Source organism: Indicator indicator, chromosome 8 (genome assembly GCF_027791375.1).
Source record: "Indicator indicator isolate 239-I01 chromosome 8, UM_Iind_1.1, whole genome shotgun sequence".
In the NCBI taxonomy this organism is placed as follows: Eukaryota; Metazoa; Chordata; class Aves; order Piciformes; family Indicatoridae; genus Indicator; species Indicator indicator.
In genome coordinates, this window is record NC_072017.1 from 37,658,461 (window position 1) to 37,730,549 (window position 72,089).

Genomic DNA, 72,089 nt, shown 5'->3' on the forward strand with positions numbered 1-72,089 from the left:
CATTGCAGAGATCAGAGCTCACACCTTCCCAGGAAGAGAGAAAAAGGAGAAAAGAGAAAGCAGAATTATGGGATAGAACAACAATTTGCAATTTCCTGGGTCCTGTCTAGCCCTTCGGAGGAATTCTGTCTCTGTGGTTGAGACTTCCCATTCTTAAACCCAAAACAACACTGTTAAAGTTTGCTTCTTTTCTCCCTTTTGCTTCAGCTGGTATGTTCTATAGGGAGCTAGTCAGGCTGCATCAGGGAAGTAGTCAGTCTTCCCAAGGTAACACAGCAACAGTACCCCAGTGCTGGGGACAGGTTTCAGAGATTTAAATGGGGAAACAATTATGACTGAAGAAATCCTGACTGTCCCTCTCAAACTAGTTCAAAACATTTGCATTTCCAAACATTCCAAACCCAAAAGGGCTTGTTTTGTAGTTAAAAACTGTCATAGAAAAGATTGTGAGAAAAGATCGGAGGAAGGACCACTGCAAGCCAGTAATTACTAAGACTTGTGAACTCTAGGGGATAGATGATTGCTAGAGGGTGTTCAGAGCCAAAGATGGAGACAAAATCAGTCACTGCAGATGTAGGAAAACATTGGACAGGGAAATTATTTCGGACACAGTTAATTTGTGACCTGGTAGAACACTACAACCAGTTTCACATTTCTTAAATTAATGTCCTAAATTTTTTATTTGGTAGGGGGCCACAGGGGAGAAGCCTAAAAGCGCAGCTCTGCCAGAAAGCAGTCGCTACAGCAGATTGCTGCATGCCTTCTTTTTTTTGCAGAGACAAATCTAATGAAGCACATTAGCATAATGAGAGACAGATTCTTCCTGATGGAGGCAGAGAGGCTCCATCTATTATCCCCAAATCCTGTATCAGGGACAGCTCAGAGAACAGAAGGAAATCAAAGGTCCTTAGGCTCTGCTGCCCTCATGTTGCTTTAATGTCCCTGGACATTGAATAGGTCCAGTGAGTGTTCGATGTTATTCCAAGGATGGACTTGGCTTGGAGGAGTTTCATTTGTTGTGAGTAGCAGTGGAGGGGTTTTGTCTTTTCCTTCTAATTTTTTTTTAATTTGATTTATTTATTTCCATGTCTTTGATGCTTTCCAGATCAGTTCTTTTCTCCTTGTCAGCTTCAATTAAGAATTTCTTGGTACTTTGTGACTTCTCCCTGAATGCCTACAGCAGGCCTGTGCTGGTGATGATCTTAGCTGTCACTTGTGGAAACTGCATTCCATTTTCTGAACTTAAAATGGGACATTGCATTGGAAATGAATAGCTGATAATTTAGGGATAAAAAATTTGTATTACTTTATATTCCTGGTAGTTGTCTGAAAAGATAATCTGGATATTGCTCCTATGAGCACACAGGTGGGCCCACCAGAAATATCATGGCAGAGCAAGGTGACTTCATACCCCTCTGTGTTTCAGGTAGCCCAAGTGGCAGGGTTAAGGCAGTGTGGTAATCCTGGTGCAAACTGACCTAATGTGAAATTGCTTCAAATTCACCAAATGATAGCAGGTGTCAGCATTGTCTGGATGACTGGTGAGATGGTATTAGTTTCTTTTCAGTTTCCTAGAAATTAAACTAAACCTCTGAGCTTGGCCAGGACTTGCCTTGGTTTGTGGTTTGTGCTGGAGAAGCTTGGGATTAGCTTTCTTCCACTTTACGCCTGTGCAGAGTAGGGTAGGCAAAGTATCTGTACAACGTTGATGATGACCATGTTGCTCTTTAATCTAGGGAGGCAGATCCTGTTCCCTACCACTTTCTCCTTGGAGACAGCCAAGCAGGGAGAGCATTGGCAATGGCAGCTCTGCCCTCCTTATTACTCCTGTGTAGAGAGATTAATAGTTTGAGTCTTGTCTTATCTTTGGACATTGGCAGCTATGCAGTTTCTTACCAGTGCCGACTGACTCCAGTGTTGTCGGCTAGGAGCAAAGGATGTTTCTGGTGTGGAAGGGATAACTCTGCTTATAGCCATCAGAAATATATTATAGCTATTTCTGGATACAATTAGGCTCGAATCTCAGGTTTTTAAAATGAAAATGCTTAGAGCTTGCATACAACTCCACTACTGCTCTTAACTGGCAGAAGACACCAATCATCTCTGCTATATCTTGAGCTAGTTAGTTGTCACTCCTCATTAGCCTGTAATGGCCTTTACTGCTGATGTTGTTTTTAAAGCTTAGGAGAATAAATACCTGTATTTTTGCTGGCTGGGACTAACTCATTCACACGTTTTCTAGCTCTTCCTGAAGGAGGCAGCTGTTACCAGTGAAGAAACCTGCAAGTCTCTTCAGAATTACACTAAGTAACCTGCTCTGTGGTCTGTAAATTCAAACGGCATTTTTCATCTTCAGATTAAAAATGAAACAGAAAACCTCATGGCTAAGGAGTACAAAAATGAAAATGATGTAAAAAACACACCTGAAATTAAGATACATTTACTCCCTCAGCACTTCTGACCTGCTCTGGCTTAAGATGTCTTATTTTAAGTCTATTGCTCTTTTTCCTTGTCCTATTCTATCACAGAACAAGAGAAAAGCTGAAATGGTTTTAAATATTTGATGCTGGCTCTGTTGTTAGAAGCTAAATCTTACTCAATCCATTAAAGAGCACTGGTTTCCCATGTCATATCTAGTTTTGATCACAGCAGAGAAATGGGAAACAATAAAAACAGACATAATGTGAAACAGATTTGTGGCTTTCTGCTTGATTTTCCTTTTTTTTTTTAATTTGGGTTTGCACTAATTTTTCACTTTTGAAAATATCCCAGCAAGAGTTAACCTAATGGTCTGCAAAAAAATGACCTGTTATTATTTTTTTTTTCTCAGTTCTTGTTGGGAAATCTTGACTTTAAAACAAGATGTTGTATAAATAGTAGCGTGCTACAAGAGTGCTGATGTGGACTGGGTGGCTAAAGTTCTCTGTGGTGGTTGGTGATCTTCCTAAGAGAAACTTAGCAACTTGTGAACAGATCCATTTTTAAATGGACTGGATGATATTTATGCTGGAAATGCTCCTTCTCTGATTCAGTGCATCTCAGTTGGAGCACACATTGACTGATTCTAGGACCTAAGACAACCCATCCAGGAGAAACTTCATCCATCCCCCCAAAAAAAAACCAAAACCCAAAACCAAGCCACCACCACCAAAACCAAATCAACCCCAAACAAAACAAAAATAAAGAGGCTAAATAGTCAGAGAGTTGCAAAGAGTTGTAACTGGAGTGAAGAATGTTGTTAATCTGTCTTCTAATAAACTAAAACAGGAGGCATGAAGCCAAACTTATGCACCTGATTAAAAAAATCTGTTCAAGTGGGTTCCATAAGGGGAGGAAAGGTGTTAAGAGATCCAGTAACTGAGGTTTCTATTCTACACCGTTTTCCTTTAGTTCAGCATCAAACAAGGTCAAGACTACTGCTGTACTCAGTTTCATACAGCATTAGCAACATCTTGCTCGCGGGCTTAGTGAGGCCACCCTTACAATAAGTTCCCCTAAGGAGGCTCTGTTCAATGAGTTTGTTTTGATGAAATGCCACATGCACGTCGTGATGACATGTAGTAAATGCTAAATTGGATCTTTAGCACGTAAATCATATAATTGCATATTCAGAAGTGTCCCTCACAGCAAGGGTTCACTGTAATTGTCAGTAATTGCACTGACCAAAAAGGCAATGCTATCCCAGGCTATGGCTGTGAGCAGTCTCCTGGAAAACTGGCCCTGTGAAAGGAGGAGAGGAATTAAACATGTTTAAAGTTTGAAGTCAGTGATCAAAATTTATTGTTCCACTGTGCATTCTCCTGCCTGTAACTGTCTCAAATTACTTGACAAAGGTAAATGAGCCTAGAAAAGGGGAAACAACTGAAAAGTCCTTGAAAGCTGTACGTGTGATTTTTTGCTGGATTTTTGAGACTTTGGAGATGTCATTTCATAAAATACAGGGTGTAAGTTCAAAGAGACTTTTGCTAGCAAGTGAAAAAAGTAAAAAAATAAAGCCTCAACCCCAAACCTCAAAAACCCAAACAAGACACAGCAGGGTAAAAAAAGAAAAAGGTAGTGGCAAAGGTTGAGGGTTTGGAGCAGTTACACCTCTGTATACAAACTCTTTTTGAAAGCTGCTGACAGAGCTTTGGCATCTGAACGTCTAACTGCTGATTAACATAGCACTGTTTTATATTTAACTCAGAGCAGGAGGGGCTGGGGGTGGCGTTGCACTGCTTATAAGGGGAGCATGACAGGAACAATGTTCTTCTGTTCCTGTTCCCTCCATCTCCCAGCCCAGATGCACTCCTTTTGATCATTCCCATTTCCTCCAAATGCATGTTGTCTTTAATTAATTGAGCGTCTCATGGAAGGAGAGGTGGGGGAGACAGGCAGAGAACAGCTACACAATTTAAATACAAACCAAGTCTGCTGAGCTTACTGAATGCAAGTGCTGAAGTGACTAATAAGCTTTTTTTTTTTTTTTTTTTGTACAGTTAATATTTTCCTGTGAGAACAGACCTGGGAGCAGAGATGGAAGGCATGGATTTTGAGGATAAGAAGTCCAAGAGGTACTGCATGAAGACAAAGCATGTGGCTATCATCTGTGGCGTTGTGGTGGTTGTAGGTCTTGCTGTGGGGCTTGGTGTGGGATTGTCCAGACCAAAATCTCAAGAACCTTCAGAGCAAACAGATCAACCCACAGTGGATTTGGGTCCCTGTCCTCCTAAAAATGATGAAACTGGAGAGTGGAGACATTTTAGGCTACCCACTTATGTCAAGCCTGTCCACTATGATCTGGAGATGAAGCCTGAAATGGAGAAAGACATTTACACAGGGACAGTCAGCATTCATATTGCTTTGGAACACTCTGTCAACGCCCTGTGGCTCCACCTGCGAGAGACCAAGATTACAGAGATGCCCACGCTCCAGAAATCCTCAGGACAGCAGATTGCTCTCAACGACTGCTTTGAGTACAAGGCACAAGAGTACATAGTGATGAAGGCAGAAACAGAGCTCTCTGTCACTGATGAAAGTGATCCCTATATACTCACCCTGAAGTTTCAAGGCTGGCTGAATGGTTCCCTGGTTGGGTTTTATAGGACCACCTACAATGACAACGGAGAGATCAAGTAAAGAAGTTTTTCTTTTATTTATGAAACTTTCTTCTCTGTTTCTACTTGCTCAGGCCTGCTCTGTTCCTGTTCAGCTTCTCAGTCTTGTCTCTCACCAACTTGCTGACATTTCTGGGCTGTTCTTTAATTTTCTCATTCCCCTAAGGAAGATGCTGCTATTCAAAACCCTTTGGCTGCTGACAAGTGAATGTGGGCTGGAGAGATGAGGGGCTTGTTATGATTATTCTGAAAATTTTTTTCCAACTCTACTGGTCCCAGGTCACTTTTGAGCTTTACGAATGGCTCCCTCCAATAGCTGGAGAGATTGAGGCCTCTTTTTAACTCTGTAGTACAATAAATAGCATACAGCTCTCACCACTCTCTTCTGTCACTCCCCTAGGTAACAGTTTTGCTGTAAAATGCTCTTGTGATAGTTTTCCTCATGTCATGCCTCCTTAGTGTTGCAAGCCTGAGGAATATCCAAACCAGAACTTCACAGCAGCTGTTTTAAGTTATGGGTAGGAAAGTCCATGCTATGAAGAATATCTTTGACATTGAATTTTTGTGCTCCAGCTCTTCCATTTGAATATACCAATAGTTATTCAAATATTACAAAGCCTCTGCCAGTTCACTTAGCCCATTCCACCTCTGAGATTTGTGCTTCCTCAAGCTGAAAAGTTACAAAAGCCATTTCCCACTGTTTAGAGGCATTTCTCTGCAGTTAGTGTATGGAAGGGACACTCATCCATTTTCCAATATTTAAATTTCTGAATTGCTTCATTCCAGTCTTTTTTAGACAGAAGTTAAACTTGGCTAGACTTTTCCAAGACCCTGTGTCAGGAATATGGAGACAAACACTGGTGTGTTTTCACAGCAGTTGTTTGCCCTCCTAGTGACAATGGTGCCCGAAGTGAAAGTTGCATCAGCCTGTTCAGCTGCTGACAGGTAATGCCAGGAACAGCAGCAATGAGAGGCACCAGCAACAGCAAAACCAAGAGAGAGAGGAAAAAGCAAACATTGTGCTTTTTTCATACATGAACATAGTTATTTGATTTAAGAAGAAGCCATGTAGAGAACAACTTGAACCCCAGCCAGCTCTCTCTCTTATTTTCTTCCATCTACCACCTCGGTATTGCTCTGACTTGGAAGGTGCTTTGGGTTTTATTCTTTGAGCATCTGACATCCCTACAGCACCTTAAAGTGTAATCTCTTATCACCTTCCTAAGTTGAGGAGTGTCACTTGCTTTTTATTGGTGAAGGATACCTAGATATTAAATTAGTTGCCACAGGTTTGTCGCAACACCAGAACAGCAGGACCTGAGGCACAGAGCAGAAGAGGTGAGTGACCATTCCTTAGATCCAGACAGTGTAAGAAGACAAGGACCAAGCATCTGATGTCAGAAAAAAAATTCATAAGCTTAAGAAAGCATAAAATGTGAGCTCACTTTGAGAGGGTTGCCACCTCTTGATGCTGGAAGCTACAATTGCAAGGATGATCCTAGCCAGCAATCTGAAAACACTCCATACAGAAAGGAGCTCGAGGATGTGAGACTGTTAGGCTTAAGAAGGGCTCTAATAAGAGTGAGTGAATGATGATTTCTGAAATGCTTTTCAAGTGATTAAGTTTGGGCAGATTGTTTGCAGGGGGGTGGAAGAGCAGATGTATGTGACAGTGATAAGTACAGCTTTGAAATGAAAGCACTACCAACCAAGTGGTGATGCAACCACCAGCTAAGTTGCTGTTATGCAGCATGAAGGTAGGTGATAGGATGGGGTGAGGAAGGATGGCAAAGGAAAGGTTTTGTTACTTATTAAAACTGCCTTTTCCCCTGGATTTACACTCAAAACCAATGATGACTTGAAATTAGGGGTTTATTGCCTTTGCCTGAAGCAGGCATCACTCTCAGAAAATATCAACCCAAATGGTTCATTTTTGGTATGCAGTCAGTAAATACAAATCAGATCAGGTAATAGCAAAAGTCAAGCAAGTCTGTTAATAGTGCATGTTGGAGCAAAGGGGACTAGGCGAAAATGAGAGCTGACATGATTAACTTGCTCCTCTCTCCCTTCTGGGCAGCATTAGAAGCAGCAGGACCTTTTTAGAGGACTAGTAACACTGGAAAGTCACCTCCCAGGGCTGAGCTACTCCCCAGCTGTCTATCTGTGAAGGCAAAGATTTCCTAAAGCATTGCTATGATGCCTTTTGTTTACAAATTGGGCACGTGTCCAGACTCTGCTGTTGCTTAGATTCAAAACTCCCACCACATTTTGTGGAAAACAGGTAGACACGTGCTGAACATGCCCACAAGTCTGGGATCCTTGGGAGGCTTAGGGAGAAGAATGCCTTGCTTGGGATTCCTGTTCAGACAGCTCACACAATCCCCATCAGGACAAAAGTGCTTTTGGACATTGCCAGAGGCAGATCTTGAGATACCTTTGGAACACAACTACTTCAATCAACCTGTGTGGGAGCGTAGGGAGCAGGAAAGCAGAAACTGAGGAGACAGATTTGAGACATAGACCTTCCTAGATCTTCCTGTGGGTGCACTAACCCAGCTGTAAGCACTGATGTCCTCTGGAAAAGGTGTTTCTCCGTTTGAGCATTTCATTTCCCCACTGATGGAAGGACAATAACAATCCTTCCCTACTTTGCATGGTGCCCACTGATAGGACGAGGAACAATAGTACACAGGAGGTTCCACCTCAACCCAAGGAGACGTTTCTTCACAGTGAGGGTGCTGGAGCACTGGAACAGGCTGCCCTGAGAGGTTGTGGAGTCTCCTCCTCTGAAAACTTTCAAAACCTTTCTGGATGCATTCCTGTGCGTCCTGCCCTGGGTGATCTTGCTTTGGCAGGTGAGTTGGACTCAATGATCTCTGGAGGTTGCTTCCAACCCCTAACATTCTGAGATTTCAACCCCTAAGGTTCTGTGATTCTATGCAGTGGGCATAAATGCATTCCAATATTAATATCAGGGATTTCCAATATTAGGGAAAGGAGCACAAACAAGAATCCTTTCTTGATGTAATGGGGTTTTCAACTCATTTATTCCTCTCAAGGAATGTTCTAAACCCCACTTTTATTTTCTTTCTAATATTACAGATAATACAAACAGGTCACAGCAGCTTGTTTTGGTTTTGCATTACTATTAGTGACCAAATAAGGCTTACAGAAATTCTGTCTTCCATAAGAAGACAACACAAGATGTCTTGATATGACATGATACGAAAGATACCAAGCTGGGCACATCTCTAACAGGATAACTTGCATTTAGGGTTTTATTTGATTAGGGTAAAGGCAAAATATTCTTTGGTCTACAAAAGTAGCTCTCCTGGATTTCTTCTTCAAGGAGAAAATTTTCTCAGAAGAAGCAATGGGTCAGAATCTAGGGAAAGAACAGGAGGAAAATTGTTGAATTAGCTCAAGGGGAGATTATTTTTTTTTTTTGCATGAAACCACTGTGCTTTAAGGGGGAAAAAAAGTGAAGTGTAGGGGGTGGTGGTGTGAAATTCATCATGGTTCTAAATGCAGCACTACTTTATTATTGGAACAACAGCTGGATGCAGTCTCAGGCAGATCTTCACTTTTTATTGCAATGACATTTACAACTGCCACCTCTAGTTCACATTTATTTAAAGGTCTGGACATCAACAGCAAGCTGAAGGACAGAAGCCACTAAAAAGCAAAGAAAATCTTATCTAAAAACTACGCTATACTGTTTGAAAGAATTTCAGTCTTTCATGTTTCTTCTGCCACTTCTATGTATGCCATAGCCTGGAATTCTTATCATCTACTCCATAGGAATGGTAGTGCTAAGGTTTTGCACTGCTAATGTCTGTCTTCATAGAGTATAGAATCACAGAAATGTTTTGGCTGGAAAAGACCTTCAAGATCACTGAGTCCAACCAGCATCTAATTCTGCCAAATCTGGTGCTAAACTCTATCCCTCAGCACCACATCTCTGCTTCTTTGAAACACCTTCAGGGATAGGAATTCAACCACCTCCCTGGGAATCCTGTTCCAGTCTTTGAGAACTCTTTCAGTCAAGAAGTTTCTTCCAATATCCAACCTAAACTTTCCTTGGTGCAACTTGAGGCCATTTCCTCTCCTCCTACCACTCGTTACGGGGGAGAAGAGACCAACACCCACTGGTCTTCAACCTCCTTTAAGGGACCTTCTAGAGAGGTCTCCCCCTCAGTCTTCTTTACTCCAGCCTAAATGACCGCAGTTCCCCCAGCTGCTCCTCCCAGGACCTGTTCTCCAGACCCTTCACCAGCTCCATTACCCTTCTGATGGACTCGCTCCAGCATCTCGGTGTCCGAGGATAGATGGATTATCACCTTACAAACCAACAGAGAGATGACAGTGTTATCATTCTGTAAGAACAAGATATAAATGTGTCTAAGTATAGAGCCAATTTTTTAAGCAACAGCAGGGAAACATTGCCCTGGGGACTAGAAGTTAATTGTGAAATGGTTTTCAAATCCTACGAAAAGTAGAGAGTGACATCAAACAACTTACCAAGCAAAAGCAAAGCCTAAAGTGATGTTAAGGTGAATGTTCATTATGCTTTTTGCCCATGAACATTTGAGTTCCTGTTCCAATGAACATGAATGGAAAGGGCCCAGACATTACTTCCATCAGGCTTGTAAATGACTCTTGCAGCTACAAGTTCCTCATGATCAGTTTAGTATTTAACTGTCACAAGGAAATGCCAAGGGCAAGAGAAACACTGAAAAACTGGTTGTCACGTGAGCTTGCAGGATTGCTGCAGACCTGTAATTTATGATGTACACTTATAATTACTTTTTGGAAAGAAAAGCTACCTTAATATAGTTGGAGCAGCTGTGGAAGTGCTGTCAGAAAATGCTTGACATTCCAGATTAATCGCAGAAGCATCTGTGATCCCTTCACTATGAATCACTGGACAATACACATTAGTGAAGCAATTCTGAGCTTCACTAATAGGAGAGCCTGGTGTCACTGTGAGAATCAAACACGATAGGAACATTCACAACCTTCACCTCGTTCTTTTTTAACGTGACCCCTATTGTCTAGCTCCTCCAGTTATTTCTGCGTAACTGAGATGACTTTCTAACCACCACCCCACTACCACCCCAAAACAGCTATCATAGTATCAGTTATGAGCTGGGATGTTCACCTGAATTTCTCATTCTTTCTCTAGCAGTTTCATTAATGGAGTCCTGGGGGGCATAACAACACCAGCAGGAAACTGTATGTGGTGACTGCAGAAAAAGAAACTCAAAAGCAGGATGAGATTTTAGGAGCAATTCCAAGGTGTCCTCTCAGGAGATGTTCAAGGCTCCAATCCCAATATATGCTTTAGTAGGTAAACCTGTGAACTGACTGGAGTAAACATTCCTATAGCAAGACCTTGGTTTCCTTCCAGATTATACAACCAGTAGTTTATTTTAGGCACATAAATCAATGGGAAAGCTCATCAGGAAGGTGAGCAAAATTGTTGCTACTCATGAGGGATCATTCCTCTTATTGCCTGGCTCTTAAAAACATTTGGTGATATGCAATTGCCTTTAGCTTTAACCATGAAACCTAGAGGATGTTGATGAGAGACTTTTGGGTACGTGTTACACATGACTATATGATGACAGCTTGTACATTTCTGATGTCACCTCGTACATTTCTGATGCCACCTCCTTTTATGAATGGACAAGTACACACAAATACTTGTAGTTGACTTGAGTTTGTGAAATTGCTAAAAATATTTGCTTAGAATTGCAGATAAGATGCGAAAGGTATATAATGAAGGCTTGCCAATCTGTTGTTTGTTTAAGGAGCATTGCAGCTACTGATCATGAGCCAACAGATGCACGGAAATCGTTTCCTTGCTTTGATGAGCCAAACAAAAAGGCAACTTACAACATATCTATCATCCATCAAGATGCCTACAAAGCACTTTCTAACATGCCAGTACAGGTATGTATTTCCCAACTCTGCTGTCTAAGTGGAATGGTTCCGTAATGCCACTGGAAAGATAGCATGGGTCACAAGGTCCTCATGCATTCACAGACTGCCACCAGATATTGTAAAGCTAAGGGTTAATAGAGATTCCATGAAACAGGACTGTTGTGCTGGTGGACCACTACAAGTCCTAACCAACCAATAACATGGCAGTTCAAAGCCAAATCTAAAGCAGATATGAAATGTTGCTTCTGGTTTTAGCTAACTGGGCCTCTATTCAGGTATTCATAGAATGCTTTGGGTTGGAAAGGACTTTAAAGACCATCTAGTTCCAATCCCCTGCCATGGGCACGGACACCTTCTGCTAGACCATGCTACTCAAAGCCCCATCCAGCCTGGCTTTGAAAACTTACAGGCTTGGAGCCTTCATGACTTCTCTGAGCAATCTGTTCTGTAACTTCTTCCCAGAGTCTAATCTAAATTGATCTGAGCACTTCTTGCTAATTATAAATAGGTAATGGCAGGTTCTTCAGTCAAGCCAAGTGGATTCTGAGAAGGAATACTCTGAAAAACAGCTGCTTTCCAGATGGAAAGTCCAAAATAATCACTGAAACTACATAATGGTTCAAAGTGAAGGTCTGCTGATCACAATCTAATGGCACAGAATCCTGCTAGCAAGAAAGTTTAGAGTTATTATTTTTAATAATGTATGATCTGAAATCTCATCTGTCAGCTCATGGGTGGGGACACTTGTCAGTCTACCATGACTATAATTTTCTAAATAATCTATTTCTGGACCTTGTGGATCAAATTCCAAGTTTTGTATGAAGTTCAATGGCATCAATTATCTATCTCTAGGTCCTCTGGAAGAAGTCTGAATGAGTTTTCAGCTGAGAGAGTTTCTAATGAATAGTTTAACTGAATGTTTAGTCCAATGTATCATTTCTAATGAATGTGTTCTGAAGTGGGAGATAAAGTGCCAAGTATTTTTAAAAAGAAAAAAAATTAAAAAGGAACTTCCAGCCTCCAGGCTGTTGACATTTGCATCTTCCCAGTCATTGCTCCACCCAGAAAACAAAGGTCTTCTTTGCTGTGTACTGGTTTATTTAGAAATTCCCCCAAAGCTCAGCTACTCCTTCACAATGCAGCTGCAAGAACTGTTACCAATCTGGTACAGCTGGCTCCCAGACCCTTTGCAGATTTAAAGCTCTGACCTACTGTTATTAAAAACATTTCTATGATACCTACAAGGGCACCAGGTGCTTTGATGAACAAACCGTGAAAGGAGAGTGTTTGCTGTACCTTTCCTCACAGACCTTAGATAAGTGAAAGACCTGGCAAGAAAGCTGAGGGAATGAGACAAGATGTTACCAAGATTTCACGGGCTTTGACACTGACTTTACAGCTTTACACAGGGACCCTTGTCTCTGGTATGGACAAAAAAATATACCAGACAGGCAATAGCAGATAATGAATAGCAGACATATTTAGAGGATGAATCCCATACAACAAGTTGCAGGTTTGGCCATGTAGTTCAGCTTAGAGTTAAGGACACTTGGGAAAATCTGGAAAGGTTTCTAATTTATTTGCAAAATAAAAACTATAATCAGCACTAAATCTTATGTATATTTAAACAATCCACTAATTAACAGTGCTAATTTGTATCCAAATGACTTCAAAACAGATAAATTAGGCTGATCTTTATCCTAGAGTAGCATCACTGCAATCCCTGACTCCTACATGCTGCATATATTTAAGAGAGGAGAGAATTCAGTCTTTTGCAAAAGGATGTTATTTCAACAACAAAATACATAAGTACACACCGAAAGATTCCTGTTGGCAAAACTCCTGTGCATGTGAATGATTTCAAATCCTTGGTGAAAATTAGATCCAGGTAAACTTAATCAGAGCAGCAAAATAAAGTCCTATTTTGTGTATTGCAGAAAAAAACCCACAACATTTTGACTATTCTCACAGACAGGCCACACCTTGAGTACTGGGTTCAGTTTTGGGGCCCTCACTAAAAGAAAGACATTGAGATGTTAGAGCAGGTCCAGAGAAGGGTAACAAAGCTGGTGAAAGGTATGGAGAACAGGTCATGTGAAGAATGGCTGAGGCAGCTGAGGTTATTTAGTCTGGAGAAGAGGAAGCTGAGGGGAGACCTCTCTCTCTCTACACAGCTTCTTGAAAGGAGGTTGGAACAAGGTGGGTGTTGGTTTCCTCTCCCTATTAACAAGTGATAGGAGGAGATGAAATGGCCTCAAGTTGTAGCATGAGAGGTTTAGTTTGGATTTAGAAGCAACTTTTTGAATGAAAGGGTTCTCAAAGAGTAGAACAGGCTCCCTAGGGAGGTGGTTGAATCCTCAAACCCCAGAGGTGTTTAAAAGAGATGAGCCTGAAGATGTTATTTATTATTCCTTTATAGTTGCAGCCTTCATTGAAATAGTGTACCTTCTTCTTCATGTGTTTGCACTTCTGAAAATGAAATTAATTATTATTCCACTTCTGCAGCAAACTGAACAGCTGGATGGTGGTTGGATTCGGACAATTTTTAAGAAGTCAGTCCCCATGAGCACTTACTTGGTATGCTTTGCAGTGCACCAGTTTACTTATGTAGAGAAAACATCTGCTAGTGGAAAACCGGTAAGTCCTGAACATGGTTCTGATGACAGAGGTACTGTGATTTGCATGCTTGTTTTTTTAATGAAACATCTCTTTGTACAATACAAAGAGGAACATATTTTCCCTTTTCTCTAGCCTATTCTGTGCAGTTTATTTTATCAGGTTAGATGTTCACAGTCGTTCCTCTGACTACATAGAGCATTTTGCAGTCATTCCCTGTCTCCCATCTTGGTAAGACACCAGTCAGTATCTCCCATACAGGTACAGGGGTGGGGAAGGACTACCATTTCTCCAACCTCATCCCTGACTTGAAGCCCAGAGTCTGAAGGAATGTACAAATCCACAGATGCAAGAGATTCACAGGCCATGATATAAATTCTTTGCAGTTTGCTGTGGATTAAAAGGTATGAACCCACGTATTTGATGTCTTCCTATTTACAGCTACAATGCTCTGTGCCACTAGGTGTTGGCTCTAATATTCTCTATTTTAGCACAGAGGCTAAAAGAAACTCCCTGGTATAAGTTCTTTACAAGTATAGAAATGCTAGTGCCTGCCTAAACTGCCATACATTTGATAGGTACCCTAATGAAGTCATTATGCTTGAATCTACATCCATCAAATTAAAACAGCTCCTTTATTTAACTGCAACAGGCAGACCAATCCAGTTCTCAGTTTGGAATGTCTGATCATAAGGTATAAGGATATCACAAGACATTATGTTGACTCACAATCTGAAAGCCAAAATATATTTTTGCCTCTCAACCTGAACTCCTCATCTAGCCTAAACCCAGCCTGGGATGATCAATCTACCATTCATTATTTATTGGTTTACATCTTTTTCCATCTGAGACAGAGAATGATCCCAGAGCTCTATACTGCTTGCTGCCTGATCTAGCTGGAGGTGTCCCTGCTCACTGCTTGGGTGGGGGCAGGGAACAAATTAACCTTTGAGGGTCCCTTTCAATCCGATGCAATTTGTGAATCTACTTCCTCTTCCTTTCCTGTCGGGGTGTAACACATGGTCTTGTGGGTCAGCTGAGCTGACAGCACTTTCCTCCTTTTCTGGAGGAAGTGACACAAATGGCCAGGGAATGTAGTGCAAAACCCCATCCAGATCACTGTTCCCCTAGCAAGAAAGCTCTTCTTGAGTTTTTCCATCTGAAAAAAGCTCAGCAAACCCTTGCCTACTCAAGACTGATGTCAAAATCTGCTTGATATCAATCTCCAGAGTGCTGATCCAATTCTAAGCAAACACTTCTTGGCACAGTGCTGTGCTGAGGCCTCCCTCCTCTATGCCCTCACTAGCACTATGCTGTACACTTAGATTATTTCTTGACAGATAACTAAGGCTAAATTACACTTAGCCAAGCAAATGGATCCTGGTTTGAGACAGCGATGCAATATTCTTAGATCCCTGCTGTTTAGCTGAGTCATCTGCAAAAGAAGGCGATGTTATAGGTCACCCAGCCACTCAGTTTTGCTAACTAGATGCTCTTCAGTTTGGCCACTCCATTCACTCTCAGGGACATGACTTTGGTTATTTAGCCTGTATAGATATTCTCTAGAGTTTAGTTGTTTGAAGAATCAGAAATTGTGCAGCTTTTGTAGAACATAGTGTGATAGGGGAAAAAATTGCTGAAGACATGTAAAACTTATTACTTGCTACATGGAAAAGTGAACATTCTCTGTTTGCTCTTGCCATTCTCCAGAATATAGCTCTGAGGTCAATATTAGTTTTGGTTTGTTGGGGTTTTTTCCCCAGGCATAACACTGTAAAGCCCACACTCTTCCTGACTAGTTGTAGCTCTTCTAAACAAGAGAGGTTGTTCACTGAAATTAAAGTGTGTGTAGAAGCAGGGGTATTTGTGTCAGTACAGAGGTTGTCTGGAGAAACATCTAATTCAGGCCTTGGTTTCTAAGTTTTTTATTAATATTATTCACTGAAAAATATCTGAGGGCTTGTCTGCAGTAGAAAACTTGGCTGTCAAGTGATGTTCAAATCAGCTCCTTTCCAAAAACCTGCAAGCCCAGCCAAGTAACAAAGTATTTAGATTCACCTGCTGCCGAGAAGAGCATTCCATAGTTTGCTCTATAAACTGCTAGCAATAAACCCCTCATCCAACAGAAAGTATCCACGTGATCCATGCATTGCTTTCATCAACAACAGCAACAGCATCCAGCAAAATACTTAAAAACCCTGTTCACTCTGAGAGCCATTGTCCTAACAAAGCCACAAATGGAATCAATGGTGGGAAGTGTGCTTACAGCTGGACACGGTGCTCCTGAGCTGATTACCTGTCAGGTACCAAATGTCTACTTGGAAAATCACAGAAGGGATTATACAAATGAAACTCGAAGTCAGTTCTAGTGCATGCTAAAGGGTTTGGAACCCATTAATATGGATCAGCTAAGGGAGCAAAGACTGCTAAATTGAGTGAAGAGCTTACTGAAGTGGAAATTGCAGATTGTAATTGCAAACTGACCCTGAGGGAAATCCCCTGCCTGCAATGGATTCACGATTGAATTTCATAAGCTTTTTTTGGGGTTGTTTTGTTGGATTTTTCTTTTCATTCCAGCTTTATTTCTGAACACTTTCTGATCCTTCCCCTTCTTTGGAGGAAGTGAAATTTCATGGTATTGAAATCAATGTGTTGTCAGACTCCAGGACGGCTCCTAGAGTAAGCTGGCTCCTTTGCTCAGTTTGGACCCTAAACTCCTGTCTGCAACACAACACTGAGGAGTAAACAAGCCACATCAATACAGCCAGAAGAATGTGACCATGTAGAGTCTGCAAAATGAGATGAATCCGTTTTCCTAAAGCCAGACACTTCATATTAGAAACTTCACTCTCTTAATTTCCAAGATTAAGATTTTAAGGAGCTTCTGCCAATGGATACTACAGTGCTATGTCTCTGCTTTGGGGCAGAGATTTGTGTGAGCTTTGGGGAAAAGCCTTATGAGAGAGGGAAGATCCCCAAAAGACTCCATGAACTCTGAAGTTAAACTTGGTCTTAACAGTGCATAGATGCTTTTCCAAGCCTTCCTATTATGGTTACAGGTGTCATAAGGACTCCAGTCCTGCAGGACTTGAGGTTTCCTAGTGCCAGAGCAGTCCTGGGCAACAAGCCTCAGGGATGGAAATTTCATCACTGACCATAACATGTTTCACAATCAGAAAGAAAAGACCACGTGCTTAGATATGCAAGAGGAGCACATAAATGGTCACTCGCCACACACAGGGCTACCAAAGGTGACAGTTTTCCTGGACCTGCCTGTTGGAAAGAGAGGGAGCTGATTGTTTTCTAGGATTTCCAGGGACAGCAGCCCAGCAGACACCATTGTTGAAACTGGGTAGCTCTGTGACCTGAGATCCTGGGCAAACAGCCACTTAACCTGCATGGGCCAGCATGTCTGGGAAGAGTTACAGATCTGGTAAACACACTATTTTCAAAGGGTCTGAGATCTTCCAGGATACAAGGACAAGAGGAAATTATGATGATAGTAGTTAGGAAAGCATGAAGGAATCAAAGAAAATAGGCTGTTATGGGCTTCAGAATGATTTCAGGACAGATATGCTCCTAAGGACTGATCTGATGGAATCAGTCCAGATCAGTAAACTGCTCAGAAAAAGTGGAATCACTTCAATTGTGCTTGCTCAGCTTCCTTCTTGAGAAAACCATGCCTTGGGGAAGTAGAGGCTGCTATGTGTACCCAGACCCTGCTCCAAGCTTGGCCACTCTGAGTTCTAGGCATGAGTTTTGCCAGTTTTACAGTTTAGGCACACTGTGGAAAGCATGCACAGGTTATGTTGACGCAGTCTGTCTTACCTACAACATCCAAAACGCTTTGTGAGTAGATGCGTGAGGGAATAGAATTCAGTACGCAGGCCGGTTCCTTAGAGAGAACCTGCAGGGTTATGTGTGTTAAATGACTTCTCAATGCTTGCCTCCTTCTAACTGAAGACTGCTCTGTCTCTTTTGTTCTACAGCTGAGAGTTTATGCCCAGCCACTGCAAATACACACGGCAGAATACGCAGCAAATGTAACAAAACTTGCATTCGACTTCTTTGAAGAGTACTTTAATATGAGCTATTCCCTTCCTAAGTTAGGTAATTATTAATGCTTGTATTTTTCCTTTTGTTCTTTCACTGTCAAGGTTCTGTTTCTCCTACAGGTCTCTGTGCTTTGGTGGAAAACAGCATGAAAGCATTTGGTTGCTAATGGCTGCTATTACGTCAGGATATTATAAAACTGCACTCATGTAGTTCAAGATATTCTTAAATGTCATGATGAGAAGGTTGCCTCAGTAACAGTTACCAGTTCTCACAGTTTTATTTGCTCAGCTGAAGCAGTGGTCCTGGCATGGCCATTTTAAAGTGTCTTGTAAAAAACAGAGGAAGCATTGGTGTCATCAGCAAAGGAACATCATGAGCTAAAGTAGAGCCAGAAGAAGTCTGAGAAAAATATGAACCTCCTCCATGGGAACCTCTGGACAAAAGTCAGCAGTGAGATAAGTGAAGATGTAAACTGCCAGAAAATATGTCATACTATTTATTAACCTTTGTGCAAAGTGGGTGTGTATTCACTTCTTGGAAAAATGAATGTGGTCCAGCATATATTTTTTGGTTTTTACTGCTGGGCTAAATAAATTCTTGGAGCTAATCAGGAGTGGGCACGCTATCAAATTTTGCCCATGGTTACAAAAGAAGCAAATTAAAAGTAGTGCAGTCAGGCATCCTGCAGCTTGGCCTGTCAGGACTCTGGACCTTATTTGTCCAGTTTGAACTAATAAAATTAGGAATGTAATCAGAGTTTTGGAAAAGCCACCCCCTAAGACTTCCAAAGAGGTAATTCAGATAGGTTCATGAACTTAAAAGGATGGAAAAAATATTAACTACAAACAAGTTAAGGCAATGTAATGGGGAAAAATAACCACCCTAATCTTTGGAGATGATTAACAATGCTATGTAAATCTCGTGCTGGCTGTTCACACACCTACTCATCAGGCTAACCTGTATTACTTCAGCAACAGATTTTTACCTTTCCCTTTCAAAACATCATCAGAGTTTAGTGTAAATATCTGTTTTCATTTTAATGGCAGTTAGGGAAATTAGGGAAACCAGTACCATATATGCTTTTACACACTGGTACCCAGTAATAATTGGGACTGTATCTCACCTACCCTTCATATTCGGACTTTCATTTCCATAAAAGCTTGATGACTTTATCACCACAGCATATGGGCATGGGCCTGTCTGTGCTATAGAGAGTGGGCTGATAACCCAAGGTCAGCAGTGTCAGAGGGTAGATGCTCCTGGAGATCTTATACTGGTTTTCTCAGAATGCCTAAACATTGGATCTTGACTTATAATGTTGGATCTTGGATCTTAACTTATAATGTTGTTCCATAGAATTCGAAGTCGTCTGGATCAAACCTGATGAATCAAATGTGTTTCTGCATAATGGTTTATTTGAATATTAAATTTCACACTGATTTATAATTCCTGGCATTGTCATTCTCCTTATTTTTGACTGCCAGTGAAGCCCTTGCCAAGTTACCAGCTTTAGTTCTGCAATCAAGTTGTTTAAATTGAAATAAGTAATTCCTGTCTTCTGTTAGGGTGGAGTGAAACTTGTTTGTCCTACTCAGTTTTAATTCAATCTGTGGTTTTTCACTAACTCACATAGAAAGGCTGTGGTCATTGTTTGCAGGAGAACATCAGTCCAGTTGAGTCCACAATTCTCATTTAAACCTGTATTGATTACTGACCATAAATGAGTGACACCCCCCCCAGAGATTGCCAGGACTTGAAGCAGATATTGTTTAGTGCATGGGGGATTTACATCAGTTAACATGTCAATAAATACTTTTCATACAACAGTGTGACAAACAGCAACATGCCCCATTATGCTACAGATAGTTTCAGGAAGTTTAGTGCCCATAGCACATCTCCAGACAATACTCTTAATTTCTGGAGCCAAAATGAAGTAATGCATCCTATGTGGCCTCCCAGGAGAACAGCATCACCTCACAGGACAGATCCTTAGCTAGTGCAACTGGTCCTAGCTCCAAGAACTTCAGCAAAGCCAGACCACTTCTTATAACACAAGGTACAGACTGCAGTCCACAGCAGTAAGCCTTAACCACAAATAGCAAACAAAGCAGGCTGTGAATACACAGAAAGAGAATAAGCTAAGTGCCTCAAAGGATACAGTGATAATCATGTTCTCTTACTTTCAATACAGATAAAATAGCTATCCCAGATTTTGGGACAGGGGCTATGGAGAACTGGGGGCTGATCACATACAGAGAAACAAACTTGCTGTATGATCCCAATGAGTCAGCCACTTCCAACAAACAGAGAGTAGCTGCTGTGATAGCTCATGAGCTCGTTCATCAGGTAAATGGTTTCTTTTTACAGTGATTTGAATGTGTAGTCACGACATTTTAATCTTGAAAACACCGTCATTGCTCCACCTTGGGATCTTCTACACCTGCTCACAACTTGCTTGCAAAATATGCTGTTAAAACAGTTCTCCATTAGAACTTTCAAGGACCGTAACTACTGCCTTTGGGTTTTTCCTCAGGAATTTAGATGTTTGGGTCCAGACTGTGAGCCAGCTTACAAAAATCTGTCTGAGATATGTTAAAGGAACTAATTTGCATGTGCAGATGTCTCTTTTGGGCAAGCAAACAGGGACAACTGTACACTGTGGAGGCTGTCTGAAAACACATCCTCACAAGCAGAAATCATCAGATCAAGAGGAAGAAACTAAAAATATTTTCAGTAGCACATGAATCATTGGCATTCTCCCCAGTAATATGCAATTTTATAATAAAAGTGATGCTTTAACATAAAGCAAGGCCCGAATTCCCATTTAAACCCCCAAATTATGATAATTTGCATCTGGCAACAGGAGAAGTGAACAAATCAATGCTGTACATGTAGACATGAGATATTGAAATGAACATTTACTGTCTATCTAAGACTACATCTTCCCATGTTTATAATTGCAGTGGTTTGGAAATATCGTGACCATGGACTGGTGGGATGACTTGTGGTTAAATGAAGGATTTGCCAGTTATTTTGAGTACCTGGGAGCAAATGCTTCAGAACCAGATTGGCAAATGGTAACTATTTCTATCTTGTGGAGGACTGGCTGGGGTGGGGGGGGGAAGTTTTGGAAGACATTAAAAGTCAGAGAAGGACCATGAAAACTTAGAAGTATATTTATGTTGCACAGTGCAGTGCAACATAAAGAAAAAGTTGATTTCAGCTTTTCTACCTACTGACTATGAAGTAATACCAAAGAAAGCACCCTTAAATATGCATTATAGTCTAAGGAATGGTAACAGTGTGTGAAAAAGGGGTGGTTTCTTGCTCCCTTCTTCCTACTGTCCCAAACATCTCATAGCATGCATGTTTCCCTCAGCCACCCAGCTGTAATGAGATTCTGGCTACTAGAAAATGCAGAACTTCTGCCAGTGGAAGGAAGCAGGGTAGGTTTTACATAGGTTGAATCCATTGTCTAATCTGCTAGCCCTCAAGTGGCTTCAGAAGCAGGCGGTGCTGACTCAGTGCTTCCCCTGCCTCCCTCCCTGCTGCTCATAAATACCTCTTCACATCCGTGTTACACGAGACTGAAAACAAAATCATGCCTGGATCACTTCTTTTACACTGTAAAGTAGAGATTCTGTTGTTCTAACTACATAAGAAGAGAAATTAATTACCATGCCTAAAATCTGAAAGACTTTTCTTTTTTAGTATCTAAACACTATTCATTTAACATCTGGAGCCATCTCAGTGTTAAGAAGAAGTGAGAAGTAGAAGCTAAAACCTGAAGAAATTAGTCTTTTTTGTACAATATTGATTAGAAAATAAGATTTTGACTGCAGGTCACTTAATCCTTTAAATATATATATATATATATATATATATATAATTACTTTAAAATATTATAAACCTTGGGATGGAAATCCCTGCCTCCTTCCTCCCCAACTCCAGTTTGCAAATTGAGCTCATAATTCTTTACAGATATTGTCACACTGCTGAAACTCATAAGACAGGCTCCCTTTTTGCCTGCTGGGGGTGGGGGTTGTATTATGATACACATGGGAAAACAGGATTTGCAAAAGGCTATTTATCTTAGTTAAGGAAAAAAAAAAAGTATCCTTCCCCTCTCAGATGTAAAGTAAGAACTTGCAAGTCCTTCTTTAGTGGAGGTAGAATTTCATTCCACTTCCAACTCCTTCCCCCCCGAGAAGCTCATTATTCTGCGAAGTTAGGCATATAGCCTTTCCTTTCTTTCTAACATCTTTTTTCTAACATCTTTTCCTTCTCAGCTTGAACAGGTTTTAACTGATGATGTGCTTCCTGTAATGAAGGATGACTCTTTGTTATCTTCCCACCCAATTGTATCTGAAGTGTCATCTCCAGCTGAAATAACCTCTGTGTTTGATGGGATATCCTACAGCAAGGTAGGATATCCTCCTGTTGTGGCTTTGGGTGCAAAGAAGGGGAGGCTTAGGAGAGGTGGTAAAAGTCAGGGGAGCTCATAAACCTAATTTCTAACACACTTGGACTGTGTCTGTGGATATTCTTTTTCTGGGGCATTCCCTGCTTTTGTCACTGATGATTCAGTCAAAAGAATCTGCAAGAAGAGTAGTGCAGCCAGAGCTCAAATCATCTACTGTGTGCCATGAAGACCTGCTCACAACATGCAGAGGTGCAGGGAAATCACCATGTTAGCAGCTTCTGCCACTAAAGTCATCAGGTTTAGAACTTTCCTAAACCAGATACTAAGCACATTCCTCACGTGCTGATGCAGCCCAGTTATGTCAAGCCTCATAATCCAATGCAAAGGCAGACGATGATCTTTAATGTCCCTTCCAACACAAAGCATTCTGTGATTTTATGATGCAAGGACAGATGTCTAGATGTCCTTTCTCTCCCTCCCCCTTCACACCTTTCGGGCAATGTAACTTCAACTTTGAGGAAGCAAGGCAGGGAACCAAGTGGTGAAAACAGGAAAGTAACATCTTGTCTCATATTTCTCCCGTTATCCCCTCCACCCAAAAGGCCTCAGCAAAGACAGGCTACCCCAGCCTCTACAGGCATTGGCACGTAGCTGGAGGATAAGCTAGCTCCACACTTCACTGAGTGTTGCAAAGCTCGGAACCAACTTCTAGTACAGTCATTTATAGCCCAGGAGGTGGTAGAGGACACCCCATTAGGAATGACAAGCTTTTTGCTCACCCTGGGGCTCTTCCTCTGAGTGGTGGTAGGGACCTATGCCTATAAAGGCTGTCTCAGGAGCCAGCTGGTACTGACTGAGGAATACCTGGCTCTGTGAGCAGCAAGACACCAGGATGGTGCTGCCGTCCAACCACTGTTGTGACCAGGGTGCAAAGAAGCCATCTTGAGCCCACAGCTTCTGGTAATACTGGCAAAGTGGGGCAGCTCCAAGGAGCTCAGCATTTGTGGAAAAGTGCTTTGAGGTCCAGAGCACTGGACAGGTCAGCAACAGTGCTGAGGGTCACCACTTTGATGTGGTCAGTAGGATCCAGGCTAGGAAGCTGAACCGAAAGCCATTTGGTCCTTAGACATGAATCAAGCAGCTCTGGTATCTAACCAAGGACACTCATGACTCAAACACCCTGACAACATTGTTGCTTCTAGGGTGTTTTTTTCAGTTCATTAAGAGACAAGCCTGAAGAAGCACTGGAGCAAACACCCCCTTCCCTCTAATCTTCACATATGCACCAAGATGGGGAAGGAGCTGAGACTCTGCTCACTCTCCTCAAGCAGCCATCTCCCCTGTTGCTTCTGACCCTGATACCCCAGGCTTTTGTTGACAGCTTCTTGTGTGTCTGTCAGTGTTTCCCATCTGATGCCATAACAAGTTTCTACCAAACACAGAAAATTCACCCTTACAGCCTATGTTTTGCTTTGCCTCCAAGCTCCCATTATCAGCCAGACATAAAGTATGTGCTGCATTGACTTCAGCTTTAGCTGGGCTAGAGTTTGTAGCCATAGCTATTACTTTTATTAGCTAGACTCAATCCCTCCATTTCCGTCCGTTTTCTGTTTTCAATTGCTGAATCCTCTGTCCAACAATACAACCAGTATTTATTGCATCATAAATGCCTCACAGCCAAATCATAAACCATGTGAAAACCTGCATTGTGTAACGCTCTTCTTAAATCAAACTAACAAAAGTCAAGAAACATACAGGGCTAAATCAAGTACTCTGGCCCAAAAATGTATTTTAGTGGTGAGCTAAGCAAGAGACAGATTGTTGCATGGAGTGAAAAAAACAATGGAGGAAAAAACATCCTGTGCCTAGGTAATTGCTACAGGAACTCATTTTTTTTTTTTTTAAGAGAAAACAGTTGAGAACTCATGCATTGTTTGGGAACAGTCTGCTTGGGATATAATTTGGCTTGAATGAGAAAGTTTTCATGTAGATTTAGCTCAAATTACTGTTGGTATTTATATCTAAATGCATGACAATATTGACTTGGGGTTTTTTGGCTTTGTTTTGGCTTGCCTTTTGCATATTTCGTACAAAAACAATCTCCTCATGATAACATCCATCACTAAACAAATAAAGCATCATTTGGAATGCTCTCTTTTAGCATTACCAGAGCAATTACAGGGCTTACACAATACTCAAATTCTAATTAATTGCTTCAGGTTCCGTGAGGGAACCTTTTAACTAGGTTACAATCTGGAGGACATTATGCACCTAAGAGAGTAGAGCTACACAATTGATAAATATAATTTTTTTAATCTGTCCTTGAAAAGTAATTGCATCTCCCCTCTTTTCCAGTTCAATCCTCTTAGTTTGCAAGATTCTATTCTATTTGAGTAACAATGAAATGTTTTGTCTTTAGAGTTCAGACAGGGATTACCTTTGAAGAAAACAGATACTTAAATAAGTTCTGCTAGAAATCTGCTTTTGGAGCCCACATTTTTGGAACCTTCCAGCAAAAAAAAAAAAAAAAAAAAAAAAAATTAAACATTCCATGTTTCTGCCACATACAATCTTGTCAAATATTTGTCACAAAGGAGGCTGAGGGGAGGCCGCCTCACTTTCTACAACTACCTGAAAGAAGGCTGGAGACAGATGGAAGTTGGTCTCTTCTACCTAATAACAAGGGATAGGACAAGAGGAAATGGCCTCAAGTTGCACCAAGGGAGGTTTGAGTTGGACGTTACAAGAAACTTCTTGACTGAAAGTGTTCTCAAAGCCTTGGACAGGCTGCCCAGGGAGATGGTTGAATCCCTGTCTCTGGAGGTGTTAAGAAGACACAGATGTGGCCCTGAGGGCCATGGTTTAGCACCAGACCTGGAAGAGTTAGAGAAAGGTTGGATTTGATGATCTTAAAGGTCTTTTCCAACCAAGCCAATTCCATTATTCTATGATTCTACTACAATGCTCTATAAGTTCTGTGGGCTCCATCATAAGCTACAATGAAATTACAGAAGGAGGGGGAAGAGACTGAAAATCAGCAGCAGAAGATACAAGGGGTTAAGTACACATTGCAATTAAAAACAAGAAATTTCCACTCTTCCCAAACGCTTACACAAGTGTGTATTTCTGCTCTGGCTTTTAACATAAATGGGAGAGGATGGTATAGGAGATGTCAGATAAGAAGTGGTTGATACACAAAGCTGGGGAACTGAGGTACCCTAGTGCATAGATGTGGCTTTATGATCACCATTAATCATAAGCAGTCTTCTAAGTACCACTAACAGATATCTGTTCTAAATTTTACAGAACTGGTTTTGAACTTATTTCATGGCAAACACTGAATTCATCTATCAGGGAAGACTCATCTGCTGACCACCTTGACTCTGCAGTGGTCTGAAAAGAAGTTTGAGGCAGACCTGTTCAAACATGACCCTCTGCCATGACTTGGGCATTCGAGTAGTTACTCTCAGACACACAAACAGGGTAGACAGGATTTACTGACATTTCAGATAACATTCTTGTTTTCATGGGAAAAGTGGATTTTTTTAAACCATTCATTGCATTAGGTTCTCAGCTGCCCTTTGATTTAGTTCAGAAAATGAAAACATGCTAATCCTAAAATCGTATTTTGCTTTTTTAGATTGGGTTTGCACTGCTTTGGTTTTCATCATTTTGTGTCCATCTCTGTTCTTTGTTCCATGTGACACTTTTATTCCCCTCTCTTCTCTTCCCTTTGTTTCTTTCTTTTGGGGTCCTAATTTTTTTTTTCTCTGTAACACCCAAGTACTAACTTCTCTGATCCTAAGTCTACCCTGCTTCAGAGGCCAAAGCTCTTACAGCAGTCCTCAGCAAAGATCATTCTGCATCTTGAGATGATAACCCAAACACAGAAAGCTCCAGACTTGGAGCACTTTTTGATTTCCCTACCTGTGGGGCGTTCTGCTGAAGTCACTTCCTCTATGAGGATGTGCTGCTGGACAGGGCTAGTCCCCAGCTGCCCTCACCCCTCTCCTGCTCACACAAACTGGTAGGACAGTAAACACCAGCAGCAGAGCTCAGGAGCCCTTCCACTGGAACAGCTGGAAACAGGTTTCTGATCACACCTGAAAACCAGCTCTCACATCCAGAATTAACCCCCAGCAAGCAGACAGGGTGTGTCATGAGGGAATTAGAAAAATAACACTTTCATAGTCAGATGGATGATTTCTATTTTTGCCTTATAAAATATTCATTCACCAGTTGCTTTTGGGATTAACAGAAATCCAGGGCTAGGGCAGCATTAAACAACCTTCTCCCTTTTCTCTTTGTCCCCAGGGTGCATCAATCCTCAGAATGATTCGAGACTGGATTACACCAGAACTCTTCCAGAAAGGCTGCCAGGTAAGGGTAGAATCAAAACTCACCAGAAATGTAACCCACCCTCATGTGACAGTAGCAAAGCCATTATCAAAACACAAATATCAGAGATTCTGGTTTTAGCAACAAAATTATTTGGTGCATTTCAGTACTGAGTGGACAGTGTCAAAGAGAAGATGTTCCATGCTCTCAAAGAAGCAGGAACGTGAACAGTGTCAAGATTTGATAGCCTGTCAGTGAAGGCCTACACTGCCTGGTAGCTTTCAGCAGAGAAATCTCTTCCACCCCACTGTTATCCTGTGGTCAGCCAGGATGCCCTTGTTCAGCCAAAAAGTATGTTTGGAGCTTCATATGGCCACACTCCTCCAACCCATCCAAGCCTGCTCTGTGAGGACACTCTTACAGGCACAAGCTCATTTGTGTCCTGATGGAGGGGCACCCCGCACTAGATAGTTGAGTTAATAAGAAGTAGAAAAAGGAGAAATTGCACAGTGCATAGTCCTTTCCCATGAAGGAAAAAACGTCTTGCTACAAAGTTATGGAAAACAAAAACGGGAGAGTGGGGCCCTCCTAGGAAGAGGAAGGTCATCTGCCCTTTTCTCTAAACCAACATCAGTTGTCTCTGCAGAGTTACCTCCCTCCTTTCTGGAGAGCAGATTTATAGGCTGCTGCAGGACAGTCGTATTTTCCTGAACTTTTCCTTTCACATATTCAGTCAGGACAGTCCCACAAGACAGGAAAATACAACCACCTTGTACTCAAGGGAGTATTTCCACTCTACTCAGTGCCTTCTTAAAAGCATGATTGCAGGTAGCTGTGGCTAAGAGGGGAACAAACAGCACCATCTACTGACTAAACATCACCAGGATCCAGATAGCAGGGTGGGAAAGCAGTGACTAGCGATCTGGGTAAGACACACGACAGGAATAGCATTTAGGAGGTGCAAATACTTAGCTAAATACCATGACTCCTTGTAACAGTCATTTTGATCACAACCTAGAGGTGACTCGACTTCCTCTTCCCACTCTGTGTCCACAGCTAGCGTAATCTGAAAGAACTGCTTCCTTCTAAAACACATCTTACATTAGGCACAAGTTTACAACAGGGTAGGAAAGCACAGGAAATTCATCAGCAGAATATTGATCCATTTGACGTCCTGCTCAGACTGTGACTGCCCATGGATAGATACTCTGTGCAACTGACCCGTTGCCAGTGATGGGACAAGAGGTAACAGGCACAGAGCTGAACATAGGAAGTTCTATCTAAACATGAGGGAGAACTTCCTTACGTTCAAGGGTGGTAGAGCACTGGAGCAGGCTGCCTAGAGAGGTAGTGGAGCCTCCATTGCTGTAATTATTTAAAACCCTGTGGAAGCAGTCCTGTGCAACCTGCTCTAGGCGAATCTGCTCTGGCAGACTAGATGATTTCCAGAGGTCACTTCCAGCCCTCTGATTCTGTGTGATAGTTGCATCTCTGTACAACTAAACAAGTGCATCACTTCGTAGGCAAAGAAGAAAGACTTGGCAATATTTTCACAGTCTCCTACCTCTCTCTAGGCATATTTGAAGAAATACCATTTCCAGAATGCCAAGACAGAACAGTTTTGGGAAGCTCTGGAAGAGGTAGGTTTTGTGGCAACCCCAGCCCACGCTAATAAACATTTCATAACTCACCCAATTATTTCAGTTCCTCAAGCTGTTCATATTCTAGAGGTCTTCAATCAATGAGAGATCAGAAGCTAGGCAGTACCCCCAGGATATTCCAACACATCTTATTTCTAACAATTATACATTATTTCCTCATTTTTTGGCATAAGGTTGTGGGAGAGGACTACAAAACAAGAAATTAGGCCTTGCTCACAAACTGCCTGCTACCAAAACACTGCCCCCACCCTAACCCAAGCTCATTTCATGAGTGAAAACACCTCTCATCCACCACACATGCATCTCATACTCTCCCTTATCTCTAAACAGATTCAGCTATTGGGAATCTCTCAACAGTGCCCATTCCAAAGTAATTTTGGTGTGTAACTCCAGCTTCTGAGTCCCAGTTGAGTCAATCTCTGTAACACCACTTTATGACCTCTCCTCCTCCTTGAGATGGGGCTGTTTCTTTCCATACGTCCAATTACCCATAAAATACTACCAAGGTCTGCCCCTGTTAGCATTTCCTTTCCTTCCACCACACACACTTCCACTATGTGAATACTCACAGAGCCCAGGTTGCTCTTTTGTCCCTCTTTCCAAGCTCCCATCTTCTTGGTCCATCATTTCATCCAGCCCAGCAAGACTTCCTACTGCTCCCTCTCTGGTGCTCTGCATCTTCAAGTCACCTACCTTGTCTGAAGAAGGAAACAGTGACTCTAACTCAATTCTCTCCCAGGTGGCATCCTGGGGAGGTGGTAGCAGCTTTCTTCAGCTCAAGAGTAGGGCAGAAGTTCACAGCCCACAGAATGAATCAAATTTTATATTAGTGCAGCTGCTGGTGGTTAATACTGGCTCCTCCTCCACACTCAAAACAGGGCATATTGAAAGGAGGTTTCTGGCTTTGAGAAGTATCTTTATGTCTTTTCTGTCCTGTTGACTTATGTCCTCAGAAAAATTGAGAGATCTTAGAGCATGCAAAAGGTCTCAAAGATTCCTCAGTATTTCTTGTCATGTTACTGACCAGTCTCCTGCCCACATACTTATCATTTCCTCTGTCCATTTTCAAGTTTCCAGCTCATTCCTTCTATCAGTGACAGGCACCATAAAAGAACTTAAAGCAGATTTTTTGTGTGTGTGCTGAACCTGATTTTCCTCTGCCCCTTCTGCTCTTCTTTCTTTCAATAATCAGAAATATTTAATTTTTTTCCTCTTTGGACTGAATTTGATTTTTCACTGCAACCTTCTCCCATCATTCATAGGCAAGTAATAAACCTGTGAAGGAAGTCATGGACACATGGACTAGGCAGATGGGCTACCCTGTTTTGGAGATGGGAAGTAATTCGATGTTCACACAGAAACGTTTTCTTTTGGATCCCAATGCAAATGCTTCTCATCCTCCTTCTGATCTTGGGTAAGTTCCTGCTGCAAATGTCTATCCAAACCAGTGGAAATACTGTACAGATACTCTCTTCAGCTCACATATATGCAGGCAGTGTTATAGTCATTCTTGCTAAACTCACTCTTAACATTTGTTTTTAAAAAGAAACCACCAGGAAGTTAGATACAAATACTTCCAGTTCATGACAACATCAGCCCTTTGTCTCTGGGTTTCTTTTTCAAACATATCAGAGCAAAATCAGACAGGGTCTCTCAAAAAAATCTTATTTTCACACACAGACATCTTAGATGATTGCAAATCATCTCTTGAATCACTGCAAGTTATATCCTGCCAGACTAAGGAAAATTGACACAAAATTTTCTCTGTCCAGAAATTAAGATGCCATGATCCAGGTATTTTATATCATGATAGTTCATTCCTTTTCCTATATGGTATAACATCTGTAATGCATCACATACAATACAGGCTCTTCTTCATGTGTCTTGGATACATGAGTTACAGTGAAATAGCTAATCATGTATAAACGTTATTAATCCTCATCACGACCTGCCTTTTTTCCTGTTTAACTCAGGAAGGTGTTGCTTTATGTTATCCATCTAAAAGAGAGTTATTTAGTCAAAGTTAGCCATCTTGGGCTCTTGTGTGGCCTGACAACCCGCTGCAGGCACTCATCTGAACTATTCAAGACAGGTGGGAGACTGTGTAGGGGCACATTTGTTAATTAACACACTAACTAAACTGAAGGGAGATGAGCCATACCTGTGGCTTGGTGGAGTCGCATAGGAAAATGGCTTGGCTGCACCACGGCATGGCTGGCACTGTCTCTATTCTTAGCCAGCCCCAATTTTGAGGTAATACAATTTATTCAGTGAAAAGGAGTCAAATTACTCCAGAGTAGGAAGGTTGTGTTCCTCGGACTAGCCAGACCAACTAAAATGGTAAAACTTGCCTGTTTGAAGCAGAACTAAACCTACCCCAAAGCAATTTTCCGTTAGTTTGTACTAGTTATTTTAATATAAAGAGCAAGAAAAAGGTGAAGAAACCCTTATGGCCACTTTGTTTCATTCTGTTTAAAAAGAACAAAATTGAGCAATGAGGAGGCCCATGGTATTGGCAGTTTTGGATAGGTATCCAAAGAGCTGGGATGAGATAATTAGCAATGTATTTGCAATGTTTTATTTCTTGCCATGTAAGCAGAGAAGTTCAGATGCTTTTGAAGCAACCCTACTTGCAGGCTACAGCACTGTGCCATCTGAAGGGTGGTGTTACAGAGCACTGTGGCAAAAATACTTTAAGTTAAAAGTTTTGACTTATTGCACTATGCTTTGAGGTAGAAGATTCAGGAATTCTACTTTTTCTTGACTTCAACTCAGGACTTTTTATAGCGCTTCTCCCTGGGGGATTTAAGATCAAAAACAAATCTCCTTCTGATGGACAATAAAATGCTAACACGGAGTAGCAGATGACTGCTCAAGTAATTTTAGCAGCCCTGTACAAGCACCCATGCAGGTACACTCACCGAGTGTTCTGCCATCCCACTTCTCTGACTGCCTGGTCATGGTGTTGGTCAGGCTGTGCCATGATTCCCTTCTGGTCCAAATGTCTCAGCTTCATCCTGGCCTACACTACCCACTGAAAGCATTCAAAGAATTTGAAAAGCAAGTGGTGAGGTCACATTTGGCTCCAAGTGTTGTCTAATGGAGATACATTAACACTGACAATAACCATCCACACATAAGCAACTTTTACCAAATTAATTGCCTTGTGCCTTGCTAGATTATCATCTGACATGATGTGAAGATACTGCTCAGCAGGGCTACACACTCCAGAGCTGTGTTAATAAGATGCACAGTATAGCACAACACAAATTCATTCATGTGATTCTTGGTCGTCATTACCATCTCCAGCACATGAAGTCACCAAGAGGTGAAGACTGCATTTAGGAGGACGTGGCTCTACGAGTTCCTTTGATTTTTCCAAACAAAAAGAAGAGAGAAAGAAATTGTGCAGCTTTCAGACTTAACTTTAGGCACATAATTAACTCAGAACCATATTAACATGGCAAATGTATCAACATGGGACACTAGACAAAGTCTTACTCCACTCTCTTGCTCAGTCCATCAGATGCATTTTGAGAACTATTGATAAATGCAAAGTATGAAGGCAGGCTACTACTGTTCTCCATCTCTAGAGCTTGACCATGCTCAGGCACTTCATGGTATTTACTTTGCTTTACACGGAATAGAACTGCCCCAATCACACCACACCAATAGCTGGCATTTTGTTGCCTGAAGAGAGTGTCATAGCACAAGAACAGCTTTACAACCCAAACAGCAGCTGAAATGCTGGGATTTGTTACAAGGGATAATTGGTCAGTATGTATGTACAGAGCAGGCTGAGAGTAGCCCTGAAGAGAAAGACTTCGGGGTGTTGATTGATGAGAAGCTCAACATGAGGCAGCAGTGCACTCATTCAAGCCAGAAGGCAAATTGTGTGCTGGGCTGCATCAAGAGGACTGTGGTCAGCAGGGCAAGAGAGGGGATTCTGCCCCTTTACTCTGCTTTTGTGACACCCCGCCTCAAATACCGTGTCCAGTTCTGGAGTCCCCATCATACAAAGGACACAGAGCTGTTTGAGCTAGTCCAGAGGAGGGCCACAAGGATGATCTAAGGACTGGAACATCTCTGCTATGAGGATAGGCTGAGGGAGTTGGGATTGTTCAGACTGGAAAAGAGAATACTCTGGGGGAACCCTAGAGCTGCCTTCAAGAACTTGAAAGGCTGGAGAGAGACTTTTCATGAGGGTGTCTAGTGATATGACAAGGGGGAATGGTTTTGAGCTGAGGGAAAGTAGTTTTAGAGTGGATCTTAGAAAACAGTTCTTCAGTACAAGGATGGCGAGACTCTGCAGTAGGCTGCTCAGAGAGGTTGTGGATGTCCCCTCCCTGGGGGTGTTCAAGGCCAGATTAGATGAGATCTTGAGCAACCAAGTCCAGCTGAGAGGGATCCCTGCCCACAGCAGGGAGGTTGGAGTAGATGATATCTAAGGTCCCCTCCAACCTAAGCCATTTTCTGGATTACAACACATATGTACAGTTTTCTTCATAAAACAAGATGGGAGCATTAAAACAAATAAAAAGATTAATTGGAGTTTTATGTTTAGCATTTGTTTTCAAATGTCATTTGATTCACTTTCCCTTTAAATTATTTCAGTTACAAATGGAACATACCAGTGAAATGGAGACTTGGGAGTACAACAAATTATCTTTTCTACAACATATCAAATTCTGCAGGTAAATTTCCCCTTCTTTCTTAAGAGCAATGAATGGATAAAGCATTTGAACATCCTTAAAAAGGAACAAATACAGAATTAACTTTCAAGCTTTCCATTTTCAGCTCTGGGAAGCAGAACATTGTGTGAAATTAGTAGTCTATTCTGCAAGATGATTATTTCTCCTACATACATACTAGGTCAATTTAGGCTTAATTCAGTAAGTGATTGTGCTGTGTTTAAGCATGTGCTTAAATGTCCTTAAGCAAGTGGCTAAATGTCCTGAAGCATGTCCCTGAGCACGTGTTTAAATACAGTTCTATTCAAGGAAGCATCTAAGCATGCTCTTAATTATGATGTTTTAAAATCAATGGGCCTTAGACATGTCCTTTGTTGAGTCTAAGGAAAGAGGTGAAGTGGGAGGTGGATGAATACATCTGTAACATGGCAAGTGGAATCTGAGTTTGATTAAAGAGCTACACACAACTAAATATGTGTTCTAACACTGCTTTCAGGAATGAGGAAGTACCTACCTGAGTATTTCTGATGATTGTTCTCTTGTGCAGTCAAACCTGTATTTCTCATTCTGCAACTATAGTGGCCAAAAATGGGGAGGGAAAAAAAAACTACTGACTTTTTTGAGCTTTTCAAATTTGTCAAATGTTGGAATTTCAGAAATACCACAATCAGCTCTTATCTTCTATTTGTATGAATGTTACCTATTTAAAATGTAATCTGCCTTTGGTTCTGCTCTTGTTTTAAACTAGTTGCTTTTCATATCCATGTAAAAGCACGCAACAACAACAAAAAAGTCTTATGTCATGATAAAAGTCAGAGGTTAACACAAAAATATTCTATCTCTAACTTCCACATAACTTTACAGGGGGCTGCAAGGGACTATTGACTTCATAGGGCTGTTGACTCCATAAAATCATAGAATGGTTTGAGTTGGAAGGGACCTTAAAGATCATCTAGCTCAAACTCCCCTGCATGGGCAGGGTGACCTCCTACTAGACCAAGCTGAAAACAAAACCAATGGAAGGCAAAATATGAGAACTTTAAAACTAGTAGTAGTCATGATGGTGAAAAACCTTTCAAAATGGATATTTGCAAGTGCAAGAACTGCTTCTTTGCATTTTTTTACTTTTTAGAGTGATGTTAAGTTTCATCATCTTTACCCTAAGCAGAACAATCTCCATTTTTGATTTAACAAACTAACCAGCCTAGCTTGAAGAGGGTAAATTTAGTTTGGATATTAGAAAGGAATTTTTCACACTGAGGGTGGTGAGACACTGGAACAAGTTTCCCTGGGAGGTTGTGGATGCTCCCTCCCTGGAGATGTTCAGGGTCTGGCTGGACGGGGCCTTGAACAACCTGGTCAAGTGGAGGGCATCCCTGCCAATGCCAGGGGAGTTGGAAACATAACCTTCAACACCCCTTCCAACCAGAACTATTCTATGAATCTATGAATCTAAGTAATTGCCACAATCCATTATTCTAAGACAGGTGCTGTCATGCATTAAAGTCTGTCATAATTCCTCTTTACTCACAACCATTAAACAATAAATAAATACATTTAAGGATTGGACTTCATTTTGATATTCATTAAAACCAAATATTACTTTTGGAGTCAAGGAATCTGCAGTGAGTTCTATTCATGTAAACTGCACACACAGATCACTGTGTGTTTGCTTTGCAGGAATTGAAATACCTTCTTCTAGTGACAGTTTTGTGAATGTTAATCCAGACCACATTGGATTCTTCCGGGTGAATTATGATAGTCAAAACTGGGACAGGTTAAGCAATCTTCTGGTCAACAACCACGAAGTGAGTATCATAACAGCAACCTGTTTGATGGTTCTCCTAAAGAGGCCTGAGGAGCTTGGGTTTTTTTTCCTGATAATGATTCATGTATTATTGATCTCTCTTTTCCTCTTTTCACACAGAGTCTTTCAGCTGCTGACCGTGCAGGGATTTTAGATGATGCCTTTTCTTTAGCAAGGTAAATTAATTCCCTGCAGAGATTTCAGCACAAGTTTTTCACTTTCCATTGCTCATTAATTAGAATTAGCTCAGGTGGCTGAAAGAAAATCTTTGAATTTGCTACAAGTCTGAGTTGTTTATTGCCTTGTGTTGTCCTCCAAAAGGAGTAAATTCAGGTATGAATTGGCAGCCTGCAGTAACAATGCAGTCTAGAGAAATTCTCCTCTTCATTTCAGTTGCCCAAAAAAAAAAAAAAAAACAAAACCACCAACCCAAACAAAAAGACAATAGAGGACTTTAATTGCCCAGGTCTTAAAAGGGGTGTTTGGGCCATGTAAGTAACAATAATAGAAGCACATCAGAAGAAGTTAGGTGTCCAGAGAATCAGAGGCATGCCTACAATGTGCAGCATGGCAACAGGAAGTTACCACCTCAGCTATCTTGCTTAGAAACTTGCTTGGAAACTTCTAGCTCTTGTACCCAGCCATGCTGACACAGATAAACTCTGTATGACCTTCTGTGACAACCTCCAAGTCTGAATTTCCTCAGCCTCTCAGGATGCCTCCAGAGCTAGCAATTCCTTTTCGTGTGACTGGAGTTGATTCAGTTAGTTGAAGGCTATCCAGTTCTGGAAACACTGAGCTATTGCACAATGTGAACAGGCTCCTCATGGCAGTGAGAACTCCTGCAGTTAGGTTTTGATCAACTGATCCTCAATGGTCTCTTTGGAAAACACCTCCCAAGATACATTCCAGACTATTTCCCCCCTCCCAAAATTTATTATTTCAGACCTTCTGAAGTAAATAATGTTCTAATATCTTTAAAGAAGCAAGTGCTTCAAGTTCATTAAAATAATAGAAATTAAATAATAGAAGTTATGTTTTCTCCTTCCACAGACCTGGCCTTGTGAATTACTCTGTTCCCCTGCAACTCACAAGATACCTAACAAAAGAAACAGACTATTTACCTTGGCACAGAGTTATATCATCTGTAACTTACCTTGCAAACATGCTGGAAGATGATCAAAATCTCTATCCCCAGTTTCAGGTGATGAAGCAAAAAAAATATTCCTGCATGGGACCAGTGGATCTGACAGTTCAAGCTCTGTAACAGCAACAATATTGATTTTCAAGTGGTTTTCCATGTTGCTGAGCTATCAGTATCTACTTTTTGTTACCATCCACTTACAAAAAAAGAAAACCCAAAAGTGATAAAAACTGCTCAGCACTTATCTTTCAATTGTGTGGATTCTCAAATCAGGACTATGCACTTGAGAGAAAGAAATTATGCCTAATTATTCTTATAATCTTTTACCATAAGTCACAGTACAGGGTTTTGTTAGTCAGGACTGCCCTGCCTCCAATGAAGAAATCTGTACAGGGCAGCAAAATTTCCGGCACTTGTCATCAGCACAAAGGACATGGGCATCTCACTGTGGCAGTGGGAAGGTTTGTTAATTGACCTAAAATTCTGAACATGATTAAACTAAAATAAGTATGTCCTGATCTCAGCATCATCTCTGGAAAACAGCTGTGTCAGTGGGTCCTTGCTGTGCACTAATTTGGAGCCCAGACAAGGCTGGAGAAAAGCAGGTTGCTTTTGCCCTGTCTGTGCAGCAGACATTTAGACCTGGAATGCTGTGGTGATCTGGAGAGACCATGCATGTTTATCTTACTTATTGTTTAAGAGATGCTAGTTCTAGGAAGACTGAAAGAGAATGATCTCTAAACATAAATATATTGTTATTTAAATAAATCTACACAAGTGACCAACTCCTCTTTTCTACCTCAGAAATATTTTCGCCAGCAAGTAAAGCCTATTGTGGATCAGCTGCACTGGAATGATAATGGAGACCATTTGGAGAGGTTGGGCAATCCTCTTGTGGTTTTTTTTTTCCCCATCTCATATTATTGATAGATTGAAAGAACACTAAGCAGTAGGAAAACATTTCTCCCTCTTCCTCTCTCTCTCTTTTAAAGGCTTCTTCGTGCATCTGTTCTAGACTTTGCCTGCAGTATGGATGACCCAGAATCTCTGAACAATGCTTCTCTCCTTTTTGAGGACTGGCTGCAAGGAAAGAAGTGAGTGCTCACAGCTTCTGTGGCTGCTGAAAAGCACAGCACATGGCTCAGTCACAGATCTCAAGCAGGAAAGGGAGAAGAATATTCAAGTACTCTTTTTTTATTTTAGTGTTTCTGTAAATCTCCGACTCCTAGTGTATCGCTATGGGATGCAGAACTCAGGCAATGAGTCATCATGGAATTACATGTTCAAGAAATACCAAGAGACATCATTAGCACAAGAAAAAGAAAAGCTGCTTTATGGCCTGGCATCAGTGAAGAACATCACCCTTTTGGACAGGTGATTTAAACACACAAAGATTTTACTTTCCCTACAGATGTAACTGGTTCATTCCCCTCTCCAGTCTCCTGTCATTTTTGTCAGATTACAGCACGAGGAATGCAACACATTTTCAAGAGCAGTTATCTAACACCCTCCTCTGAGATTGTGCTATAGCAGAAAAAAAGCCTTGCCCCTTTAGTGGAAAGATATTGAACACAATCAGAGTCTTCAGATCTTCCAACAGCACCTTCACCCTGTGTAATTTTAGCTACCTAATAGTTAAGCATCAGGAGAAAATTAGTCATCTTTGTTTCCTCTGCAATCAGTGAAGGACCTCCAGAGCACTGTTTATCCCAGACCAGGAAAGGGACTTAAAATCAATGGGAACAATTGCTTTGGTATTGTCAGTCACACTCCATTGGCTGCAGAGGGAGTTTGCTTAGAACAGATGTCTACCTTCTAAGTAGCCCAGACTAGGCAAACAACCTTGAGCAACTCTTACTAACAATCCTATGAAGCCATCTGTGTGAAGTTGCAATGCTCCCTGGGGTGCTATGTAAAGGTGTCTGAAGCAGAACCAGAGAGTAAGTATTCATGTCACCATGGCAGTGATGGGGAGACTGGAAACTGCCCCAGACTGGTCCAGATGTCAGGCTGGATGGGCATCTCTCCAGGCTGCCACTCTGCAGACACACCAGCTCCTGTAAGCTTATCTGATAACTTTGCAAGCCATTGTATCATGTAGCAGAGATGCAAGAAAACATCTTCACTATGGCCATTCAACACTTTGTTCGAGCTTTGCCTAAATATCATAGGATGAAGCAATCTCTGCCTGGAAAAGTTCCAAGTTTAAACAAGATGAAACAAGGAAGTATAGGAAGTTCAGAAAGAGTAAATATAAAAGTTAGAGTAAATAAAAAAGTGATTGAAGGCATCTGTATTCTTAAAACCTTGTGACCACAACAGCCATAACCAAAAGCCATTCAATAACTAATCACTAACATGATTAAGACATGAATTAATTAGACAGATCAGCCAATACTTGTAGGGGGAAAAAAAATCCCCCCTAAAGCAGGGAGAACTTTTCTCTTAATTTACTGTTGAAACAATAAGGAAGGGGAAAAGAGCAAACAGACTGAGAAGATTGTCCCTTACATGTAGGGAAAAAGAAGACAATCTTTAATGCCAGCACAAAAAAGTCTGAAGGTCTTCTGCAGCTGTTTCTAGGAAGTCGTGGTCACGCTGCTCATCTCCCTGCAAATGTGCATGCTGAGGGATCCCTCCACTCTGTCAGCCAAAGCCATTTGTGCTGTAGCTGGAAGTACAACTGCAGAATGTACAAGCTTGTTATGTCCGTTTTAATTTTGTGTGGGCAAGAGTTTCAGAACAAACAGAACAGCTTTCAGTGTGAGCAAGCCACCTGCCTGGGGATTCATGGTTTTTATATGATCTTTATAGCCTGGGCTACTACTTTTTGGGCTCTTGACTACCCAAACAGGCCAGACTACTGAGGGACCCAATCTGATTTTCACTACTTGATTAAAATACTGGAATAATAATGGGTTTGGGCTATTGTCAAGTAACTTAAAGATATAAATACTATTTACTTTTTAAAGAGATGCCTAATGGGTAAGGTATCTTTCAGTATAATTCTCTCTTGACAATTATCATCAGATATTTATATTTTAGATCACTATCTTTCACCATTAGAATGTTGTAAATAAAAATAATATTCCTGCCTGGAAATGGGCCATAGGCTGTATAATTGAGAAATCTAGACATCAGCATTGCATCATTTATCATCATCATCAGTTGGAAGTGTTATATTATGATTTGCTTTCCATTATCTTTTGTGGAAGACTCTCATTGACTCTTCTGTCATTGCCCTCAGGTATCTGAAATCTGTTACTAACACCAGCCTCATCAAAAGCCAAGATGTGTTCACAGTCCTGAGATACATCTCATACAACACCTATGGGAAAACAATGGTCTGGGACTGGATACGGCTTAACTGGCAGGACTTGGTTGACAGGTAGGTTAGTGAACTCATGGGACACTCTAGGTCTGTATCCATCTGTGGAGCTTGTTATATGCCCTGCTTTTTTATATTTTCACTACACAGCTCCAATCACTTGCCTTTGCATAATGAAAATTAAAAGCGTGTTCAAAACAGTAATATCTACGTGCTGTGAAAAAGCTCTTTGCTGCTAAGTTGAAAATCATTCTTTGCCTACATGATCACTACCAATAAAAAGTGATTTAAAAGTCTAGAAAGTTCTAGCAAGGCCATAGAAATCTGTATTTTTGCAAGGAAATTAGATGGACTGAGGCAAATTGTTATGAGATTCAATGAGGCCAACTGCCAGGTCCTGCTCTTGGGTCACAACAACCTCACATATTCCACAGGCTTGAGGGAGAGTGACTGGAAAGCTACCCAGTAGAGTGGGGTTGTTGATGGGCAGCTGGCTGAAAGTAAGCCAGTGTGTGCCCAGATGGACAAGAAGGCAAACAGCATCCTGGCCTGATTCAGGAGTCATGTGAAGAGCAGGACCAGGGAAGATATTGTCCCCCTGTACTCAGCACTGTGGAGGTTACACCTTGAATACACCTAGTTTTGAGACCCTTGCTCCAAGAAAGATATTGAAGTGTTGGAGTGGGTCTAGAGAAGCTGGTGAAGGGTCTGGAGAAAGGGTCTGGTGAGGAGTAGCTGAGGGAACTGGGATTGTTTAGTCTGTAGAAGGTTGAAGGGAAACTTCTCACTCTGTAACTACCTGAAAGGAGGTTGTAGCCACACGGGTGTTGGTCTCTTCTCCCTAGTAATGAATGATAGAAGGAGAGGAAATGAACTCAAGTGTCACTGGGGGAAGTTTAGAAGAAACTCTTTCTTCATTGAAAGGGTTCTCAAAGGCTCTAACAGACGTACAGGAAGGTGGTTGCATGCCCATCCCTGGAAATGTTTAAAAGAGGCAGAGATGTAACGCTGAGGAACGTGGTTTAGCACCAGACTTGTGAGAACTAGAGAATGATTGGAGGGTTGGAGCTGATGATCTTAAAGGTCTTTTGAAACCAAAATGACTCTATGGTTCCATGATTCTACAATTATGTGTGCTTTCTCTTTTTTGAAGAGCTTTGCATAATTTATTCCATTGTTTTTCTAGATTCACTATCAATGACAGAAATCTCGGTCGATTAGTAACTATTACTCAAAACTTCAACACAGAGCTCCAGCTTTGGCAGGTATGGTGACAGCATTTGTCTTGGGTTTAAGTCAATTTATTTAATGAGCTACTGGCCAGGAAACTTGCCTTTTCATACTCTAAAAGTGTGAAGCAGTAGGAGTTACTGTAGAACTATCCTAACGCTGCTAGCCTGACCTGAAATACCTCTCCCGGCCAAACCTGCCATTGGCCCTGTAAAAAGCCACTTGCCCAGTAGCAGCTTTATTTGTTTTGTATCATTTCTTTTTCTCTCTCTCTTTCAGATGGAAAATTTCTTTGAGAAATATCCGAATGCTGGGGCAGGAGAACTGCCCAGGAGTCAGTCAATTGAGCAAGTGAAAACTAACATTGAATGGCTAAAATTAAACAAGGAGGAAATACAAAGATGGCTAGAAGCAGAGCTGGGCCCTTAGAGTCTTACTTTGTTCAAAACATCATTATGGGCATTCAGAGACATTTATCAATGTGGATTTCTCACCTAAGTACTTTAAAGGACCAAGGCCTAATATTTTTTCTACAAACATTCAGGAGACCACTGCCAGAGCAATGCTTGTGTAGTTGCTGATCCTAGATCCTGCCAGCACTTGTGTGCAGGAATAGCTTTATATTTCCAGAGATGCATTTACCTGAACAAAGAAGACAAACTCTTAAAGCTACTCAAGGCAGAAGTGACAGCAGGACTGGGGCCCTTGCTGATCCAGCTGGTCTCACTCCTTCCATATACCACTCTGAAAAGCTGCTTCTTTGTTCACACAGAGCACACTCAGGGATTCCTTTCCAAGTAGTACCTCTTAGGAGCTTCCTCCTGAAGGAAAAGGAAATAAGCAGTCATTTTACCATTGTCTGAAAATCATTCTCTGTATTTATAGCTATAAAAATTCTATGTTTGGGATTTAGCTTTGCCTTCTGATACTACAGGAGGGCCAGTTAAGTTGCTCTCTCTTATGATTTTTGGAGTCTAATTATCAGTACACAAGGGATCAATATGATATTATCAGCTTCTTTTTCAATGTTGTTCATTGGGATTCTGTAGCTTGGGTTAGGAGTTGGCTTGGTTATTTTTATTTTATTTCTAAACCTTCTCAAAAGCAGAGCTTGTGGCAGCTGTTACTGCAGTCAAGACAGTACTCACTGTTTCTTTTCTGAGGAAAAAAATAAAATTAAAGAATCTACTTGGGAATCACAGTCTCTTTCTAATGAAGTGGCAAAAGTGCCTGTGAGGTAGAAAAGCAGCTGTTGCATATCCCAGGTATTCTGTACATAGAGTTTCAGTGACTTGGGACTGGGGGTGGGGTGGGTGGGTCTATTAAATCCTCAGCTAAAATATATTTAAAATGACAAATTCAGGTAGAGGGGACAGGTAAACCCCTTTTGGAATTGAGTCTACTGCAGAAGCACAGGCAGCAAAGAAATGATTCTTGGTCCCAAGTCTCTCTGCCACTATGATGTTGGAGAAGGCACCAGGAATGCCCTGCCTTGTCCCTCCCAAGGTGGGAGCTGGAGTGCCTTGGAGCTCCCAGGTTGCCATGTGCTATGAACTGCCACCCTGAGGGCAGCAGATGGGAGAGCATCAACCTCATTGTCCTTGCCTTCTCCCGGGTCTCCTGGGTGGAAAGGTGCATCAGCAGGCAACCAGCTGGAGTTAATCCCTTTCCAGATGCCCTGGGAACAGGACCACAGAGCTTCTCACAGTAGAAAGCCTTGGGAGAGATTAGGCACATCTATTGGGCAACTGTAGAGGGATGGGAGGACAGAAGCACAGAAAAAAAAACTTCCCTTCATCCTGCAATGCTACTCACAGGGAAAGCTAGAGATGTTGGAGGTGGCTCTAATGTACAAAAACCCAGGAGCAGAGTCTCTGTCTACCTCTGGGCTTCGGTACAGCATGGAGGGCTGCAGAGAGGCTTATATAGTCCCAGAGAGAAACACTTCACACTGCTTGCTCCCCAAGGAGATTCAGGGCTGGTACTGTTTTGGGCCTCTCCCTAGATACCCAAACAGCTACGACAAGCTCAAACAAATCTGGTGACCAAGGCAGTTGTCTTGTCAAAAGAAAATGTCAGTCATTTGCTTCTGAAAACAAAACATGGCAGCTTTTTGACTAACAGTAGTTAAAACAACTTACTACAGATACCAGCTACTCTTTAAGGTAAAGAGGTGGCAAAGGGCCAGGCAATTTATTCCAGTTTTTCTTCTTGCTCAGACTCACACACAAAGGACAGAGAAAGTGAAGCAGTTGTCCACACCCAAACTACCAGCAGCTCAGTACACGAGGAGCAGGATGTCCCTGCTCAGCAGGACACATGGCAATTCACCCTTACGATTTTGCAGTTCCGATGACAGAACTGAAGGAGGAGAAGCCAAACACCACCTCTCTTGGTTTCAAGGTTACAAACTGGTTTGGTAGCATCACACTGTGCTCTATCACTGTGACTACACAATGGTATGATCATAGAATTGTCAGGATTGGAAGAGACCCCAAGGATCATCTAGTTTCAACCCCACGACAGGCAGGGACACCTCATACTAGATCAGGTTGTTCAGAGCCACATCCAGCCTGGCCTTAAAAACTTCCAGGGATGGGGCTTCTTCCACCTCCTTGGGCAACCTGTTCCAGTGTCTCACCACACTTGTGGTGAAGAACTTCTTCCTAACATCCAATGTGAATCTACCCACTTCTAGTTTTGCTCCATTTCCCCTAGTCCTATCACTACCTGACATCATAAGAAGTCCCTCACCAGCTTTCTTGTAGGCCCCCTACTGTGTAATGTCCTGAAGTAAACATCATGCTGCCAACTGCAACTCCACTTCAGCTTTTTTCAGCGTGTATATGGTCCATTTCATAGTCTGCTCTTCTGAGCATCCTACAGGTTTCACTGATTTCAGCTTGCTCTGAAGTGATTCCTGATACCACTTTGTTAATGAGAACTACCTGCTGCTCAAAACAAAGCAATAAACTGAGCTGAGTAGAATGATAGCAAGGCATAAATGGTTAAAGTTCTAATAATCACTGAACACTCAGTTACCTCTAGTTATTTTTTTCATTAGCAAACCGAGCATCTAGAGTTGTCAAAGAAAGGTTTCCAGTAGTTGTTAAATCAGGATGTAATCCCTGACTAAACCCTTACCAGATGACTTTCTGGCAGCCTAACCTCAACAAAATGTTAATAATATAACAGCATAAAAATAATCTGTTGCTAATCCCGTCTTTCACCCATGTAAGTCAAGATGGGACATTATCTACAAATCTACAAATGCTCAGGAAAAAAAATTGCTGTGTATTTGTTTTAATTGAAAAGTTTTAACTCCAGCTGGCCATGGTGTACAACACAAAAGTGATATGAAGATGTTCAAGCACAAAGCTCAGCTCTCTTCCCTGTCAGAGAAGATGTAATGAAATTTGGCAGGAAGGGCTGATTAACCGTTCCTACGCTTCTGCCACAATTTGCTGTAGAAAGAGAAGCAGGAGTACTGGAACACTAAGAATATTCTTCTGTATACTGAAGAAGGTAATAGAGCATTCTCATTATTAGCCTATATATTCCATTTATATGTTACATCAAAAGAGTTAGCAATTTTCATAAGACCTTGCTGCTTGTGCTCCAGGAGCAGGTAGATAATACTGCACAGGATCAAGTTTCTCCTTTAAAAAGGAATAGCATTTATCTGGGATGTAAAGCTTCTGTACTCCCACTTGTATTGGCTACTTCTTACAAAGGCATGTAGTGACAGTGTGAGGGGTAATGACTTCAAACTGGAAGAAGGTTGACTGAGATGAGACATTAGGAAGAAATTCTTCCCCATGAGGTTGGCGAGGAACTGGAGCAGGTTGTCCAGGGAAGTTTTTGAGGTTCCAACCCTGGAAGTGTTTAAAGCCATGTCAGATGGGACCTTGAGCAACCTGATCTAGCAGGGGGTGTCCCTGCCATGGCAGGGGTTTGGAACTAGATGATCATTAAGATTCCTTCCAGCTCATGATTCTGTGATTCTAAGATTAAGTAATTACTTTAGGAGATTTCTGTCCTTTGTTACGTGCAGCCCTTATTACCACTGAGTGGGTTCAGGCTGGCCAACTTTTTCAGCTACAGTAGTAGGCTTTCAACAAAAGCATAACAAGTAATTGAGATTTTCCTATGGTGCTGGAAAGTTATAGCAAAAGCAGCCCCCATCTAAACCACGCAGAACTACCACCGCTCAAAACAAGGCACATGTTGGCAGCATTGTGTATCACTGTAGTAGAAAAAAATTTTAAAAGGTCAATCAGAGAGAGACAACAGAAAAATACCACTGAGGCAGAGAGAAAGCAAGAAGGCAGGGACAAGCCTGAACAACTGCTGGGCTAAATGGAGGAAAAAGGGGGATTTAAATAGTGAATCAAGCAATTGCTGCCTGTCATTCGATTCTCACTGGGTTCAGGAAGATGGCGCCATGTGCGGCTTTTGTGCCTGAGCCAGGCTGGGTTAGAGAGATGTTGTGACTAGTGCTTGGATGTTTGTGATGTTACAGAAAGGTTAGTTGGGTTTCTACACTGATCTTAAGTGGGGAGCTGAACATGCAAGTAAATCCAAGAGCCCTAGAAGAAGGCTGCTTTCATGGTAGGGTAAAGGTTCTGTCAATTTTAAATAATGTTCTCTAGATTATGTAGAGCTCTTGGTACCTTTAAGTGGCTCATGGAGAATGTACCGTATGGCATGTGCCTCTCTCAGACTGTTTGTCCTAGATGGATAACAAATCTGGTACATGCTAAATCTTTCGGTCAGGAACTAGTGCACTTACAAATGGTCTGTGATAAGCTTAAGAATGCCAATTTGAAACTGAATCCAAAGAAATGTGAACTGTTTTAAAAAGAGATAATTTCCCCTCGGCCATTCGATCAGCAAGGAAGGAATTTCCACTGATAAAGCCAAGTGAGGGAGTGCAGAACCAGCTGGCCCCTTAGACCCACACAGCTTTTTGAGGCTCTGCTGTTCTGCAGTACCACGGCAGGAACGACTGCAGGCACAGAGGCAGAGAAATGCTGTGAGTAATGGAAGCGCGATGTGGCCGAGTTAAAGAGAGGCCGTTGCTGACTGTGGCAGTGTCGCCTTACACAGCTCTGCAGATCTTTCCCGTATCAACCACAGCTCTGCGTCCCATAGCACCTGAGCCTGAGGGCCCCCGGAAGCTGTAAGCCTGACAGACACAGGAAAATGCTTTATCTTGGTGATTCAGGTGTAGAAACAACTGGAGACACTGTATTACTGCCCAGAACAAAAAATGAGCAGCACCAGTGCAAATATCAAGGCATCTACAGCTTCCCAGCTGAGTGGGTTTCTAAACCAGCAAGGAAGCTCACCACATAGTACACAGACATTAAAAAAAAAACACACTTGAAACAAGACATGATTAGAAAGCATCCCTCCGCACACAATGACTCTCATTTTAGGTGATGGTGTCTTCCAGTAGCTTGTGGGACTCAAGGTGAAAGGGAAAAAGCCCACTCCTGATGGGCACAGGAGAGATGATCTAAATAAGGTTAGAAGGAGAGGACTTCTTTCTGCTGCTGGCAGCAGCAATACCCCCCAGATGAAACCTTCGTTAGTCAAACAAGGTTGTGCTTGCATGCTCAGGCAGAAGCCAGCTGGGCTGGAGATACTCCAACTTCATATTCACACCTATGGCAGCTGAATGTATGCCTGTGTGTGGAAAACTGGTACAGAAAGATATACCTATATGAGATTATTAAAACGTTCTTCAGCTCACAGGTACTACACTGGTTCATATGGCTGCCCAAATATCTAAACTTTTCCAAGATAGGCTGCAGGGGCAGGGGGAAAATCTGTTTATTAAAAAAATAAAAAAATTATTTGGTTCAGATAAATCTGAGAGTTTCTCACTTCCCATCCTGTACTCCTAAGAGCTGTGAGGGAAAAGCAAATCCTGAAACATATGACCTTGACGTAGCATCTGAAAGTCATCATTCTTAAGTAGCACTCACTATTTGTTGCAGTAAACCCTTCACCCACAGAAAACCTTTCCATATCAGTGCCCTCTTCTTCACAAACTGATGTCCAGAGACTGCTCCCAAGCTGAAAGCTGCTTGCTAGTGGTTTAATGACACTGAAAAAATGTGTGTAGATGGTCTCAAGAACCAGGTGGTCAGAGAAAGGAAGAGATCTGGGCATGAGAGAGGACTGGAGCTTAACTCTTCCAGAAGAAGGATGGACATACAGGGTCAGTACTCTTAGTAAGAATCAAATATTAATTTGAAATAGATGTTATATGTGTGATATCCTCCACATTACCTTCACTCTAACTTAAAGCATCTGGGGAAGAATGGCTGGAGAGCTGTGTGGCAGAAAAGGACCTCGGGGTACTGACTGACACAAGCATGGATAGGAGCCAGCGGTGTGCCCAGGTCGCCAAGAGGACCAACGACATCCTGGGCTGTATTAGAAATAGTGTGGCCAGCAGGAGCAGGGAGGTGACTGTCCCTCTGTACTCAGCGTTAGTGAGCCTGCACCTCCAGTACTGTGTTCAGTTTGGGGCACAGCAGTACAGGAAGGACATGGAGGCACTGGAGTAGGTACAGAGAAGGGCAACCTAGCTGGTGAGGGGCCTGGAGAATAAGTCCTATGAGGAGTGGCTGAAGGAACTGGAGATGTTTACAAAAAAAGAAGGCTGAGGGGAGACCTAGTTGCTCTCTACAACTACCTGAAAGGAGGTTGTAGAGAAGTAGGCACTGGTATCTTCTCACAGGTAGCTAATGATAGAACAAGAGGGATTGGCCTTGAGCTGTGCCAGGGGACGTTTAGGCAGGACATTAGGAAGAATTTTTTTCATGGAAAGGGTTGTGAGGCACTGGAATGGGCTGCCCAGGGAGGTGGTTGAATCGCCATCCCTGGATGTGTTTAAAAGCCATCTAGATCTGGTGATTGGGGTTGTAGTGTAATGACAGACTTGGTAGAGTAGTGAAATGACTGGACTTGATGATTTCAGAGGTCCTTTCCAGCCCGGACGTCTCTGTGATCTCCAAATTTTTACTTTGGAGATGGATGATATGGCCAGGTGACCTCTAAATATCCTTTTCAGCACTTTTGAAGTTTTTCAATTGCTTGCAGTGAACCAGAGACTGGTCACTGATGTAGTTCCTTCCACAAAGTACAAGGCCAAGCACAGATCATGAGGTTCGGCCATTCCAGAATTCCTATGCTGTGTTGCCTGCTGTCAGATGCATTCATGCACCACAGGTCAATGGAGAAGCCTCTCCACCCAGGAAACGCACACTACAGAGCTCATACCTGTAGCAACTCTGCAACTCAGGGGTATTGTATTTTGGTTTTGGTCTTTCACAAAGGGAGCCTGAAATCAAACAACAGCAGGATGCTCTCTGGAGAGTAGTTAGCATAGGTACTAGAGCAGAAATTTCAAGACCTTACAGCAAAAAAAAAAAAAAAAAAAAAAAAAAACCGTTAAGCTGTAGGTCAAGTTCTTTTGAACCAAAGGAGTTACTGTGGCAGTCTAAGAAAGATTTTCCAGGTGTCCAGTGGGCAGCCAAAACCTGATTTGATTCATTTATTTTAGCAAATAGTCACTTTCAGCGAACTGAAATTAGCCCATCCAGGTTTGTTAAGCAGCTTCAACTGGAGAAAAAAGGATGGACCTGAAATCATCACTCCTGCCTTTTTTGGGCTGGAGCACTTGTGAAGAAAGCAAACTGATCAAGGCTTAGTTCTTCCTCCTCCACAGAAATGCACATGAATTCTTCCAAAGGACTATGTTGGGCCTGTTTCCAAATTCTCATATGGTACTTAAAGTACTTAAAGAATAGCCAGGATCAAAAGCAAATTAGTAACTTTCTAGTTTGTTTCTTCACATGAGCACCTGAGAACTCAGGATTGTCAGACCCTTGTATTTTATTATTACTTTAAGTTAAGATGAATGTCTTCAACAGAGCCTGCTAATAAGCTCAGATTTGCATTAACAAGCCCTTAGTAATTAGAAATGTAGAGAAGCACCATTCCATAACACAGCAGTTTGAGTAATAGCCTGAAAGGGCAGACATGTGGTTTAAAATTCTCTCCAGCAGAAACAGTAATTCACCAAGTCTTCTACCTCCCACACAAGGTCTCCAACCACTGCACGTAAGGGGCGTTCCTCTTCTTCAGTGGTCTTGTAAATGCAGCCCTTCTTTTACTTTACCACCTCAAGGACTCCAAACCAACAGCCTCAGTCCTGTGAAAAGGAACATTTCTTGTGTCAGGCGAGACAAGATTTCAGCTTTTCATTTCCTCAGCAGAAAACAAAGCTTCATTCAAGCTGCACAGACTCACTCCCCTCCTCCCTAGGTCTGGAGAAAAACAAACAGAAATGTGCTCCCCCCAGCTAATGCCCCAAAATAACATCAGGCCATTGGCTTCACCTACGGGCTGCTGAGCTCCCTGGACAGACTGCAACAGAAGAAAGACGAGCTCCAGGCACAAAGTGAACCAGCATGAACCAGAGCAAAATACACCCTCAGGTATCACCCCAGCCACAAAACAGAAGCACACAGTTGTGCAATTTGAGAAAGGTTGATGCAAGTAGGGACTGGTTTTAATGAACATTGACTCAGTCACCATGCGTTACAGAAAGGCAACAGCCAGCAGAGCCAACCACATGTAACTAACATTGACACAACAGGACTGGAGGGAAGGGCAGCTATGGCTCAGGTCAGACTTCATGAGGAGCAAATGACATACAACACCAAACAACAGGCACTAGAGTGGCCCAGTCAGAAAACCCAGGGCTAGCATGAAGGATATTAGTTATGCAAGCATGAAGATACATCACGCCAATATGGAGCCTTCTGCTCTACCCTGTACCTTGGCCAGACTGCTCACCACAGTCCCTACACCTGACTGCAGAAGAGAACAGGGCAGGGCAAGAAATGTTTGACCATTTTTTTTATTTTGAAAGAAAGGAGAACACCTCCCCTGGCCAAAACAAAATGCTCGTTCTGATCGAATGAATGGGTTTAGTCAGGAAAAAGACATTTTGGGAGTACCTTAGAGGCTGTCTGCATGAACACAGGGGACAGGGGAACTGAGAGGCTGTTAAGTTGCCAAAGCAGGTTGATATGCATGCCTAGTGACACAAACAGCCTGTGTTTTGTTTATTTAAACACTCCTGGGTTGGATGTTAACAGCTCTGCAGAAAATATTTAAGAATTCTTTGCAAAACATTGGGGGGACTTTTATTATTTTAGCTAGGATTCCTTATGTAGGAGATTAATGCAACCTGTCAAAGACAGATTAGCTGAGGAAGATTAAGGACAGAAAAGATAGTAGTGAAGTATCCTTAACTTCTTCCTATGGGAAATGTATTACTCTAAAAAATATGTTAAAATAAAACATAAATTTCCTACTATAATTAGGAGCTATTGCTCAAATAGTTTTCAAAATGCAACTCAAAATTTTTGACCTGTTTTCTGTGTGCTTTAGAAAAAAATGAAGATTTGTCTGTCAAAGACAAATCATCTGAGGAAGATTAAGGACAGAAAACATAGTAGTGAAGTATCATTAACTTTTTCCTGTGGGAAATGTATTACTCTAAAAATGTATGTTAAAGTAAAGCATAAATTTCCTACTATAATTAGGAGCTATTGCTCAAGTACTTTTCAAATGCAGCTCAATTTTTTTGATCTGTTTTCTGTGTGCTTTAGAAAAAAATGGAGATTAATAGTCTGGGAAATGTGGTTTGTCCATGCCTAATCTCGCCAGGTTGTAATAGCTACAATGATTTTATGGTTAAAGGAATGGTTTAGCAAGGGAAATAAACAGGATAACCACGCAGATGCAACATGATGATTAACTTTTTTTTCCCTTGTGCATGAACGGAAAAAAAGTTATCTCCTTTATGGGAGGTGGAGGACTTGCAGTGAAGTTTTTCTCCGTTTGTATTTTTCCAGCATGTGTTAAGAGCAGCCTCTAGTGACAGTTGGCAGCCATTACATTTAATTACGGAAACATTTTCTTAACCGTTTGTAAATACACCTAACTTTTTTTTTTTTAAATTACCTTAGAGATTTCATGAAAAGCAACAATCATTAAGCACGCAGGTGCTTCCAAGTAACATGGCATAAGCCTACTTAACCTAAAATAAACGGCAATCCTTAAGGCTAAAATTTGTAGGCGTGAATAAAAATAAAACCCAACCCACAAAATAAGCTTCTATGTCTCTTTTTGAGTCACCAGAAAACGCTGAAAATGCAAGTCATGTTTCAGGACATGGTTTAATGGGTATGGTGGTGTTGGATTGATGGTCAGACTCAGTGATCTTAGAGGTCTTTTCCAACCTCAATTACTCTATGAAAAAGCGGTGTGTCCCTGCTATGGAGGACCAAGAAGCCAAATACTCAGAACTCAAGACAGTCACAATGATCTTGCACATCTTCCTGCATGCAACAGGCACAATGGACTCTGGCATGATGGTTATTTTATCTCAAGCAGCTGTTTTCAACTTAAAAATTCCCAAATCTTCCTAGCAAAGGCATGGATGTGCAATTTGCAGCAATCACAAACTTCCATGAACTCCTTTACACCATCCTGAGCCAGGTATTTCTTAGCTTTTTTAACTTTAAGAAGATATTACTTCTTGCAAACCTGAATTTCTTTACAAACACATACCCACCTTTGTGCTTTGGGGGGGGTTGTGGAAACAAGTGTCTGTCCGTGGTTGTGCCAGGTAACTTAATGTGCTTGCCAAAATCCTGAGGGGCCACGGCAGGACCCTCGACGCAGTCAGGAGAAGGCTCTCCCTGCTAACAGGGAACAACGTGGTGGGTATTGCAGAGCCGGTCCTGGCCAGAAGCAGCCCCCCTCAGTAACCTGCAACGAAGTCCTCGATATTTCCAAAACAAGCTTGTGTTTTGTTTGGGGTTTGGGTTTTTTTGTTTGCTTCTGGTTTGTTTGTTTGTTTGGGTTTTCTTAATCCATTGGTTTCAAGAGTCGTATGTTCTTTTATTCCTCCCTGAAAAAAAATTAGAATTTTTTTGTTTAAGAACCCTTAGCACCTGCCTTGAAGCTATTTAGAGGAGAGCAAATCATCTGCCACTGGCTGTGGTGGCTGCAGTCTTGCAGAGAGACCTCTTCTCTGGAGAATTATTCAGACAACTCAAGCTTTGCTTACAGAATATGGACCCATCATCATGACTGCATTTGTAGCCTGCCTATTCAGTGACACTTTCATGGCATTAAAAAGGGAGGCTGAAGAGTAGGAGTGAGGCCAGAAGAGGGTGTCCAAGCGAGGTGTGGGGCACCCGTTCCCACAGCACCCAAATGGCCACATCTGGCACAGGTAGTGCAGCCCCACTCCCTCAGGCAGCCCAGCGGACAAGCTGGGGAGAGAAGCCACCAGAGGGACAGGCTTCCCTTGCATGGCCAGCTTTCCTCAGGATGTGGTGGGGCAGAGTTCACCCTGACAGAAACAAGGGTTTGGAGCATGAGGTCCCTGTGTTCAGGCATGTGTCTGCCTCCTCCCATACCTCCTCTGGTGAGCTGGCCTTGTTCTTTTACAGACGGAGGGGGTGGGGGCCTCTTCCAGATACTCATCTCACACCGGTCAAGCTGCCATTTTTTAAAGTAAAAAGCCTCTCCCTCAGAGGGTATTTTGGGGATCAGCACTGCCACTGGGCTGGGTTGGGCCAGCACAACACGGCGGCCAAGTCAGCTCTAGCTTCACCTCATGCCAACTGTTGGGCAGTGAGGTCTCTTCACAGCCCCCAGAGACATCGCTACCTCAGCTTCCCTCATGGGCCCTCCCCAGCAGGGTCCCTCACAGCCCGCTCCACCTCCTCACCACAGTGGGGGATGGAGGCAGTGCTTAGGGATGAGATCAGCCCAAGGGAGGGGATGGCCTCTCCCATCACAACACGTCGCTAGCCATCCCAAGGCCACCATCCAGAAAGAAGCCTCTCTCGGAGGGGCAGGAGTCTGCCAAGTGTTTGTGTCTTCGCCACACAGCAGGCAGGGCTGTGGGAGAGAGAAAGAAAGGTTCTGCCACCATACGTTGTGGTCTGCAGCATACCCTCCCTTCTGTGTGAGGTTGGGCAACACCCAAACCTTCAGCAGGTCAAGTCCCCCACACTGCTAGCACGCAAGGGAGGGCAGGGGTGGCCAGGGCGCGCTCATTACAGCCACTCATCAGACGCTAATCCAATCATCCCACTAATGAAATCAGGCTGCGCTGCTAATCAAATCACCCTGCAGCCACCAGCATCACTTCACAGAGCTGCTGCTCTCACCAAAGGTTGGCCATGCTGGTGGGTAATCACATACAGTCAAAGAACAAAATCATAGAATCTTTTCGGTTGGAAAAGACGTTTGAGATCAAGTCCAACCATTACCTAACTCTACCAAGTCTGGTACTAAACATTGTCCCTAAACACCATGCCTCTGTGACTTTTAAACAACTTGGATGGGATTTAACAACCTCCCCAGGGAGCCTGTTCAGATATTGAGAACCCTTTCAGTGAAAAATTTTGCTGAGAGTCTTCCAAACCCACTCACACTGGTGGGGACAGGCAGCAGGTCCACAGTCAGCCACTCCAGCATGATTCCTGCCAGCAGCAGCTGCTACCCAGCAGAAGGCAGGGAGAAGAGAACAGGATGGCTGATAATAAGACACCAATGACTGGTTTTCCACTTTGCCACTGGCACGGTTTTGCTGGGGAGCCAGTGTCTGCTGGCTTCAGGATGGTGCTGATCATGGGTAGCTCATGTGAATCATCAGATAGGTGTTGCACAGCCTTGGTCCTTGCCTCTCAGGGAGTTATTCTCAAGTGTTCTCAGAGCTGGTCTATTAATCAAAAAGAGAAAGGGCACTCGTTTCCTTATTAAATGGTTTACTTCTGATACTACCATGTTGACATGGGGAAAGGTACTGAAAATAGTATAATGATTTTCCTTTTTAATGCCTGTTTGTTCAGGAGCCTTTTGAAGATGCCACAAAATAAACCATATTAATACTTGTTGTACTTTAAAAGTTGCTGAATGTGAAGAAACATCCTGAAGCTCCTGGCTCATGCCGGGAGTGAGGTCTACCTTTAATTGTAGGGTGTTGTTTTTTTTTTTTTCAGACAACTTGGAGCTGAAAGAAATGAAGGAGACAGTGATATCAGTATTGTTTGTGTGAAACCTATTCATAGCAAAGGCTTTAGCATTCTGCAAGCTAGCAAGCTTCTCCAAAGGTCTGCTAGTTAATTGGTGCGTTGTTTAAGGGAAGGTTTTAATGGTGCAGGAGGCATAAGCCTTTGTAAATAATATTATCTTAAATGCAGAAAGCCTTATCATGCACTCCTTGCTCAGGCAAATCTCCTCTTGAGATCATCTGGAGTTTTGTCTGAGTACGGAGTACAGAATCAAATCCATAATGAGCCAACTGCTTAATCGAATGGCACAGAAAAACACATTCAGGCAGCTTTCCTTGACATCTGCCAGACACCAGTACTGCTGCGGTCTCACTAGAGGGAGCAATTTATTCTGAAATATTAGTCAATATTAGCTCAGCGCTTAGCAGGGCCACCAGTGGGTCAAAATTCAGAAGACTTTTCTGAAGCAAATACACATTTAAAGATAAAAAGACAAACAGGGGGAATAAAGAAACGAAACGACAGCGCTAGTTAAAAATCCTAACTTCTGGAACAATGAGGTGTAAACAGAAAAAGGAATCTATGCCACATATGGAGATGATTTTTCATGTTGCTTTTCCCGCTGAAAGATCTACAGTGGAGTTTTTGTCCCTGTTTCTAGTAGAGATTCCTGTTTTCAGAGATTACAGATCATTTTGGTTGGCCCTTGATGTGAAGTTCTGCTTTTATTTTAAAACATGGTTGAGCTATTCTCTTTTTTATCATAGGCTGTAAAAGGAAATAAATTCTCAGATGCATTGAGATTTTTAGAAGCGTTGCTAGCACTCAGGCTCTGTCAACATTTCCATCTTAAATCATTATTTAATGTTGAGTCATAAACACCTTTCTGTAAACATTTATTTAGTGCCTGACAAGGTCTCCCCTCTAAAGGAGTGGGGGTGGAGCTGCTCAAAAAAAAAAAAAAAAAAAACATGATTTTAAAATATTTTAAATGATATCTTTAAAAGCTGTGTTCTAAATCTGTCATGGCTCAATACTGTCCTTATTCAAAGTCTATATCAGGATAAGTTTGTTCTGGACTTGTACAGTGCCTGGCACAGTGAGGTTCTCAGAGCCCCGAGGCACTGCGGCGAAAGCAAATAATACAGATTTAATACTGACTGTGTTTATGCAGCCTGACCCTGAGTACCGCTTAGCTCCTGGGTCCTGCTGTCTGCCTTAGCTGTGTCTTGACGCTGTGTTGGGATGAAAAATAGGAATGCAATCCTTCTGTTTTGTCCCCTGCCTGGTGTGGAGGGAGGAAAAGGGGTTTCGTCAGCTAGGAGGGAACCAAAGTGACCTCCACAAGGTGCAGCAGTATGAAGCACCCCTGTCCCACAGGAAAGACGCAGCACACAGCCACCGGGAATTAATTCCTCCTCACAAAGCCAAAATGATCAGATTTTTGCATCTCTGTGAGTTCAGAAGCTACCTCTTTGTTTCGTGTGCTCAGCAAAGACTCACTGGGTGCAAAATGACCAAATCTCTTTGCTTTGGTGGGTTTTGGAGGCAGCCTTTAAAAGACCTAGACCTGCCATCTGGCCTGCTAAAGTGGAGTCTTCTCTCTGTGGTTCATCAACTGTGTGATAACATTTGGAGGACAGGAACTGAAAAGGTCTACAAATTAGTAAGCAAGATAACATCCCCACTCCCCATAAGATGTATTAGACCAAAGTTATTGTTGTTAGCAGAAATCACAGATATGTTTGGTGACAGTGTTGGCTCTATGGTTTATACAAATAAAACCCAGCTTTTACTTTCCAAACCTGATGTGCACAGAGGAGAGGCTGGATGGAGGCTCTGGCTGCATGCTGGTACAACAAGCACAGTGTTACGCTTAAGGAAGCTGTGCTTGGGATACAGCAGGATCTGTCTGGACCAAAGCGCCATTTATCACAGACACTGCAACAGGGACCAAGGAAGGGAAGAGGAAGAGAGGGGCTGTGCAGTCTTCATCTCTCTCACAGCCTGAAAGTGAAGCTTCTCTTTTACTGCCACTGGCATTTTACTGTCAAGAAAAACCAAATCTCAATTTTCACTGGAAGATTTCAAGAGACTGGCCAGCACAAGTGAGTGCAGATTTAAAGCTACTCCCAAATGTGAGTGAATAGTGGGAGAAAATAACTTTCTGTACTTTTAATCTCTGCTAATCCACCAGGGTTTTTATTTTTGTTTCCAGACTGCGATTTTCTGGTAATACGTTTTATCAAAAAATGAGGTCCTGGTTTATTCTACTTGCCTTACTCTACAGGTGAAGTGAGATTTAGTAGATGTGGTGAGAGGCAAGAAGGAAGCAAAATCTGACAGACGGACAGACAGAATGTTACTAATAACCAGTTCATACAGAAAGTCTTTTTGTTACCATTGATGTAACTCCTTTGCTGAGCGAGTGGGGGAAAATGTGTTTGGTTCGGCAGATGAATGAAGCATAAGACTAACTTCAGCTACATGAATAACATCACTGAGTGAGTTCTTATGTTTATACTCAGTGTGAGAAATCATAAAATATTTACAGCTTCCTTTAATTGCTGAGGGATCTCCCATTGCCCAGAGAAAATTTCCAGAAAGAAAACTCTGAATACTAGAGGAGATTTTTAAATAAATAAATAAAGTAAATGAACAGGAGTACAAATTGCCTTGATTCACCTCCCTTCCATCTTAAGATCATTTCTAGTGGCATACCCACTCTATATATCTGTATAAATATCTCTGCTCTCTTAAAATTATTGCAGCAATCATCTTTATCACATTAGATCAAATAGTACTGATGTAACTGAATGGTGAGCAGGACACAAGAGAATATCTTGTGTCTAAAAATTCCTTTAGCAGCTTAGCTCAGCTGGGGCAGCAGCAACAGCTTGGATTCTGAATTGCTTGATTTCTATTAACGACAACCCTGAGTGGCCTAAACCCCCATTTAAACCACTTATGCATGCAACCTGCACAACATTCTTTAATATTTCCTAAATCCATAATATTTAGTTATCCATCTCATAAGAAACTTTTTTATGAACCAGGGCTGCTTTGGACTAGCAATGGTGTTAACAGGACAAAGTTAGTCCTTAACAGAAATTCATTACTTTATTAGTTTCCCATTAAAATGTGCTGCTGATTTAATGGAGATTGAAATTCTTACCCTGACAGACAGGCTAGAACTTCTTCAGAGGGTGCAGTATTTCTGTTATTTTAAAATGCTTGGTATCATATATAAAACCCCAAATGTCATGTGTTTAAAAACAACAATAACAAGAAAAAAAATAGAACTATTGGGGTTTTTATAATCCTAAATTTAAACACAAATTCCTCCCTTCCCCACATATGGTTGGGCGGGGGGGGGGGGGGGGGGGTGGGGGGGTGTTAAACTTTCATATTCAACAAACTACACCTAATTCACACAACCAGAGTGCTGTCCAAAGCCCACAGAGGCATCCAGTAATCAATTCTTTGGAGGAAAGGGGGTTCATTTACTTTTCCTACAGGAAAAACTTGTGCTTTGCAAACAGCCCTTTGCCCTTTGCCACGTGAATTAGCAGTGTACTACTGTTAATCTAAGTGGATTAAAAAAGAGTAAAGACTCCTGGTCCATGAAAGCCTGCTCCACAGATAGATTTTGTACAAGTGTAACTGTGTCGGTTGTGTAGGAGACCTGGGGGGGGAAGCACAAAGGGGAGTCTTTTAACTGCATCCACAGATCCTGCTATCAATTCACTTACAGTGGCAGGAAGGTGCTTGCAATTCATTCCTTTTCCTGTTGAGGAATAATGATATCAGCACGGGGTCTTTATATTGGTATAATGGCAGTCACAACCTAGGGGAGAGGAGAAAGGTTGTGCTGCTGCTCTTATGCCCGACTGGTCGAAGCAACATGGCTCCTGTGTGCAGAGCTGGCTGAAATAATGTGTTTCCCAAGAAAGACCACAGGGCCGTTCTACAATTATTAAGCACTAGGCTTAAGAATTTTGCTTGTGAGCATATCTAAGAACTTGGCATGCTGACTAGATAAATGTTTAAAAATAAGTCTAGTGCCCAAGCTGACAAGCTTGTGCCTTTTTTATTCTATTCATCTGAAGAAGAAAGTGGATTTATCTGAAAGTCTGTTTCATGTGACTGAGGTTCTCACCAGAGATGTAAAGTTCACTTGCCATTTTCCTTATTCACCTGAATATTTTTGGTATCTGAAGACAAAGAAGATAAAGAGGGTTGTACTCTATTCATCAACATTGTCTTTGTTCTCAGTCTACCTCTCTTCCTTCTATCCCTCCTCCAAACACACCTTCCTTGCCAAATTTTTAGGAAAAAAAATAATCACTGCAATATTCTTTCAGGGACTCTAGCACTCACTGGTACAACGTGTAATACTTGTGTCTGATTTGTTTTGTTGGTGTCTGAATGGGAGCCAACAAAAAAGTAAAAAAATTAAATAAATAAAAAAGGAATTTTATAAATAACAGATGTGAGCTTTGTGTGTGTGTGTGTGTGAAAACTGTTTGGGTTTTAAAATGTGCAAAGTTCTTAAAAAGAAAAAAAAACACCCAACAATTGAAGTCTGTTTGCTTATTTGGTTTTTCCTTTTTTTCCTTTTGTTTCTGTCTCTATTTTCCTGAGGTTAGAGGGCAAATAAAATTTTCCTGGGGAAAACAAAAAGGGAAAGTATTATCTTTGTTTTTAACATGGCAAGCGAGCACAGAGAGGCTAAAGTCAGGAAGTTTTCACAAAACTGGGCTACCTCAGAGGTGACACTTTACTCTTCGAGTCCTCACCATTACAAGGTACAAATCCCACTGGCATTATTTACCTGTAACATGCAGCAGTTGTTTCTAGTGGACAAAATAGAGTTTGAAGAAAAGAGTTAGCAGGAAATTGTATTGTTTGATGTTCCCTTAGAGCCAACACTTCAGACAGCCTCCTTCTCTGTCACGTGAGGATCTGCGTGGCACTCTTTACAAACCTCCTCAAAATCCAGCTCCTCACATCTCTCTTCTCTAGCTGTCCTGACAGGTAATAATCTCCATGCAGAGGTATAAAACTGCTCATTTATAGCTATAAACTACTAACTGCCAATACTGACTTGTGATAGAGCTACTGTGTGCCCTCAGCTCTCCATCTGAGGCCCTGGTGCAGCTCCCTGCCAGGTGTGGGGAGTATTGCACAGCAAGGTCCTGACCCAGTGTGGTCTGGGGACATCAGCAGGACATGTACATGCACTATGCAAGCCTAAAGTGCTGCCAGGGTGCATGTAGACACCATCCTGGGATCTGGAGGTTACAAACCAGTGCTGCTCTTCAAACCCCTGTCTCCACCCATGAGTAAAGATTCAGCTTGAGGCTTCTCAGCTGTGCAGCAAACCACCATTTTCCTCTCCTGGGATACGAATACAAAGGCACAGGCAGCCTACTTTGTCAGATTGAGGGAAGAGAAAATGGAATAGGCTGGAACTGAGTTCCTGTATGCAATATCCTGGGGACAGAGGCTGTCAATAGTGACAGCACCACTTCCTTACCAGCCACAGCTGCTGCCATCTCAGCTCCAGGCCCATTCCCAGGTGGAAGCAGCAGCCACCTAGCTTTGCCTGGCCATAGCAGAAGTGATGCCAGCAGCAGGGCCCCTCCACCTGTGCTGAGCTGCTTTGCCCAGCATGCTCTTCACTGTGCTGATGAACCACTCCTCTAATCACAACCATTGCTGTCACCTCCCTTATCCATACTGACTGCCCACTGCTCATGCTTACAAACTCCAGAGAAGATACAACCTATTGCAGTTCTTCCTAATGCCACCAGTGCTCTTCTGTCTGCTGCTTCTAATGGTCTCCAGCTAGACACACCCTTCTGTCTCAAGCAACCTGTAGCTCTCCATCATCTCTACAAAAAAAGCTCTCCCTAAATTTCAGTCTGGATGACTTAATTCTTTTGGCAAGTCTTGCTTTACAAAAAGTGAGGATTACAGCCACCACTTGGCCACAAAGTCTCTTAAAGATCTTCCAAGCTGCCCAAGAAGAAGCCTGCTCAGCCTGGTGGAGCCAGGGCTGGATAGCTGGGGTTCAAAAGTGCAGCCTGTGGGTCTGTTTGACAGATGACTGGGTGGTTCCAGAAAGCAAAGCCAGCAGCAGCCCCCACCTCACCATCAAAACTGCCTGTGCTGCAGTGTTCTGGCTTTGTAACACATGCATGTTTGCTACAGCAGCCATAGTTTGATGAGAGCTGGCAGGGACTACAACACCTGTAAGCTTCAGAGAATTTAGTCTCCCAACTCTAACAAGTATCTCCAGTGTATGTCCAAACTAGAATTTCACTATTTTGGCTGATTTTATTTGGGAAAGGGCATGTTCCTGACATCAGAGTAACTCTGTCAGCAAATTCACATCCTTGTTCCTAAGTGCACCCAAGCCAGAGCTTTGCAGAGGCATGGAGGTGTTCTTCTCACCTTTATAAAATGAGTCAAACAACAGATTTGTTTTATTATCCATGGAAATCCAGGCTGAGCTATTTCTGCTGAATCTTTAACCCAAAGATAAACATCAGCCAAAGACAGGCATCCTTCATGGATGATTTTAGTATGAAGGAAAGTATGGCAAAATTTAAGTGCTTAAAATAAAGGCAATATTTTAAGTACCTAAAATAGTCCTTTACAAAAGGCAAATCTGGATTCTTACAGATGCAACACAGTGCTGTGTTTTCCGGTGACAGCCTTTGCTATTACAGGCATCTGTGCCACACCTTTTGCCAAAGTGCTTCTTCAAGGAACAGGAAAAATATTTCTCAAGTACTGTGTTAAAAATGTTCTCACTCTTCTTAACCCATTGGCAGTAAAGCTAAATATGCTTTGGGGTGGCATCATCCCCCAGCTGCTCAGATCCCCTTATCCAAAGGGCTTTCTGTGTGCTGGCTTCCCCTCCACTACAGAGACCAATTCAGCTGTCCCTATCCTGTTGCCATCGTTCCCTTCTCAGAGCTATGGAGAGGGAGCTTTACAGTCCAGAAACTAGCTGAACTGCAGGCAAAACTATTAGTGGATCCTCTGTTTGCTTGGAGGTGCTTAAGAGAATAAAGTGTGGTCTGGAGCTTCAGCACAGAGAAGCATTGTCCTGCCCCTCAAGCATCTTCAAAGCAGCTGTGGCCAGGAGTGTCCTAGGCATGTAGTTTCTGTGCAATTCTTTTTGACAGCAATGTCTAATCTGCTGAATAATATGATCCCATAGGATTCACAGCTCATTGGGAATTACCTGGATTCATTGAATTCTCACAAACTCTTGTCAAACTCTCCCAAAATCTTGACGAGGAGATCATTGGGAGGGTCAAGGACCTGGATCTACAGCAGAAGGAGAAATCACCATTGCCTTTTGCATAGAGATGAGGAAGTTAAGTGATATACCCAGGGTTACAAAGGAACCAAATGGTAGAGCAGAGAAAGAAATTTGATTTCTTGACTCCTATTTGTCTCTATTTTCTAGTCTTTCATTCACTCATGCCTTCAGATCTGTAGTTAACATTGCCATAATACATTTAGAAATGAATACAAGTAAATGTTTTTTTGTCTTGTGGGCAATAAAGATGAGTTGATTTTGTAGACTTGTAAAATTCTGTTAGGTATAAAGGATTCTTTATTTTATAATAGCTGTTAGAATGTTTGTTTGTTGGATTTTCTTCGGCTGGAAACTTCAGAAGAAACATTGCTCTGAGCTAATCATTTAGCAAAGGACAAAGATGCCTTAGATTGCTGACCGTCCTATAGTTAATGGTTCTCTCAGTCTTTTCTCTGTCAAATGTGGCAACTATGACATCAAATGTTATCTCTGCAAACACATGCCAACTCAAAATAGCACATGGGGGGAGAAGGACGAAGAGTTCCTTATCCTATATTTTAGCCAAGATTATGGTCACCAGTCAGATGAGCAACCTTTCACCACAGAATAAAAAAAATCTTCAGTTCGACTGATTTTTCATAAAAGTTCAACAACAAAAGACCAATCCAACAAACCACTTTCAGATTAGCCACCTTAGGAGATCACATGCTGAGTGCATAAAATATGGAATTTTTATTTTGGGGATGCCAGGATTTGAGTTATGATATGTTATTTGCAGAGGCTCACGATGGACACCGGGATAACCGTGGCCATTAGACACTTTTTTCCAAAGGCTTTGCAAGACCAGCAGTTCAGACAACCAGACGGTTTTGTTGATCTGCCACTGATCTGCCATGTGACCTTGAGCAAGTCTTTTCACTTTTCTCTAGCTCTGTTTCTCCTCCTACAATTTGCCTTATCTATTTAAATGGCAGCCTTTCTGAGCAGGGAATTTCTCACCTTGTGCTAGCTAGCAGTGCTTAGCTGAATGCGAACTCGTCTTCCTTGGGATTATTGTACTGCAAAGCTAGCAAGCTTTGCCAATTAAAAGCACTGGTATGAAATACTAATCAGCTGTTTTTCCACAGGGATATTAGCACAGCCAGAGGATCAGTAATTCCCCCCTTCTCCAGTACTTAGCTTCTGTTGCACTTCCTATCCAGAAGATGAAGTTGTGGTGTAGCATCACCAACACTACCACTTTACAGTCAGGAGGCAAGCCTCAAAACCATGGTGTGGGGTGCAGCAGCATGAAGGAGAAGTGGACAGGCTGTGGCTGCTGAGCCATGCTTGGCTTAGGAGCAGGTCAAATCTGCACCCATGCTGGGCTTTATCAAGGAGGACAAGAAGCGTTCCTAATCCTGGTAGTGAGTGAAAGCGACCCTGAGGACACACCAAGGTTTTCCTTTGCCTGTGATGCTGGACCTCAGCCACCTGGCCTCACAGTCCCAGGTTGGCAGCGCACGTCGTCCTAGAGGCTGGGCACCATCAGTGATGGCCATTTCCAAGGAGGGTCAGGCTTACAGGCAACACAGCCCTGCTGAGTCACCCAGAGCAAAGCCACAGGCACTGCTGTGTGCAAGCCTCTTTCTCTTTAACCCAGCCTGAAGTGGCAGAGGACAGGCAATCCAGATGGTTCACAGCCCACCAAGACCACTGTGCCCGAGGAGGTAATTCAGGCACAGCTGAATGAGAGGCCTGCTCAGCAGCAAAGTGCTGCAGCCTGCCCTGGTTTTCCCAGCATGGATAATTGTCACTGGCCATGTGTCATAATGAAACGCACAGTGAATAAGAAGAGGTGCCAAGGAGAGAACCTTCAGAGTCCTGAGTAATGCTGCACCACTGCAGAATTTATATGCAAGACATACCCATTCACCAGGACATTTGTACATGTGGCACCTCTTCCTGAATACTGGAAAAATATAAAATAAATGCCACCCTAAGGATGGGCTCTTCTTCCTTCTTCATGGCACACTACCCATGGACATCTCTAAGCAAGCAATCTGTACAGCCTCTGAAGATGCAACCTACCAGGCCCTCAGTCAGGGACTGTGACTTGCAGACCAATGGTGCAGGGAAACTCTGTGTTCCCCCAGGATCAACAGCATTAAACACAGGTTGGAGGGGGAGGTTTTCTGAGGCTGAAGCAGGATTTTCAGATGGAAGGTATGTTGGGCAGGGATATAATGTGCGCTGCAGCTGATGCTGACTTTGGCCGAGTGGCTTATTATCCTAACTAGGAGATGTTTGTAAATATGCCCAGAAATATCTAATATATTTTACAAGCCAGGTGCAAGCTGTCAGCCTGCAGCACATCCATAGCACGGACGTTTCCTCAACATTCTTCCTACAAATTAGACAAATGCCCAGTCTATTTAAGGCAGCAGTTCACAGAGCAGGATTGCTTAAGATAGGTCCCAGGAGAAATGCGCCTACCTACCTCACCGGCACAATTTTGGGAGCTTAGGCTTTCTCCCAAAGGCTTGTTCAGCACACGCTCACCATCCTGGCAACATCCTTTTCCCAGCCAAGCACACACCTCCCCCCTCTGTCTGTAAACTGGGGAGAGTCTGCTTAGGGGAGGGCAGGCTGTGCCTCTCTCTCGCATACACACAGCAAATCCCAGAGCTTTCTGTCTGGAATCCCCCTGAGTCAGCAAACAGCTGGGACTCTCTCCCAGTCGGGAGGCAGCCCTCAGTAGAACATCTGGCTCTGGTCTCTATCTTGTCTGCTGCTCCTTCACACATCTACTTCCTTAAAAAGAGCTTACTGGGGGAGAGCAGGAGGGGACACAGGCTCCAGGTTCTTTTGGCTACTTTAAAAGGACCACCTCGTTTTAGTGTCAAACAAAAGTTATGTATTTCCTTACCAAAAATATAACACTTAAACAAGGGAGACGATTACATGTAGTTACATTTGTCTATTGCATGCAGCTCTATCATCTTTAGGATGACTGGGAGGTGTGCACTGCTTGTCTTCAAATTGAGAGCCCAGGGTGCTGAAGAGGAGGGGTCTGCACATAAAGGGCTGAGCAAAACCTCTGTGTGGTTGGGGCAATTGTATTAAACATTGAGCAGAGATGTCGGTCCACCCAGCCTCCCAGATGCAGCCCTTGCTTTGCAAATCGGCCCAGAAAAAGCTAGCGGCATTTTTTTCAGAAGCTTGTGTTGCTTAGTGCAGATAACAGTGGCCAAGTGTCTTGTCCAGCAGTTTCCAAATAAGCACAAGTCAAATAAGAGAGGAGAAGAACAAAGGATGCTGCTGGGGGGCAATAGATTTGAGGGGAAAAAATGTGATTTTGTGGTCAGTCAAATATGGAATGTGCTGATGGTTCCTTAAGATTTTCTAATGGAAAAATAATAAGCTGCAAATAGTTAAATCAGAGTCTCTATTTCTCAGCAAACATCTTAAATTACACATAAAAACCTCTTAAACACTTCAGCTTAAGGGAGGCCCTGGCTAACTCTAGATCCTTTGCCTTTGGAGGATTTCACAGCAGACCACCCACGGGGAAAATGAGAGGCTGGCATCTCTACCACCATGGCAGTTATTCTGGAGATGAGTCCCTACGATGCTGTGCTCTTTTCCTTGGAGAGACAAAACTCAAAGGTGTAACCTGGTCAGCACGATTTGACAAAGCAGGGAGGTATAAATCACCCAAGACATGACTTTCTCTAAACTATTAGGTACTCTATTTACATGTATTTGGACCAAATGTCCTGCTTCACCTCACTGCTTACGTGTAATGTAATCAGCCCACACTTGCACAAGTCCATCTACAATTTCAGACAGACATGCTATATGGATAATGAGCAAGTCGCATTAATTAAGATAAATCTGTCCCAGCCTATTAAAGTCTTTCCTTAATGATGTTGCAGTGAGGTGGCTGCTTCATTCTGAGTCAGTTTCTCCTATAGCTATGCTCTCCTTTTCAACTGAAGGCTTTTGTGGCACTTAGTGGAGGTAGGCTCTTTCCAGTTTATAGGCCAACAAGCCACTTTGTCTCTAGAAACTTTTATGACGATTATGCTCTTCACCTGAATAAAAGGCCTGGAGTTGGAGCTGCTAATCTTGTCTATGCAAAAAAGTAAAATAAATGCATGCATTATGCCAAATAAGTGCCCCTTGCTAGGTAGAAATTAAGGAGTTAGTTTGCTGTCCATACACAGAAATGATCTTCATCACCAAGTTAGCTGAATGTTTCACAACCACCAACATGCTTTGATCTTCACACCATATGGGAAACAATTGTTGTTTTAGTTCAGGTAAGAGCAGCTGAAGGTGATACCTGACAAGGTACGTTTGAACCAAGCCTGCATGGCATATGAACTACACAGGCCTTTCCATATTCCCATCTCCTCTGGCACACACCAAGGACCTGAGGAGAATATACTGTGATTCCCTCAGCTAACTTTGCATGCCTGGTTTCCTTCTCATGGTTGAATATATATATACGTACTCAACATGGTTTTGACCACTTAAAGCATTATACCAAACAAGATGGCCAGAATGTGCACCTAGTTGCGAAGGTCTAGAAACCATTCCAGATCTGCCAGTTTAAACACAATCTTAGTGGCTTGAGCTTGCCCATGTGCCTAGCTCACGGTGTCCTGCATTTTACTGAGTTCTGCAGATCATAGCCAATTTGAGACCTAGCTAGCTATGCTCAGCGTTAGGAGCTGCTGTATTGCAGGATGTACCCAGTAACACCACCATGTAGAAGGGTCCAGGAGAATTGATGTGTCTGTGCTAAAGTCATAGGGTCATACACTCAGCTGTACAGTATCCAGCAACCATCTCATCCTCTTGGTGCTGGGGGCCCAAACCCCACTCAGCTTCCAGGCTCACAGAGGGAGTTGGGAGATAAGAGTGCATTTTCAGAGGAAAGAGAAATCCCATCCATAAACACTTCACAGGGCGAACAGGAGAGCAGGAAGCAGCTGAAAAGTGGGTTAGCTCAGTGTCTGCAGTCCACAGAAACACTTGCAGCAGTCTTTTGGCTACAGTCTAAAACATCGAGAGCCCCTTGGGGTGGTGTAAGCACATCCAGCAGCAGTTACTCAGCTGGATTGCATGGCAAGGTTTTAATCACAGAGGCCACAGATCTATCTAATGTCATGCCTTTAAGAGTCAAGTAGTGTTGTACTACAGCATTATGTGTGGATGAGTGTCAGATGCAGTCTTGAATTTCTTGCCAGGATATCAATAACTGCTTTTTGCAATTTTATACTTTTCATTCATTTGGCTAAAGTCCATGTTTTCAGCCTTGAATCAAGCATTTCCTCATAGGCAGGGCATGGGTTTTCTTCGCCCTGCTGGGAAACCCCACTGCACTGAGGACTTGAGCAGGTACCTTCTCAAAGGGAACCACCCCACAGCTCCTTCCAGTGGAAATGGTGGCAGGACAGGACTGGTGGAGTTCTTGCTAAGCTGAGTTCTGTGCTAGGCTCTCCTGTTCTCTTTGTGACAGCCAGGCAGTCATGATCCGCTGGGGTAGCTGGGGTGGACGTTCTGCCCACAGCACTCCATGTGCTCTGCTTGCATATATGTGTAAGCTAAATTTTGCAGTGAAATTAATCAGAAGAATAACAAAGAAGAAATTATGAGAATTACCTTTATAGAATCTGCATTAATATTTCCCAAGGTACCTGTCCCATTTTCCCTCTTCAAGCTTATTTCAATTAGATTTCTTTTAAGAAAGTGAAAGTGTGTGCCATTAAAATAGACCTTAAGGCATAATTGCTTGTGTATCATCACCAAAGAATGAGATTCAGGATTATCACTCATGTAACATATCAACCTTGAGCTGATAGATTTTTCTTAATACAACTGCATGTTGGTTTTGTATTTGACAAAAGATTCTTCTGGAGACAGTCTCTGCACAAGGCATCTAACAGGACCAGAAATAAGAGACCTTTTCTTCTTCTCAAGCTACTTCAATTTTCTTATTATTCCTACTTTAGCCTCATTTCTCAAGCCATCAGAGAAAAGTCAAGGAACTGCTCTGTGATTTTTAATTCAAGGTGTTTCTAACATGAGGCTGCATTGGTGTCTGCTCATGTCCACAGCCTCCAGACATGGTCAGTGTGGTCTTCATTGCCTAAGCTGCAGGTTCTCTTCCTTACCCTTCAAAAAGCCTTCACAGAGCACCTTTGCAGGGTTTCCTCCAGTTTTAAAGCATCCGTTTCCCTAAACATCAGACATCAGCTGGCTCTAAACAGATGTTTGATTACTGTGGCAGGACACTAAGTATTTTCTGGTTGGGAATTCTTTTTTTTCCAGGTGGAGTAGAACCTGCCCAGTTATTCCTCTTGCCCAGCCATGCAAGATGAAATGAGCCATAAGAAGGGAAGCTGTTCCCAGTCCTTTTTTTCCAGCCATGGATCATGGTCCTGATTGAGCATGGCCTGCAGGCACACACTCACTTCCTGCTGTCTTCCAGGACAAGATGAGCATGTGCTAATTTTATGTTTTAAACTGGTGGGGTTTAAGCATATGCATGCATGCCCTGTTGGATCCACAAGCCTGCCACAGCCTCTCCTTCCAGCACAAGGAGAGAAGCACCACACTACTGATCAGTGCAGGCCCATAATATTTCCATGTAAACAATGCTCGCCCGGGGTCTCCAGGCTGTGTTATTTATGTCCCCAGAACTGCCAGTTCTACTGGAGGGGATTTGAGTGATCTCAAATGGCAGTGCCTGGCCATCACAAGAATTAAGCACTCCATTGTCACAGAGAGAATTGTTAGAGCTGTGCTCCAGTTTCAGAACCCTTTTTGTTAAGAAGACAGAAAAATGCAACATTCCCTGCACCCTAGACAATTAAAAGGAAACACCCTATAAGATGCTGAGAGCAATGAGGCTGCTTTTTGGGGTCATTAATCTCCCTTTTTATTGTTAAAAAAAGCCACAAAGCACTCCTGTCAGTGGGAGCCATTTTCCCTGCTGTGTATCGGGGAATGAAGTTTTGAACACCATCTCAGGTGAATACATGGAGGAGGACTTTATAGAATGACCTGTGCTATGAAATGTTCCTCCCCACCTCCTTTGCTTGGACTGGCTGAGCCATAGCTGTTGACATGCAAGAATGGCTGTCTCCCTGATCCTGTCACACCAACATTATTTGTCAGGGATGTTGCCAGTCACCCACTGATTACAAGCTGAAGTCTCTGACCTCCTGGCACAGCCAGCAGTTACAAGTACATCAAGTAGGACAAAGGTGTCCCTTAACATCCAAATAAACCATGAGAATAAAGCTCAACTGCATGTTGGTGTTAACAAAACACATGGAGTATTTTTATCTCTGGAAAGCTATTTCCTATTTGTAACACTACTTGAAACTGCTTCCAAGTCTTTATTTGATGTTACTCATATTCATATATTTTTATGTGTCTTGTTTTCATTTTCTGACCATGTTTATTAAAAAATGTTCTCAGGGTAATGGCCCTTGTGGTAGGAATTTCTGTTTTGGGGAAGAATACCAGAGTTGGAGGGGTTTTGCCAGCAGGATGTGAAAGCTGAAGGAAATAACAATGACTGGGGCTGAAGATTTGTCACAGGGAGTTAGAAGGCAAAAATTTACAGTCTGGCCATGAGACAGTCCAGGCTAAAACCATGAATTTACAGGAAGCATTGCCAAAGGCTGGATATTATTATTTTAATCAAACTCTGGTTTACTTTGCACACAAAAACACAAATGAGAATTGCCAGAGCCTTTGGCTCTGCAGACAGAGGAGAAAGGGCAGAAGAGCCACCTCCATCTCCACTGCTCTTCCCATCCCAGCTGAGGAGTGGGAAGCACGCATGACCTTCCCTGGAGAAATCATGGGAATTCAACCTCCCTGAACCTCATAGGGAGAATTTCTGCTTGCTTGGGAACTCCTCTCGTGCTCAACGCTGCCAGCTCAGGCCCTGCTGACATCAAAGGAGCACCAAACGGGCTGGGACCCACTCTCATACCAACATGCCGTCCTTCATTCACTTCAGTCCTTAGCTCTGCATCCAAAGCGGGTGCAAGAATTTGTGTCTGGGAAGGTTGAAAAAAAAAAAAAACGCATCAGTGCAGGGCTTGTAGATTCCTGCTCCTCTCCAGATAATGCAGCCTTGGAAGTGCCTGGTGAGGCTTTTCATAAAGGGAAGGCTTTATGCTCCTTTATGTTTGCATTGTCGCGCTGACCTTAATTGTTGTTGCTTGGGTTTTTTGTTAACTGAATGAGAAAAAATGTTCTCTTCGTTTTTACCTTACCAGGAGGAGGTCTGGATCTGCTGGAAAATCACTTGTGAGACCTCTGAATCTCTTATTTGCACAGAAGTAGCCACTTATATTTATTGCTTTACATATGGCCACAATCCAGCAAATCACTCAAGCATGCAAATAGCTTCAAGCATGGAAGCAGCCCCCCGTGAGCCACTGGAACCGCCACCACATTAAATATATACACCAAGTGATGAGCCCAGCTCCACCCTCGTGTTTTCCCCAGCACTGCCATTTCTCTGCACACATCCAGCAGGACAGGGGCTTGTTCCTGGGGTTCCTTTCCAACTGCATAAATCTTGGTGGTGGATTTAAACTGTGGGCTGCATTGATCGCTCCATGCTCATTGATCCTTGCCCGCGCACACCCCTCTGAGGCTGCGCATCACCCCATTCCCTCCCCATCAAATATTCTTCCTTCCCTCCCCCCCCCCCCTTAAATCCAGAGAAACACCCGTAACAAATTTGCTCAGTTTTACAGGACCTCGCTCCTCTTATCACACGCACAAAGACACTGTCCCCCAACGAGGGCGGGACCAGCAGAGACATATGCGAGCTGCCCAACCTTAACTGGCCCTGCGAGGGGAGGTGAGGGTAGCTTCTGCTGCCCTAGAGAGCCACGGCAGTGGCTGTCCCGCTTGGTTTTCCTCTCCCCGCAGTTTGGACCGAGCAAAGAGGTTCCAAAGCCCCCTACTGCTGCGGCGACCGGCGCCTCCGGGGTCCCCTCGCAGGGCCGCGCTCCCCTCCTGGGGAGGGGGGAAAGGCTGCATCCCTCCACCGGAGCGGCCCACACCCCACTCCGAAGGACAGGGGACTGGCTTTAGAACCGCTGGACGGCCGGAGGCACTTAGGAAGAGGGAAAAGGTGGGGAGAGGAGGCGATGGCCAATAGTCCTTAGCAGCGGTACAACGTGAATGCACACCAGGAGTTATAGGTGGACTTTACGGGACCTTTTACTACAACATGGGAGATGATTCGGGTTTGCACGCAGGGTGGTTCCGTCACTCCAGACGGTTAATGTTCAACGCGGGTGGTGGGCACAAGTCGGTGAGCCAGGGAAGGGGCTGCGGCCGCCCGCCCCTCTCCGCGCCTGGCCTCACAGTGCCCACTTAGCCCCGCAGTGCTCAGGTAGTCCCACAGCGTCCATTTAGACCCCAGGGAGACCGCGGACTGCGGCTTAGCAGCGCGGGGAAAGAAAAGGTTAAACGGAAGGAGAGGGTGGAACCCTGCTCCGACCAGCCATGGGTTTCACCGATGCGGGCTGTGCATGGGCAGCCCCAGCGTGTCGGCGTGGGGCTGCAGTCGCCCGAGCATGGCTGTGGCTGCACGCCCCGTGTGAGTGCCTGTATCTGTGTGTATGCACGATATGGACGTGTGCGCAGTATACACCTGTGTGTGTGTGCATGTTATATGTGCACATACATGGATGCGGGAGTAAGCCTGAGGCTCTTCCCCGCTGCCCCGCCGGCTAGGTGGAAAGCTGCTCTGGGTCGGAGATGGGTCTCTCCCACATTCCCAGATGCAGACACAGACACGGAGGCTTACACAGCTCCTTCCCCAGAGCCTTGCCCCGCCGCCCGGGCAGAGGGCGGAGGCCGAAGTGCTCCCGGCTCTTCCTCACTGTCGGAGCGAGGCACCCACCGGCTTCTGCTCCCGGGACGGCTAATGTGGCATTGCTTTGCTTTGCTTTCTTTTATTTTCCTCTCTTCTTTTCTTTTCCTCTCTTCTTTTTTTTACACGTGAGTTTGGGCTGTTGATCATTCACGTCCTTCTTCGGCTCCGGACGGTGGGCTCCAGCTGCCCAAATCGCTCCGCTCGCCCGCGGGGCTGGGGCCGGCTCAGCCCAGACACCCCCCCCCTACCCCCAAGGATCCCGCTTTGCAGAGCCTCAGGGTTTTTACCTGCTCAGCCCCGCCGCCCGCTCCTCGCCCCAAGTCAGGCTCTTCCCCAGGCGGTGCGACAGAAGGGGACCTGTTCCCACCCCGGTCATTTTACCCTTCTCCCGGGGCCTTGACACCAGGGGTGCCGGGCACGGGCTGGGGGCGGCCTTGTGGGGCTGCGGGGCCGAGGTCGAACTGGTGGCCCCTCCGAGGCAGGGCCAGCACAGGCCCGCCCTCCGAAAAGGCAGGGCCGGCACGGCTGCCGATCTGACGGCGGCAGCGGCGTTTCCTCTGCCCCCGGCCCGGTTCCGTGGCGCAGGAGGGATCCGCGCTGCCCCCCGCGCAGCCTTCTCCGCCTTCAGGGCGAGAGGGTGGGGGCGGCAGCCGCAATTAAAAAACAATCAAACAAGCCTGTCTCGCCCCTGAAACCAGGACTGATCGACCCAGGGGAAATTCAGCTAGACGGGCAGCGGGGAGCTCCCTCCAGCCCCTGCGCAAGGGTGCGGAGCATCGGCTTGTCTCTGCCCGGCACAAGCACGGGCCGAGGTGGCGAAAAGCGGACTTAAACGCCTCTTTTATTAAAGCGAACCAAGGGCGGGAGGGGCGGAGGGGGGGGGGGGGAATAAACACCACAACTTTGCCTGTAGAAGTTTACAAGCGAGCGTTTCTTTTATTTCATCTCTTCTCTGAGAAGAAGATTCAGGAGAACGGAGAAATTAATTCTGAAATGGGGTTCGCCTTTAGAAAACTTCAGATTTAGCAATCGATTAGTCCAGCATTGTATGGAGCTCCGAAGGTGTAAATCCTCCCAAGTTGCTGGATTATTGACTGCTACGGTCTATCGGGTGCATAATATTCAGACCTATCCATGTATAACACGCGTACCAAAGTAGGTATTTAAGGAAGGTAAAATTACACGCCCCGAAAAACCGTGTAGGTATTAGCGCCGCTCCCCTCTCCTTGACCTGAACCGGGATGCGGGACCCCTTAACTCTCCTCCGCACCCACGCAAGCGCTGCATGGCCGACGGGGGATACAGTGCTGCCAATCTGCCCCTGCCCACCCCGCATCGCCCCAAAACGGCCTCCTGGAAGAGCCTTCCCCGGGCTCAGATGTC

The 72,089-nt window shown here is 43.1% G+C and overlaps 1 protein-coding gene across 1 annotated transcript; it reads left to right on the top strand.

Moving 5' to 3' along the window:
- Positions 1–4,515: 4,515 nt before the first annotated feature.
- On the top strand, positions 4,516–40,765 carry ENPEP (glutamyl aminopeptidase). The gene is made up of 20 exons (XM_054383102.1): positions 4,516–5,114; positions 10,910–11,051; positions 13,548–13,679; positions 17,648–17,768; positions 19,906–20,060; positions 20,678–20,791; positions 22,004–22,138; positions 26,452–26,517; positions 28,050–28,115; positions 29,399–29,550; positions 32,751–32,830; positions 34,508–34,635; positions 34,755–34,810; positions 35,688–35,838; positions 36,583–36,656; positions 36,771–36,872; positions 36,982–37,152; positions 39,026–39,166; positions 40,293–40,371; positions 40,616–40,765. The coding sequence occupies exons 1-20, from the start codon at positions 4,516–4,518 to the stop codon at positions 40,763–40,765; spliced, it is 2,814 nt and encodes a 937-aa protein (XP_054239077.1).
- The last annotated feature ends 31,324 nt before the right edge of the window (positions 40,766–72,089 follow it).

Coding starts and splice junctions, on each gene's coding strand:
- ENPEP (XM_054383102.1), top strand. CDS start 4,516: ATGGAAGGCATGGATTTTGAGGATAAGAAGTCCAAGAGGTACTGCATG. Junction 32,831..34,507: donor CAACATATCAAATTCTGCAG/GTAAATTTCCCC, acceptor TTTGCTTTGCAG/GAATTGAAATACCTTCTTCT. Junction 34,811..35,687: donor GATGCCTTTTCTTTAGCAAG/GTAAATTAATTC, acceptor CTCCTTCCACAG/ACCTGGCCTTGTGAATTACT.